Genomic DNA, 72,089 nt, shown 5'->3' with positions numbered 1-72,089 from the left:
TGCTGAGCACTTGTTGGCTGCTTTTCCTTCACTCTGCGGTCCAACTCATGCCAAACCATCTTAATTGGGTTGAGGTCGGGTGATTGTGGAGGCCAGGTCATCTGATGCAGCACTCCATCACTCTCCTTGGTCAAATAGCCCTTACACAGCCTGGAGGTGTGTTTTGGGTCAATGTCCTGTTGAAAAACAAATGATAGTCCCACTAAGCACGAACCAGATGGGATGGCGTATCGCTGCAGAATGCTGTGGTGGCCATGCTCATTAAGTGTGCCTTGAATTCTAAATAAATCACTGACAGTGTCACCAGCAAAGCACCCCCACACCATCACACCTCATCCTCCATGCTTCACGGTGGGAACCACACATGCGGAGATCATCCGTTCACTTACTCTGCGTCTCACAAAGACACGGCGATTGGAACCAAAAATCTCAAATTTTGACTCATCAGACCAAAGGACAGATTTCCACCGGTCTAATGTCCATTGCTCGTGTTTCTTGGCCCAAGCAAGTCTCTTCTTCTTATTGTTGTCCTTTAGTAGTGGTTTCTTTGCAGTAATTCGACCATGAAGGCCTGATTCCCGCAGTCTCCTCTGAGCAGTTGATGTTGAGATGTGTCTGTTAATTGAACTCTGTGAAGCATTTATTTGGGCTGCAATCTGAGGTGCAGTTAATTGCCGATTTCTGAGGCTGGTAACTAATTAACTTATCCTCTGCAGCAGAAGTAACTCTGGGTCTTGTTTTTTATTTGGGGGGGGGGTCAGCTTTAATATTGCATATAGATTGTAATTCCATCAATATAATTGTCTGCATCACTTCCAATCCCCCATATATTTTTCCATTCACGTACATACATATACATATACATACATATAAATACATATACATGCACATCCTTTTTTAAAATATACAATGGGGAAAAAAAGTATTTAGTCAGCCACCAATTGTGCAAGCTCTCCCACTTAAAAAGATGAGAGAGGCCTGTAATTTTCATCATAGGTACACGTCAACTATGACAGACAAATTGAGAAAAACAATTCCAGAAATTTACATTGTAGGATTTTTAATGAATTTATTTGCAAATTATGGTGGAAAATAAGTATTTGGTCACCTACAAACAAGGAAGATTTCTGGCTCTCACAGACCTGTAACTTCTTCTTTAAGAGGCTCCTCTGTCCTCCACTCGTTACCTGTATTAATGGCACCTGTTTGAACTTGTTATCAGTATAAAAGACACCTGTCCACAACCTCAAACAGTCACACTCCAAACTCCACTATGGCCAAGACCAAAGAGCTGTCAAAGGACACCAGAAACAAAATTGTAGATCTGCACCAGGCTGGGAAGACTGAATCTGCAATAGGTAAGCAGCTTGGTTTGAAGAAATCAACTGTGGGAGCAATTATTAGGAAATGGAAGACATACAAGACCACTGATAATCTCCCCTTGATCTGGGGCTCCACGCAAGATCTCACCCCGTGGGGTCAAAATGATCACAAGAACGGTGAGCAAAAATCCCAGAACCACACGGGGGGACCTAGTGAATGACCTGCAGAGAGCTGGGACCAAAGTAACAAAGCCTACCATCAGTAACACACTACGCCGCCAGGGACTCAAATCCTGCAGTGCGAGACGTGTCCCCCTGCTTAAGCCAGTACATGTCCAGGCCAGTCTGAAGTTTGCTAGAGTGCATTTGGATGATCCAGAAGAGGATTGGGAGAATGTCATATGGTCAGATGAAACCAAAATATAACTTTTTGGTAAAAACTCAACTCGTCGTGTTTGGAGGACAAAGAATGCTGAGTTGCATCCAAAGAACACCATACCTACTGTGAAGCATGGGGGTGGAAACATCATGCTTTGGGGCTGTTTTTCTGCAAAGGGACCAGGACGACTGATCCGTGTAAAGGAAAGAATGAATGGGGCCATGTATCGTGAGATTTTGAGTGAAAACCTCCTTCCATCAGCAAGGGCATTGAAGATGAAACGTGGCTGGGTCTTTCAGCATGACAATGATCCCAAACACACCGCCCGGGCAACGAAGGAGTGGCTTCGTAAGAAGCATTTCAAGGTCCTGGAGTGGTCTAGCCAGTCTCCAGATCTCAACCCCATAGAAAATCTTTGGAGGGAGTTGAAAGTCCGTTTTGCCCAGCGACAGCCCCAAAACATCACTGCTCTAGAGAAGATCTGCATGGAGGAATGGTTCAAAATAACAGCAACAGTGTGTGAAAACCTTGTGAAGACTTACAGAAAACGTTTGACCTGTGTCATTGCCAACAAAGGGTATATAACAAAGTATTGAGAAACTTTTGTTATTGACCAAATACTTATTTTTCACCATAATTTGCAAATAAATTCATAAAAAATCCTACAATGTGATTTTCTGGATTTTTTTTCCTCATTTTGTCTGTCATAGTTGACGTGTACCTATGATGAAAATTACAGGCCTCTCTCATCTTTTTAAGTGGGAGAACTTGCACAATTGGAGGCTGACTAAATACTTTTTTCCCCCACTGTATTTTCCTTCATTACTTTCCAACCCCACCACCCCTCCCCTAATTGGAGTAAACAATTGAACAACAACTCTTAGGCCTCTACTTCCAGCTTATACATACTATATACATATTATGGACACAGTCCATTTTTACAATAGTTATATTTTGTTTGTTTTTACTCCTGAACTTCCTATTCTCTCAACCTCTCCTATAATTTTCATGATGTCCATCCGGTTTGCTTCTATATGCCATATCTTTCGAACTGTGCTCTTTCACAAAAGTTCTCAACCTATAACCTATATACTTATTATGGACACAGTATGTTTTATATTAGTAATCTTGTTGTTGCTAGTTGTTATTAGTCCCAAACTTCAGCACCATTCAAATTGGAAATAAACATTTTTGCTAAAAGTAGTATTATATTATTGATCGATTGACTGACTTTTCAGATCACCCAGTAGTGCTATCTGCAGGGTTAGCTGCAGGTAAATATTGCAATCCTTCAGCCATTCCTGGTCCTGTGACCTAAAACAAGCTACAAATGGACAGTACCAAAACAAATGATCTAATGTTTCTATCTCTATTATGATAACGACCCTTTGGGCAGAAATTCGCCCATCAAAGCCACGCATGTCTCCAGGCTGGTCCTCGGCTTCCTCGTCCCCTTGTTGGTCATCGCTGTCTGCTACCTGCTCATCGGCAGGAGGATGAGCAGCGGTCGATTCAAGTCTCAGAGGTCCTTACTGATCATTATGGGAGTGGTAGCGGCGTTCTTTGTATGCTGACTGCCGTACCACACCATAGGGATGTTGATGCGGTATGGAGGGCCTCGCACAATGTAGCACCCTCTGAGCTGCTCTCTGTCAACAGCTGCCTCAACCCTATGCTGTACTTGTTCATGGGCCAGGAGTTCAAGGAGAGGGTCAGGGTCTCTCTGTGTAAAGTATTTGAGAATGTGTTTAGTGAGGATGTCACTAGACGCAGTGTTGGTTAGTATATATCATTGGGATCACGTAATCTGTATACCAATGTTAAGTATCTGTAATCAACCCAGATCTCTTTTAAAAATACAATTGTTTTTATTACAGTCCCTTGCTTAAAGAAGAGCTGGTTACATTTTGGATTACTTTATATAATATGAGGATAACAACTGTATAAATATTAGCATTATTCAAGCATTATTATAAATATTTGCATTATTCAAGTGTGCAACATTATGTGCAATATGGTTTAGATGAGAAGCTCCTGAATAGTTTGAATAGCTAGCCTGCTTCTGTTTGTCTATGTACTGTGGCATCCACAAAGGGGATTTGGGGCTCAATGCTGTAGTGGTTTGTATAGTCATTACTCTGTAATGTTAATCTGTACCATCCTCAATCATCTCTGTTACATATTTGATCAAATAAATCAATCATATTTTGATCAGTAGCTTTCTCTTTGGGTATAGATAATGTATGATGTCACACTTCAGAAAGCGTCACATGATGATGCTGTATAGCAGAGGATGTTTATTCTAATTCAGTCATTTGTTCATCACATCTAACTGGAAGGAAGAAAAAACTAACAGCATGGTCTTGCCTAGATTATTCTAAAATAAATGCTAAAATAGACACCCTAAATGCATTGACATTCTGTAAATTCAAAACACACTTCACTCTTAAAACATTTCATCAAACTGATGATTAATAGATGTTCAGTCTTAGTGAGGATGTGTTCCACTCTGAGGCATGTGAGAATAAAACCACTCATTTGAATAGATCAGAATGCATGTTTCAGAGGTGTCCTGGAAAATGTTAGTTCTTTTTTCTGAGTGGAGAAGAGGTAGACCTCTAAAATGTTAGTTCCTTTTTCAGAAAAAATTACATTTTTCAGAAAAAGGAACAAACATTTTTCCAGACACCTCTGAAACTTTTCACGTGCATTGTTGTTTACTTAAATTAGTGGTTTTATTCTCACATGCCTCAGAGTGGAACACATCATCACTAAGACTGAACATTTCCCTAAGTTTAGCTAAATGTCTATTCATCTAGCCATAGTATTGATAGAAACTCAGCAAAAAAAGAAACGTCCCTTTTTCAGGACCCTGTCTTTCAAAGATAATTCGTAAAAATCCAAATAACTTCACAGATCTTCATTGTAAAGGGTTTAAACACTGTTTCCCATGCTTGTTCAATGAACCATAAACAATTAATGAACTTGCACCTGTGGAACGGTCGTTAAGACACTAACAGCTTACAGACGGTAGGCAATTAAGGTCACAGTTATGAAAACTTAGGACACTAAAGAGGCCTTTCTACTGACTCTGAAAAACACCAAAAGAAAGATGCCCAGGGTCCTTGCTCATCTGCGTGAATGTGCCTTAGGCATGCTGCAAGGAGGCATGAGGACTGCAGATGTGGCCAGGACAATAAATTGCAATGTCCGTACTGTGAGACGCCGAAGACAGCGCTACAGGGAGACAGGACGGACAGCTGATCGTCCTCGCAGTGGCAGACCACGTGTAACAACACCTGCACAGGATCGGTACATCCTAACATCACACCTGCGGGACAGGTACAGGATGGCAACAACAACTGCCCGAGTTACACCAGGAACGCACAATCACTCCATCAGTGCTCAGACTGTCCGCAATAGGTTGGGAGAGGCTGGACTGAGGGCTTGTAGGCCTATTGTAAGGCAGGTCCTCACCAGACATCACCGGCAACAACGTCGCCTATGGGCACAAACCCACCGTCGCTGGACAGACAGGACTGGCAAAAAGTGCTCTTCACTGACATGTCGCGGTTTTGTCTCACCAGGGGTGATGGTCGGATTCGCGTTTATCGTAGAAGGATTGAGCATTACACTGAGGCCTGTACCCTGGAGTGGGATAGATTTGGAGGTGGAGGGTCCGTCATGGTCTGGGGCGGTGTGTCACAGCATCATCGGACTGAGCTTGTTGTCATTGCAGGCAATCTCAACGCTGTGCGTTACAGGGAAGACATCCTCCTCCCTCATGTGGTACCCTTCCTGCAGACTCATCCTGACATGACCCTCCAGCATGATTTCCTGCAAAACAGAAATGTCAGTGTTTTGCCATGGCCAGCGAAGAGCACGGATCTCAATCCCATTGAGCACGTCTGGGACCTGTTGAATCGGAGGGTGAGGGCTAGGGCTAGGGCCATTCCCCCCAGAAATGTCAGGGAACTTGCAGGTGCCTTGGTGAAAGAGTGGGGTAACATCTCACAGCAAGAACTGGCAAATCTGGTGCAGTCCATGAGGAGGAGATGCACTGCAGTACTTAATGCAGCTGGTGGCCACACCAGATACTGACTGTTACTTTTGATTTTGACCCCCCCTTTGTTCAGGGACACATTATTCAATTTCTGTTAGTCACATGTCTGTGGAACTTGTTCAGTTTATGTCTCAGTTGTTGACTCTTGTTATGTTCATACAAATATACACACAAATGTTAAGTTTGCAGAAAATAAACGCAGTTGACAGTGAGAGGACGTTTCTTTTTTTGCTGAGTTTATTTTCCACCATTTAATTTGCCTGGCTACCCAGATATCTTGCTCCAGCCAAAATACGCACGTTCGTGTCTTACATTTTAGTAGACGCTCTTATCCAGAGTGCCTTACAGTAGTGAGTGCATACATTTTCATACTGCTCCCCTGTGGGAATCAAACCCACAATACTGGCAATTCAAGCGCCATGCTCTACCAACTGAGCCACATGGGACCGCACATTCTTCTCCACAATGAGTCTGGATCTGAGTACCTCCTGACCCTTCACCAAATGTGAACACATTCTAACTGTTCTGATTGGACCCAGAAACTGATGGGTTGAGCCAGAAAACACGTGGGTAAAGCAGCGTTTAGAAAATTCGTCATTAGCTTTGATACTCGGATTGGTTAGAGATGATTCAATCGCTGATGAATTTGTTTTGAACAACACCCTTCATTTTGACGTCACTACAACTGACTTCAACAATGGCAGTCTCAGACTGAAGTATGTAGCAAACAGAGCAGCGGAATAATTCAGTTTGAGTCGTCAGGCAACCAGTTAATGGCCACATGGCCTCTTAATCTCTACCTGGTACAGCCAGTAGAGTACTGGCCACCCATCTGAGCCTGGTTCCTCTCTAGGTTTCTTCCTAGTTTCATGTGTTCTAGGTAGTGTTTCCTGGCCACTGTGCTTCTGCATTGCTTTCTCTTTGGGGTTTTAAGCTGGGTATCTGTAAAGTTCTTTGTGACAAATGCTGATGTAAAAAAGGCTTTATAATATTGATTGATTGATAGTCAGACGCATGGTATTAGGATGAGTATATTCACAATCCCTCTCGGCCAGGGTGTGACACTCTACCCATTGGGCACAAACTGGTTGAATCAACGTTGTTTCAACGTATATTGTCAACGGATTGTGACGTGGAATCTACGTGGAAATACATTGGATTTGAAAAAAGTAATCAACTGTTTTGAAGGTGACATTTCAACCACAGGATTATGTCATCATGGTAAACTGTCAAGGGGTGCTTAAGGTGGGTGTGGTGCATGAATCAAGCGCAGGACGCAGAAGCTCAGTCCAAAAGACTTTAGTGCAATATTCACGTAGGAAAATAAGCCCGAAGGCGAAATCACGGCGCACACAGGCGTCAAACAAACGGCGCACTAACATGTGCGAAAAACCTCTCCAAAACACTGGAGGGAAGTACGTAGCTCCAACACGAAAACAGAAGAGCAATCACACACAAAGACAAACACAACCAACGAGAACTAAATAGGACACTAACGAGGACTAACAAGACACAGGTGTACAACATCAAGACAAAACCAAACGAACATGAAACATAGATCGGTGGCAGCTAGTACTCCGGGGACGACGACCGCCGAAGCCTGCCCGAACCAGGAGGAGGAGCAGCCTCGGCCGAAACCGTGACATAAACAAACTTCAACAGACTAACCTTGTATAGAATATATTGCATTTTTACCTTTAAAACAACATCTGATCTCAACCCCCCCTACAGGTGTCGCCCATCTTCCCCATTATCCCCAGTGTATTTATACCTGTGTTCTCTGTTTGTCTGTTGCCAGTTCATTTTGTTTCGTCAAGCATACCAGCGGTTTTCCCCTTTGCGCCTGTATTTTTCAAGTTTCTGTTTTCTAGTTTTCCCGGTTTTGACCATTCTGCCTGCCCTGACCCTGAGCCTGCCTGCCGTTCTGTACCTTGTCACACCATCCTGGATTATTGACCTCTGCCTGCCCTGACCCTGAGACTGCCTGCCGTTCTGTACCTTTTGGACTCTGATCTGGATTACTGACCTCTGCCTGCCCTTGACCTGTCATTTGCCTGCCCCCTGTTTTTGTAATAAACTTTTGTTACTTCTCAATCAATGTCTCAACCAAGTATTACCCAATTATCCACGTTGAAATGATGTGGTGTGCCTAGTGGGTACTTTCAATACTTCTTCTTTCTTGAACTTTATTACTCATTTTGTCACCTACTTCCCATCGATTAAGAGCGATTATGAAAACAAAGGCCTCCATCTCCACCAAAAATCTAAGTTAAAGAATAGGACGAAATCTGCAATAGGTAAATTTTTAGGCGACCCGGCCAAGTTCACCTAGAAATGTGAGTTATAGATCTGTCATTCTTATTGAAAGCATGTCTAAAAAGCAGTAGATATGTTCTATGTGCACTATTTCTATGCTTCCCGTTCTTAAGTTTAGTTTTTGCGTCTTTTACTTTCGATTTTGTACACCAGCTTCAAACAGCTGAAAATTCAATGTTTTTGGTTACTGAAAAGATATTTCACAGCGGTTTAGATGGTACAATGATTCTCTATGCTATACTTGCTTGTTTTGTCACATAATCTGAAATTAGGCGAACTATTAGAATTTTATCAACCAGGAAATGGAGGAGCAACTTATGCATAGTGCATTTAAAGTTTGATTTGATTTAGTCCTGTTCTTTAACTTTGAATTTTGGTTGAGATGGAGACGTGAATACAACATATCAAATGATTAATTTTCAGACAAACTGGAATTAAAGCCAGACTTAGTCAGTGGCACAGATGTAACTATCCAAGCAGAATATATATCTCCTTCAAATATTGATATTTAGTTGTGTAGACACAATTCAATGACATAATTCAATATCACTTTTGGAATACAATAAATAGCCTATTAACTTGTCAACATGTTAACAAATGATAGGTTGTATTCATATCTCCAACTCAACCTAAAATCTAAGTTAAGAATGTGATCATGCCAGTGGCTCAGATGAAGCTGTCCAAGCAGTAGGCTACATCTCCTTTAAATGTTGATATTTGGTTGCGTTGTCAACCAAACACAATTCAATATTACTTTTTTGATAGAGTAAATAGCCTAAGGTTAAGGCTATCTTACAAACAAATGTAACATTCAACCTTAAAATGAGTAACACATCCATGGCCACATTTTGAGGTTACTGTAACTATACATTACTTCTTACGTAATCATACAAAGCATGCATGTATGAGATAGCATGCATAGGTTGAGGCAGGTCTGTGGAGATCTTCACAAGGGCTGTAATAATCTGTGCAGAATCTCAAATGGCATTGTCATGTTCGTTTACAGACTGGTCGAACCAAGGCGCAGCGTGATATGCATACATGTTTATTTGAAACGAATAAACAACGACAAAACAACAAACTAAACGAAACGTGAAGTCCAAGGTACACAAACAACATACCTCACACGGAACAAGATCCCACAACCCACTAGTGCCAATAGGCTGCCTAAGTATGGTCCCCAATCAGAGACAACGAGCGACAGCTGCCTCTGATTGGGAACCACACTGGCCAACATAGATCTAGACATACTAGACTATAAACATAGATCTACACCACATAGAAAATCACACCTTGACTCAACAAATAAGAGTCCCCAGAGTCAGGGCGTGACAGTACCCCCCCAAAGGTGCGGACTCCGACCGCACAACCTTTACTTAAAAGGGTAGGGGCCGTGTGGGCATTCCGCCTCGGAGGCGGATCCGGCTCCTGGCGCGACAACCACCTATTCTACGCCTCCCTGTTGCGCCCCTGGTCTGGTCTGGACCTCGGCGCGCTGCTTCCCCTCTCCTTCCTCCCACTATACTCCAAGCCCTGTCTGGACCCTGGTGTGGGAGACCCCGAACCTGGAGAGGGGCTGACGTCTGGGTCTGGACTGGAGCCGCTGTCCGGAGCTGGATCAGGCACCGGTGGAGCGGACTGCTCTGGCTCCGGACTGGAGCTGCTGACTGGTGCCGGACCAGGCGCCGGTGGAACGGGCACGGGCCATGCCGGACTGGACACACGCACCACAGGTCTGGTGCGAGGAGCAGGCACGGGCCGGACCGGACTGGCGACGCGCACCACTGGCTTGGTTCGAGGAGAAGGAACAGGCCGGGCCGGGCTGGCGACGCGCACCACTGGCTTTGTGCGAGGAGCAGGAACAGGCCGGGCCGGGCTGGCGATGCGCACCACTGGCTTGGTGCGAGGAGCAGGAACAGGCCGGGCCGGGCTGGCGACGCGCACCACTGGCTTGGTGCGAGGAGCAGGAACAGGCCGGGCTGGCGACGCGCACCACTACCTTGGTGCGAGGAGCAGGAACAGGCCGGGCCGGGCTGGGAACACGCACCACTGGTTTGGTGCGAGGAGCAGGAACAGGCCGGGCCGGATTGGCGACGCGCACCACTGGCTTGGTGCGATGAGCAGGAACAGGCCGGGCCGGGCTGGCGACGCGCACCACTGGCTTGGTGCGAGGAGCAGGAACAGGCCGGGCCGGGCTGGTGACGCACACCACTGACTTGGTGCGAGGAGCAGGAACAGGCCGGGCTGGGAACACGCCCCACTGGTTTGGTGCGGGGAGCAGGCACGGGCCGTACCGGACTGTGGAGGCGGACTGGAGGTCTGAAGCGGAGAGCTGGCACAACCCGTCCTGGCTGGATGCCTACTTCCGCACAGTATGTGGGAGGCATTAGCACAGGATGCACTGGGATGTGCCAGCGCACTGGCAATACAGTACGTAGAACCGGCGCAGGATATGCGGGACCGAGGAGGCGTACTGGAGACCAGGAGCGTTGAGCCGGCACATCCCGTCCTGGCTGGATGCCCATCTTCGCACGGTACGTGCGTGGTGCTAGCACAGGACGTACAGGACTGTGCCGGCACACTGGCGACACAGTACGTAGCTCCGCATAACACGGAGCCTGCCCAGTCACACGCTTCCTCGCGTGAGTACAGGGAGTTGGCTCTGCTCTAACACTAGGCTCCGCCAACCACCCTTTTAGCCCCCCCCCAAAAAAAAATTCGGGCTGTTTCTCGGGCTTCTTCCTCGACCGGCGTCCTCTGTGTTGCCGTTGCTCCTCTCCTGTCTGGGCATCTACCTTCGCTCATGGCCCTTTCCCCGCAAATATCTCCTCCCACGACCACAACTTGCCCACCTGTGACATGGCTACTCTCTCCGCCTGGGCACGCTGCTTGGTCCTCGTTTGGTGGGATCTTCTGTCACGTTCGTTTACAGACTGGTCGAACCAAGGCGCAGCGTGATATGCATACATGTTTATTTGAAACGAATAAACAACGACAAAACAACAAACTAAACGAAACGTGAAGTCCAAGGTACACAAACAACATACCTCACACGGAACAAGATCCCACAACCCACTAGTGCCAATAGGCTGCCTAAGTATGGTCCCCAATCAGAGACAACAAGCGACAGCTGCCTCTGATTGGGAACCACACCGGCCAACATAGATCTAGACATACTAGACTATAAACATAGATCTACACCACATAGAAAATCAAACCCTGACTCAACAAATAAGAGTCCCCAGAGTCAGGGCGTGACAGGCATTGATCACATTCAACATGTACTTTTAATGTAATCTCAACTGCAATCCAGGTAGTTTGGTTCTGCTATTAGATTAAGCACAGTGATAACACAATCTATTGTATAAATAAACAACATATCTGACATTGTATTCCCATTTGAACTTTGCTGTACTTTTAAATGATTGAAAGCGCAGTGATAGACATTTGGCTGACAACTAAACCAAAAATCTGCCATTGTTTTTCCATTGTAATTTGGTTGTGCATTTAGATGGTTGAAAGCATAGTGATAACATATTGGAAATTCAGCTAACTTTTGCCTGTCTTTTTGAGTTGGTGAATATAGGTTGTAATCTCATTAATCAATGTCTCAACCAAGTATGACCCAATTATCCACATTGAAATGATGTGGTGTTCCTAGTAGGTACTTTCAATACTTCTTCTTTCTTGATCTTTATTACTCATTTTGTCACCTACTTCCCATCGATTTTGCCCTTCCCTATCACGTTCTATCCCTTTAAACTCAAAACCTTAAGCTAAGTGACAAAATCAGAACAGAGACCTGAAAGAAGAGGTACATTGGATGCAAATGTTCAGTTGAATTATAGGTGAGCTCTTGCACAGCACCTTTTAAATTATTAACTTGGGAAAACATAATTGATAGAGTGATACTATTTTCAAATATTTGTTTAACTTTGAAGAGGATTTGACACCCCTCTGTTTCATGACAGTAATAAGTAAGGGCCAACATTATCAACATTGGAGGTGCTAATGTTTGAATTTCAATTCGGTTAATGTAGCCTCATGGTATATAAACAGCAAGACTATTGCCATTAATTATGACTGGTTATAAGAATGACCTCACTGAGAACCCTTAGTGCAATGCTCAGTTAAGTTAAAACATAAAGTTAGAAAATGTTGTGTTTTACAATGAGTGACATTGTGTATCAAACAATTTATCCCCTAGTGACAACATGAATTTCTCAGAGGAGTACTTGGATGATTATTATGACATGTTCATTCAAACTGATCATTCAGAGCAGGTAAATCAGTCCATACGGGTGGTGTCCATGGTCCTCTACAGCATAACCTGTGTCCTCGGTATCCCAGGCAACGCCTTTGTCATCTGGATAGCTGGAGTGAAGATGAAGAGGACAGTTAAAACCGTCTGGTTTGTAAACCTGGCTGTAGCAGACCTCCTCTGCTGTATCTCCATACCCTTCTCATTGGCTGAAATCATACTGAACCAACACTGGCCATTCGGAGAGGCTATGTGTAAGGTTATCCCCTCTGTCATGTACCTCAACATGTTTGCCAGCATCTTCACCCTGGTTCTCATCAGCCTGGACCGCTTTGTCCTGATCATCCTGCCTGTCTGGTCCCAGAACCACCGGAGCATCGCCCTGGCCTGGTTGCTGTGTGGTCTGGCCTGGGTCCTGGCCCTGCTCCTCAGCCTCCCCACCATGATCCATAATGGGACCATCGATGTTAGTGACGACAACGAAGAAATTATGTGCACCTCTATATACCCCCTTGGCGAAAACAAAATTAGGGGCATCTTTTTGGCCATCAAAGCCACCCATGTCCCCAGGCTGGTCCTCGGCTTCCTCGTTCCCCTGTTGGTTATCGCTGTCTGCTACCTGCTCATCGGCAGGAGGGTGAGCAGCGGTCGCTTCAAGTCTCAGAGGACCTTCTGGATCATTCTGGCTGTGGTGGCAGCATTCTTTGTGTGCTGGCTGCCGTATCACATCATAGGTATGGTGATTGGGTATGGTAGGTTTGCCTCGGCAGGTGAAGCCTGGAATTGGTACCCTGTGGTCATCTCTCTGGCCTATGTCAACAGCTGCCTCAATCCTATCCTGTACGTGTTCATGGGCCAGGACTTCAAGGAGAGGGTCAGGATCTCTTTCCGTAAAGTATTTGAGAATGTCTTCAGTGAGGATGCCACAACACACACATCTGTGTCTCAGGTCTGAGTCCGAAATGTCTGATAACTCTCCTGGGTCGTATTCATAAACTTAGGTTATAGGGGACGTGTTGCCTTTATCTTAATGAATTCCTACGCTGGTACTTGATCACAAAACATTGTGACTTGTTGAGTCACTAAATGAGAATGATCTGGATGGTATGCATTAAAAAATATATTTTACAAGCAACAAAGTAATAATGCATTGTGAGGTCAATGCCTGATAGTAATATTGATTGCATTGATTTTGAATTCAATTTGATGACTTTGAATCGACATGGAAAACCGTCTGTGCCCCTGTGGTTGTAATGTTGCTTGCATTGCTTTTGAGGTTTTTGTAAAGCTGTTGTTGTTGTCTTATATTTTGTTACATGTATGTTGTGTAGAAAATGGAAGTGGGAGCCAGTATCTAGATTACTCTGATCAAGACATTCCAGGAAACAAAAGAAAAGGTTATCACATTTTCAAAAATAAACAGTCTAAAGATCAACTGGTCCTGGCTGGTTGGCATAGAAGTTCTCCACAAAGCCACATAGCAGTACTATAGAGCAATGATAAGCATCAGACTAACCCCATATGATGATAAACTTGACTAACTCCATATTATGTTTTTATTACAGTCCCTTGCTTAAAGAAGAGCTGGTTACATTTTGGATTACTTTATATAATATGAGGATAACAACTGTATAAAAATTAGCATTATTCAAGCATTATTATAAATATTTGCATTATTCAAGTGTGCAACATTATGTGCAATATGGTTTAGATGAGAAGCTCCTGAATAGTTTGAATAGCTAGCCTGCTTCTGTTTGTCTATGTACTGTGGCATCCACAAAGGGGATTTGGGGCTCAATAATGTAGTGGTTTGTATAGTCAATACTCTGTAATGTTAATCTGTACCATCCTCAATCATCTCTGTTACATATTTGATCAAATAAATAGATCATATTTTGATCAGTAGCTTTCTCTTTGGGTATAGATAATGTATGATGTCACACTTCAGAAAGCGTCACATGATGATGCTGTATAGCAGAGGATGTTTATTCTAATTCAGTCATTTGTTCATCACATCTAACTGGAAGGAAGAAAAAACTAACAGCATGGTCTTGCCTAGATTATTCTAAAATAAATGTTAAAATAGACACCCTAAATGCATTGACATTCTGTAAATTCAAAACACACTTCACTCTTAAAACATTTCATCAAACTGATGATTAATAGATGTTCAGTCTTAGTGAGGATGTGTTCCACTCTGAGGCATGTGAGAATAAAACCACTCATTTGAATAGATCAGAATGCATGTTTCAGAGGTGTCCTGGAAAATGTTAGTTCTTTTTTCTGAGTGGAGAAGAGGTAGACCTCTAAAATGTTAGTTCCTTTTTCAGAAAAAATTACATTTTTCAGAAAAAGGAACAAACATTTTTCCAGACACCTCTGAAACTTTTCACGTGCATTGTTGTTTACTTAAATGAGTGGTTTTATTCTCAAATGCATCAGAGTGGAACACATCATCACTAAGACTGAACATTTCCCTAAGTTTAGCTAAATGTCTATTCATCTAGCCATAGTATTGATAGAAACTCAGCAAAAAAAGAAACGCCCCTTTTTCAGGACCCTGTCTTTCAAAGATAATTCGTAAAAATCCAAATAACTTCACAGATCTTCATTGTAAAGGGTTTAAACACTGTTTCCCATGCTTGTTCAATGAACCATAAACAATTAATGAATTTGCACCTGTGGAACGGTCGTTAAGACACTAACAGCTTACAGACGGTAGGCAATTAAGGTCAGTTATGAAAACTTAGGACACTAAAGAGGCCTTTCTACTGACTCTGAAAAACACCAAAAGAAAGATGCCCAGGGTCCTTGCTCATCTGCGTGAATGTGCCTTAGGCATGCTGCAAGGAGGCATGAGGACTGCAGATGTGGCCAGCACAATAAATTGCAATGTCCGTACTGTGAGACGCCTAAGACAGCGCTACAGGGAAACAGGACGGACAGCTGATCGTCCTCGCAGTGGCAGACCACGTGTAACAACACCTGCACAGGATCGGTACATCCTAACATCACACCTGCGGGACAGGTACAGGATGGCAACAACAACTGCCCGAGTTACACCAGGAACGCACAATCACTCCGTCAGTGCTCAGACTGTCCGCAATAGGTTGGGAGAGGCTGGACTGAGGGCTTGTAGGCCTATTGTAAGGCAGGTCCTCACCAGACATCACCGGGAACAACGTCGCCTACGGGCACAAACCCACCGTCGCTGGACAGACAGGACTGGCAAAAAGTGCTCTTCACTGACGAGTCACGGTTTTGTCTCACCAGGGGTGATGGTCGGATTCGCGTTTATCGTAGAAGGATTGAGCATTACACCGAGGCCTGTACTCTGGAGCGGGATCGATTTGGAGGTGGAGGGTCCGTCATGGTCTGGGGCGGTGTGTCACAGCATCATCGGACTGAGCTTGTTGTCATTGCAGGCAATCTCAACGCTGTGCGTTACAGGGAAGACATCCTCCTCCCTCAGGTGGTACCCTTCCTGCAGGCTCATCCTGACATGACCCTCCAGCATGACAATGTCACCAGCCATACTGCTCGTTCTGTGCGTGATTTCCTGCAAAACAGAAATGTCAGTGTTCTGCCATGGCCAGCGAAGAGCACGGATCTCAATCCCATTGAGCACGTCTGGGACCTGTTGAATCGGAGGGTGAGGGCTAGGGCCATTCCCCCCAGAAATGTCAGGGAACTTGCAGGTGCCTTGGTGAAGGAGTGGGGTAACATCTCACAGCAAGAACTGGCAAATCTGGTGCAGTCCATGAGGAGGAGATGCACTGCAGTACTTAATGCAGCTGGTGGCCACACCAGATACTGACTGTTACTTTTGATTTTGACCCCCCCTTTGTTCAGGGACACATTATTCAATTTCTGTTAGTCACATGTCTGTGGAACTTGTTCAGTTTATGTCTCAGTTGTTGACTCTTGTTATGTTCATACAAATATACACACAAGTGTTAAGTTTGCAGAAAATATACGCAGTTGACAGTGAGAGGACGTTTCTTTTTTTGCTGAGTTTATTTTCCACCATTTAATTTGCCTGGCTACCCAGATATCTTGCTCCAGCCAAAATACGCACGTTCGTGTCTTACATTTTAGTAGACGCTCTTATCCAGAGTGCCTTACAGTAGTGAGTGCATACATTTTCATACTGCTCCCCTGTGGGAATCAAACCCACAACACTGCCAATTCAAGCGCCATGCTCTACCAACTGAGCCACATGGGACCGCACATTCTTCTCCACGATGAGTCTGGATCTGAGTACCTCCTGACCCTTCACCAAATGTGAACACATTCTAACTGTTCTGATTGGACCCAGAAACTGATGGGTTGAGCCAGAAAACACGTGGGTAAACCAGCGTTTAGAAAATTCGTCATTAGCTTTGATACTCGGATTGGTTAGAGATGATTCAATCGCTGATGCATTTGTTTTGCACAACACCCTTCATTTTGACGTCACTACAACTGACTTCAACAATGGCAGTCTCAGACTGAAGTATGTAGCAAACAGAGCAGCGGAATAATTCAGTTTCTGTCATCAGGCAACCAGTTAATGGCCACATGGCCTCTTAATCTCTACCTGGTACAGCCAGTAGAGTACTGGCCACCCATCTGAGCCTGGTTCCTCTCTAGGTTTCTTCCTAGTTTCATGTGTTCTAGGTAGTGTTTCCTGGCCACTGTGCTTCTGCATTGCTTTCTCTTTGGGGTTTTAAGCTGGGTATCTGTAAAGTTCTTTGTGACAAATGCTGATGTAAAAAAGGCTTTATAATATTGATTGATTGATAGTCAGACGCATGGTATTAGGATGAGTATATTCACAATCCCTCTCGGCCAGGGTGTGACACTCTACCCATTGGGCACAAACTGGTTGAATCAACGTTGTTTCAACGTATATTGTCAACGGATTGTGAAGTGGAATCTACGTGGAAATACATTGGATTTGAAAAAAGTAATCAACTGTTTTGAAGGTGACATTTCAACCACAGGATTATGTCATAATGGTAAACAAACTTCAACAGACTAACCTTGTATAGAATATATTGCATTTTTACCTTTAAAACAACATCTGATCTATATCCACTATCAGAAAAAAATACCTTAGGCTGGGCAGCACCTCCTACTGCAGAAGTGATCTATCTACAGCTACCCTTTGGTCTCCCATCCAGAGATTTAACCAAGCCCTGTTTAGCTATGATATTTGTCACTGACTATTACCAATGTACTATCGTGAGAATGTTTGCAGCGAGATCTCCACTTAAAAACGAAATATATTCAATGTTGCTATTGAAGTCATTCTAAAGGGTAGGTTTAAAAGTGCAAATGAAATGTGACCATACTTTATCACTCATATCTGATCAATTCTGCTAAGGCCTGTATGGCATTTGCAAAGTCATCAACAGCTATTGTTTCAATTCAACACAGAATTGAACTAAACATAGACAATAGGCCTAGGGTTTCAAGCTCTGGTTGATTTCAAATGTAATGATATTTAGTGATATCGAATTGTGTTTGGTTGTCAATGCAACCAAATATCAACTTTTGAAGGTTTCACACCCTGATCTGTTTCACCTGTCTTTGTGCTTGTCTCCACCCCCCTCCAGGTGTCGCCCATCTTCCCCATTATCCCCAGTGTATTTATACCTGTGTTCTCTGTTTGTCTGTTGCCAGTTCATTTTGTTTCGTCAAGCATACCAGCGGTTTTCCCCTTTGCGCCTGTATTTTTCAAGTTTCTGTTTTCTAGTTTTCCCGGTTTTGACCATTCTGCCTGCCCTGACCCTGAGCCTGCCTGCCGTTCTGTACCTTGTCACACCATCCTGGATTATTGACCTCTGCCTGCCCTGACCCTGAGACTGCCTGCCGTTCTGTACCTTTTGGACTCTGATCTGGATTACTGACCTCTGCCTGCCCTTGACCTGTCATTTGCCTGCCGCCTGTTTTTGTAATAAACTTTTGTTACTTCTCAATCAATGTCTCAACCAAGTATTACCCAATTATCCACGTTGAAATGATGTGGTGTGCCTAGTGGGTACTTTCAATACTTCTTTCTTGAACTTTATTACTCATTTTGTCACCTACTTCCCATCGATTAAGAGCGATTATGAAAACAAAGGCCTCCATCTCCACCAAAAATCTAAGTTAAAGAATAGGACGAAATCTGCAATAGGTACATTTTTGGGCGACCCGGCCAAGTTCACCTAGAAATGTGAGTTATAGATCTGTCATTCTTATTGAAAGCATGTCTAAAAAGCAGTAGATATGTTCTATGTGCACTATTTCTATGCTTCCCGTTCTTAAGTTTAGTTTTTGCGTCTTTTACTTTCGATTTTGTACACCAGCTTCAAACAGCTGAAAATTCAATGTTTTTGGTTACTGAAAAGATATTTCAAAGCGGTTTAGATGGTACAATGATTCTCTATGCTATACTTGCTTGTTTTGTCACATAATCTGAAATTAGGCGAACTATTATAATTTTATCAACCAGGAAATGGAGGAGCAACTTATGCATAGTGCATTTAAAGTTTGATTTGATTTAGTCCTGTTCTTTAACTTTGAATTTTGGTTGAGATGGAGACGTGAATACAACATATCAAATGATTAATTTTTAGACAAACTGGAATTAAAGCCAGACTTAGTCAGTGGCACAGATGTAACTATCCAAGCAGAACATATATCTCCTTCAAATATTGATATTTAGTTGTGTAGACACAATTCAATGACATAATTCAATATCACTTTTGGAATACAATAAATAGCCTATTAACTTGTCAACATGTTAACAAATGATAGGTTGTATTCATATCTCCAACTCAACCTAAAATCTAAGTTAAGAATGTGATCATGCCAGTGGCTCAGATGAAGCTGTCCAAGCAGTAGGCTACATCTCCTTTAAATCAAATCAAATCAAATCAAATCAAATTTTATTGGTCACATGCGCCGAATACAACAGGTGCAGACATTACAGTGAAATGCTTACTTACAGCCCTTAACCAACAGTGCATTTATTTTAAACAAAAAAAGTAAGAATAAAACAACAACAAAAAAAGTGTTGAGAAAAAAAGAGCAGAAGTAAAATAAAGTGACAGTAGGGGAGGCTATATATACAGTAAAATAAAGTGACAGTAGGGAGGCTATATATACAGGGGGGTACCGTTGCAGAGTCAATGTGCGGGGGCACCCGGCTAGTTGAGGTAGTTGAGGTAATATGTACATGTGGGTAGAGTTAAAGTGACTATGCATAAATACTTAACAGAGTAGCAGCAGCGTAAAAGGATGGGGTGGGGGCAGTGCAAATAGTCCGGGTAGCCATGATTAGCTGTTCAGGAGTCTTATGGCTTGGGGGTAGAAGCTGTTGAGAAGTCTTTTGGACCTAGACTTGGCACTCCGGTACCGCTTACCGTGCGGTAGCAGAGAGAACAGTCTATGACTAGGGTGGCTGGAGTCTTTGACAATTTTGAGGGCCTTCCTCTGACACCGCCTGGTATAGAGGTCCTGGATGGCAGGGAGCTTTGCCCCAGTGATGTACTGGGCCGTACGCACTACCCTCTGTAGTGCCTTGCGGTCAGAGGCCAAGCAGTTGCCATACCAGGCGGTGATGCAACCAGTCAGGATGCTCTCGATGGTGCAGCTGTAGAATTTTTTGAGGATCTGAGGACCCATGCCAAATCTTTTTAGTCTCCTGAGGGGGAATAGGCTTTGTCGTGCCCTCTTCACCACTGTCTTGGTGTGTTTGGACCATGATAGTTCGTTGGTGATGTGGACACCAAGGAACTTGAAGCTCTCAACCTGTTCCACTACAGCCCCGTCGATGAGAATGGGGGCGTGCTCAGTCGTGCTCAAATGTTGATATTTGGTTGCGTTGTCAACCAAACACAATTCAATATTATTTTTTTGATACAGTAAATAGCCTAAGGTTAAGGCTATTTTACAAACAAATGTAACATTCAACCTTAAAATGAGTAACACATCCATGGCCTCATTTTGAGTTTACTGTAACTATACATTACTTCTTATGTAATCATACAAAGCATGCATGTATAAGATAGCATGCATAGGTTGAGGCAGGTCTGTGGAGATCTTCACAAGGGCTGTAATAATCTGTGCAGAATCTCAAATGGCATTGATCACTTTCACCATGTACTTTTAATGTAATCTCAACTGCAATCTAGGTAGTTTGGTTCTGCTATTAGATTAAGCACAGTGATAACACAATCTATTGTATAAATAAACAACATATCTGACATTGTATTCCCATTTGAACTTTGCTGTACTTTTAAATGATTGAAAGCGCAGTGATAGACATTTGGCTGACAACTAAACCAAAAATCTGCCATTGTTTTTCCATTGTAATTTGGTTGTGCATTTAGACGGTTGAAAGCATAGTGATAACACATTGGAAATTCAGCTAACTTTTGCCTGTCTTTTTGAGTTGGTGAATATAGGTTGTAATCTCATGAATCAATGTCTCAACCAAGTATTACCCAATTATCCACGTTGAAATTATGTGGTGTTCCCAGTGGGTACTTTCAATACTTCTTCTTTCTTGATCTTTATTACTCATTTTGTCACCTACTTCCCATCGATTTTGCCCTTCCCTATCACGTTCTATCCCTTTAAACTCAAAACCTTAAGCTAAGTGACAAAATCAGAACAGAGACCTGAAAGAAGAGGTAAGTTGGATGCAAATGTTCAGTTGAATTATAGGTGAGCTCTTGCACAGCACCTTTTAAATTATTAACTTGGGAAAACATAATTGATAGAGTGATACTATTTTCAAATATTTGTTTAACTTTGAAGAGGATTTGACACCCCTCTGTTTCATGACAGTAATAAGTAAGGGCCAACATTATCAACATTGGAGGTGCTAATGTTTGAATTTCAATTCGGTTAATGTAGCCTCATGTTATATAAACAGCAAGACTATTGCCATTAATTATGACTGGTTATAAGAATGACCTCACTGAGAACCCTTAGTGCAATGCTCAGTTAAGTTAAAACATAAAGTTAGAAAATGTTGTGTTTTACAATGAGTGACATTGTGTATCAAACAATTTCTCCCCTAGTGACAACATGAATTTCTCAGAGGAGTACTTGGATGATTATTATGACATGTTCATTCAAACTGATCATTCAGAGCAGGTAAATCAGTCCATACGGGTGGTGTCCATGGTCCTCTACAGCATAACCTGTGTCCTCGGTATCCCAGGCAATGCCTTTGTCATCTGGATAGCTGGAGTGAAGATGAAGAGGACAGTTAAAACCGTCTGGTTTGTAAACCTGGCTGTAGCAGACCTCCTCTGCTGTATCTCCATACCCTTCTCATTGGCTGAAATCATACTGAACCAACACTGGCCATTCGGAGAGGCTATGTGTAAGGTTATCCCCTCTGTCATGTACCTCAACATGTTTGCCAGCATCTTCACCCTGGTTCTCATCAGCCTGGACCGCTTTGTCCTGATCATCCTGCCTGTCTGGTCCCAGAACCACCGGAGCATCGCCCTGGCCTGGTTGCTGTGTGGTCTGGCCTGGGTCCTGGCCCTGCTCCTCAGCCTCCCCACCATGATCCATAATGGGACCATCGATGTTAGTGACGACAACGAAGAAATTATGTGCACCTCTATATACCCCCCTTGGCGAAAACAAAATTAGGGGCATCTTTTTGGCCATCAAAGCCACCCATGTCCCCAGGCTGGTCCTCGGCTTCCTCGTTCCCCTGTTGGTTATCGCTGTCTGTTACCTGCTCATCGGCAGGAGGGTGAGCAGCGGTCGCTTCAAGTCTCAGAGGACCTTCTGGATCATTCTGGCTGTGGTGGCAGCATTCTTTGTGTGCTGGCTGCCGTATCACATCATAGGTATGGTGATTGGGTATGGTAGGTTTGCCTCGGCAGGTGAAGCCTGGAATTGGTACCCTGTGGTCATCTCTCTGGCCTATGTCAACAGCTGCCTCAATCCTATCCTGTACGTGTTCATGGGCCAGGACTTCAAGGAGAGGGTCAGGATCTCTTTCCGTAAAGTATTTGAGAATGTCTTCAGTGAGGATGCCACAACACACACATCTGTGTCTCAGGTCTGAGTCCGAAATGTCTGATAACTCTCCTGGGTCGTATTCATAAACTTAGGTTATAGGGGACGTGTTGCCTTTATCTTAATGAATTCCTACGCTGGTACTTGATCACAAAACATTGTGACTTGTTGAGTCACTAAATGAGAATGATCTGGATGGTATGCATTAAAAAATATATTTTACAAGCAACAAAGTAATAATGCATTGTGAGGTCAATGCCTGATAGTAATATTGATTGCATTGATTTTGAATTCAATTTGATGACTTTGAATCGACATGGAAAACCGTCTGTGCCCTGTGGTTGTAATGTTGCTTGCATTGCTTTTGAGGTTTTTGTAAAGCTGTTGTTGTTGTCTTATATTTTGTTACATGTATGTTGTGTAGAAAATGGAAGTGGGAGCCAGTATCTAGATTACTCTGATCAAGACATTCCAGGAAACAAAAGAAAAGGTTATCACATTTTCAAAAATAAACAGTCTAAAGATCAACTGGTCCTGGCTGGTTGGCATAGAAGTTCTCCACAAAGCCACATAGCAGTACTATAGAGCAATGATAAGCATCAGACTAACCCCATATGATGATAAACTTGACTAACTCCATATGATGCTAGAGATATCACTGTATAACTGCATAAAGATTGAAATGTTGTGACAACAGCTTGGGTTCATTTATATGTCAGAAAAATCTGAACACTCTCTTGCTTACAGCTTCATTTTCTCAGAGTTATCTCCTGGTATGTGAAGACTGTCATATTGGGTGGGCTGGAGTTTAGTTGGGGCAGGAAGAAGTAAACTATTATCTGATCCTCTGCTCGGAAATGGAAACGTACATTTGAACTTAAAGGGGCAATCAGCAGTTGCTACATCCATTTTTGGACTTATAAATAAATGATACATACCCATTGATTCTTGAAGAATACAACGTATGCCTCATGAGCTAAGTTCAACTGTCGTAACCCATCAAATATAGGCATATATTTACTTCAATGTTTGTAAACAAACACCATATAGCCTCAAAACATGGTTAAAGTAAAATGTTGATATCAATAATGTTCAGTCCTTGCATCCATAGCTCTGTCTATGAATTTGACAGTGGTCTAGCCCCACCCCCTTATATTTTTACAGAAACGGGTGGAGTGTACACTTTGTTATTGTTTGAACTGCTGATTGCCCCTTTAAGTACCCTTCTAGCCTCTATGACTGCATTTACACAGGCAGACGGATTCAGATATTTTTTTCACTAATTGGTCTTTTGACCAATCGGATCTGTTCTGAAAAATATCGGATTTGAAGAAATTAGATGTGATTGGTCAATAATTAGTGGAAAAAAGATTAGAATTGGGCTGCCTGTGTAGACGCAGCCCTTGTGTTACTTTCCTCCTAAACAATGTAGGAGCCATAGAAATAGGACGACTAGAATGGACGAAGCCCCTCACACCACTGCAATTTGACAGTACACTCAAGGGAATGTCTGTTCTAGTAATTCTATTTCAAATCATTTATTTTAAACATCGAACAAATAGCGAAAAAGCTAACATAATTCCATTGTCTATCTTATTCTCACATAAATGCAAAAAATACATTCTAAATAATAATTATAATAATAATATTTAAATTGTGGAGCGCATTATCCACGTTCAATGTGAATAAATGCATTGACATTCTGTTAAAACGGCCAGCTTCAGTCAGCTGATTCTAGCCATCCCTTCTGGTTAGTTCTAGTCGGGCAGCTTAGTCTCCCATTCAGAGGACCCCCACTTTTGTTAGTGTTTTATTGGTTAATGTCACACCAAATACTTATCACCACATCTCGTTCAGCCTATCAGTGGCCTTGATTCCCGGGACTTCAGTTTCAGTTAGTCTATGACCCCAGCACGCTGTGTGGTCAGAAACATGCTTTCCCCATCCTGATGAGCATTTCCACAGTTTTCCCTCCTGCTGAACTTTTCCTCCTGTGGACTGAATCCCTGTATGTCTGATGTTTAATTGTGCGTGCATCTAAACAATCACATAGTTAATGTCAGTTATCACTGTACATGATTCTCAGTTATCTGAATCATGTGTGGTCAGATGTGTGTTTGATGTGTGTGTGTGGATGTGGACATCTTCTTCCATTAAACTTCCCTTAACCTGAACATCCGCCTCATCCTTGTTCTGACCGGACATTCTGTAGTGGTTGCTACCGGCCTTAAGCCAGCACCTAAGGTTTCTTATTACATTCATGGTCCTTCGATTCTCTACAACCCTCCACTCTATTTTACATGGTCCTTCGAGCCGGATCCAGTAACTGCTACAGCCCAAGGATGCCAGTTAGCAGAGAATATCCTCCTCAAGATGTGGTCCGTCCGCGCCGACCAGCTTACCTGCCACAATATCTAGAAAATTACGGCGATGGCTATGAGTCAAGGCACAGACAACCACACACATCCACATACCACTTCTACGAGGGAGAGCAGCTAGAGGGTTTTCTTGAACACTCAAGGTGGGATTTACTGCAGTCAAAGTAGCCTTCTTCCACTTCAACAACTCATCACCAGTCCAAGTCACCACCCAGGCTGACCAGCAGAATAGAGGACAGAGCCTCAGCCTTTCCATTGGTTGCTAATTTACCAGGTTCCCACCTCAGGCTAACCTCGACCAGAGATCGCCAAGATCAGCGTTGAACCTCGACCAGAGATCACCGGGATCAGCGTCGACCTGAGCGTGGACCGCCAGTGACAACCGGAGAGGTCTCACTGCGTTTACACAGCCAGTGTGACAAGATTGATGAGATCATTGAAGCAATCCATAAGATGAAAGGTTCCTACAGTCCACCCGACCACCGTCGCCAGTACTTACCTGATGGACACTGCCAGTTGTCACCTGACCGTCTCAGCCAGTCCTTCAACAGTTCTCTCCTCTTACAACTGAAAGACGTCTTAGAGGGGCAGAACAGGGACCTGTGCCACCAAGATGCCCAAGAAGTTGATGACATCATCTCAGAGATCGTCATGCAACAGATACTACACCAGAAGCGCCATAGTGAGGTTCTGCGGGCACCAGCGCGACCAGCTCATTGATGCCAGACGTCGGAAGATGCTTGAGACGCAGTGCCGTTCCACATCAGCTTCACCATTAGCCCCGGTCTCGGATCCGACCCCTGCTGTGGAGTCCCTTACAGTGGTGCTACAGCTTTCTTCAGGGCCAGAGGAGCTACCAGAGCTCACCCTGGCGGAGCACCCTACCACTGTGCTCCAGCCGACCCCAGCCGTGCAGATCCAGCCTGTTCCGACAATGAAGCTCAAGTTAGTAATGGGGCCTACTACACCGGCTCCTGCCATGGAGCTTCAGCTCACCACTCCCACTGCTGTGCTTCAACCAGCGCCTGTCACAGAGTCTCAACTGATTCCCACAGTTGTGCCATCGCAGTCTCCAGTGACAGAGTTTCTGCTGATCCCAGTTCTGGACCCAAGATTAATCCTTACCTCCCTGCCTGTTCGTGAGCAGGAAGACCTACAGCCTTCTCCAGGGATGGAAGAGATACCAGAGTTCACTGTGAGGGAGAACCCTACTCCAGCTGACACCTCTGAATGTCAGTTGATCTATAATGCGGGAGCCCTGTCTGTAGCTGCTGAAGGCACCAAGTCCAGCCCTGCCACTCAGACCGCTCCGGTCCCTGCCAGGTGGGATCTGCCTAGTCCTACCTTTGACGTCCAGCCTACTGCTGTCCAAAGACATCTCCCTGCTCCTCACTGGGAGCCTCCTCCAGTCTCTGCTGCAGTGGCTTGGTCCATGTCTGCTGTCCAGGCCCTGTCAGTCCCTGCCTGGAGGAACCTGCCGGTCTCAGCCATGGGGTTCTTGCTAGCCTCGCCAAACTGTTTCCCGCTAGCTCCAGCCTTGGGAGACCCTCCTGATATCCCTGTGGGGTACCCTCCTGACCAAGGTGTTCAGTGTTTTGTCGTAGGAGACACCTCACCTTCTGCCCTATTAGGTCTTCAGTCTATAGCCCCAGTAGGTCCAGAGTATCTTAGCCCTCAGTTCCCTAATCACCTAGCGGTTTCACAGTTTCCTGCTAAGCTAGGTCCCCAGTTTCCTATCCCAGCAGGCCCAGAGCTTTTTGTCCTAATAGATTTCGGCTGAGCCCGGTGAAGCACGAGGCTAGCTAACCCACTACCTGGACTAGCTAGTGGGTAGCTACTGTAACTATTAGCAACTGTGGATAGTTGTTTCACGCTTAAGAGTACCTGTAATTATGCCAGCTAGCTGCCTACCATTCAGCTTTTTCTAACCTCATTGTCTGAAGCGTTGGCGTTAGGTAGTTAGTAACTACTGTGCTCGAAATATAGCTAGCTTGTTGCTACCTGGATAGCTAACTAAACAATAGCTGGAACGACCTAGCGAACAGACGCGAACTGGCTGAGTCGATTCAGTGGCTAGCTTTGCACTTGGCTGGCTAACAGTAGCTGCTAGGGGTAAGTTATAACCTACATTTGTGTTTTGTTTTTACATACTGGTAACCAGAGTCGTTCAAGGGAATTCGGGACATGGGTGACTAGTTAACGTTAGCTTGGCTCTCTCTGTGTGTTCGTGCCGTGGGAGGAGTTATTTTTTTTCATTGGCAGAGAGCAATGGCTAACTAGTATGCTAACTATTCTAGCTAACTAACTGGCTGAATAAGTTGACGACGGACTCGCTCAAGCTGTCGGGACTAACCCAGAACTTTACACAACGTTAGACACGGACACGAATGATCTGCTTGGTGTGTTGACACACTGGTGGTTTGTTGTGGCCAACTATTGCTAGTTGGCTGTGGCGTCATAGGATTCGGTGCCCTGGACGGTTTTCACTGAAGAATACTGTACCAAGTTAGCTAGCTGAATAAACTAAGTTAGTCTATTCCTAGAAAACATTGAACCGCTGGAGTTTACAACAATTATAGATTCTGAGGTGGAAGTTGGGAGAGTTATATTTGGGTGTTTCAGTGAAACGTGAGGGAGGCCCCGCTCTCTCGTTTTCCCAGATGTTTAGTTCATTTCATTCCGATCTTCTTTGCATTTTCTGTAGCCTGTAGTGTCTGTCTATCCCTGTTCTCTCCTCTCCGCACAGGCCATACAAACGCCTCACACCGCGTGGCTGCTGCCACTCTAACCTGGTGGTCCCTGCACGCATGACCCACGTGGAGTTCCAGGTCTCCGGCAGCCTCTTGAACTGCCGTTCTGCGGCCAACAAGGTAGATTTCATCTCAGCCTATGCTACCCTCCAGTCCCTCGACTTCTTGGCGCTGACGGAAACATGGATTACCACAGAAAACACTGCTACTCCTACTGCTCTCTCCTCGTCTGACCATGTGTTCTCGCATACCCCGAGAGCATCTGGTCAGCGCGGTGGTGGCACAGGAATCCTCATCTCTCCCAAGTGGACATTCTCTCTTTCTCCCCTGACCCATCTGTCTATCTCCTCATTTGAATTCCATGCTGTCACAGTCACTAGCCCATTCAAGCTTAACATCCTTATCATTTATCGACCTCCAGGTTCCCTTGGAGAGTTCATCAATGAGCTTGACGCCTTGATAAGTTCCTTTCCTGAGGATGGCTCACCCCTCACAGTTCTGGGTGACTTTAACCTCCCTACGTCTACCTTTGACTCATTTCTCTCTGCCTCCTACTTTCCACTCCTCTCCTCTTTTGACCTCTCCCTCTCACTGTCCCCCCCTACTCACAAGGCAGGCAATACGCTTGACCTCAATTCTTCTCCCTCCAATCTCCTGATTCTGCCTCCTCAACCCTCCTCTCCTCCCTTTCTGCATCCTTTGACTCTCTATGTCCCCTATCCTCCCGGCCGGCTCGGTCCTCCCCTCCTGCTCCGTGGCTTGACGACTCATTGCGAACTCACAGAACAGGGCTCCTGGCAGCCGAGCGGAATTGGAGGAAAACTAGACTCCCTGCGGACCTGGCATCTTTTCACTCCCTCCTCTCTACATTTTCTTCCTCTGTTTCTGCTGCTAAAGCCACTTTCTACCACTCTAAATTCCAAGCATCTGCCTCTAACCATAGGAAGCTCTTTGCCACCTTCCCCTCCCTGCTGAATCCTCCTCCCCCCCCCCCCTCCCTCTCTGTGGATGACTTCGTCAACCATTTTGAAAAGAAGGTTGACGACATCCGATCCTCGTTTGTTAAGTCAAATGACACCCCTGGTCCTGCTCACACTGCCCTACCCTATGCTTTGACTTATTTCTCCCCTCTCTCCAGATGAAATCTTGCGACTTGTGACGGCCGGCCGCCCAACAACCTGCCCGCTTGACCCTATCCCCTCCTCTCTTCTCCAGACCATCTCCGGTGACCTTCTCCCTTACCTCACCTCGCTCATCAACTCATCCTTGACCGCTGGCTATGTCCCTTCCGTCTTCAAGAGAGCGAGAGTTGCACCCCTTCTCAAAAAACCTACACTCGATCCCTCCGATGTCAACAACTACAGACCAGTATCCCTTCTTTCTTTTCTCTCCAAAACTCTTGAGTGTGCCGTCTTTAGCCAACTCTCGTGCTATCTCACTCAGAATGACCTTCTTGATCCAAACCAGTCAGGTTTCAAGACTGGTCATTCAACTGAGACTGCTCTTCTCTGTGTCACGGAGGCTGTCCGCACTACTAAAGCTAACTCTCTCTTCTCTGCTCTCATCCTTCTAGACCTATCTGCTGCCTTTGATACTGTGAACCATCAGATCCTCCTCTCCACCCTCTCCGAGTTGGGCATCTCCGGCGCGGCTCTCTCTTGGATTGCGTCCTACCTGACAGGTCGCTCCTACCAGGTGGCGTGGCGAGAATCTGTCTCCGCACCACGTGCTCTCACCACTGGTGTCCCCCAGGGCTCAGTTCTAGGCCCTCTCCTATTCTCGCTATACACCAAGTCACTTGGCTCTGTCATATTCTCACATGGCCTCTCCTATCATTGCTACGCAGACGACACACAACTAATATTATCCTTTCCCCCTTCTGATAACCAGGTGGCGAATCGCATCTCTGCATGTCTGGCAGACATACAGTGGGGAAAAAAAGTATTTAGTCAGCCACCAACTGTGCAAGTTCTCCCACTTAAAAAGATGAGAGAGGCCTGTAATTTTCATCATAGGTACACGTCAATTATGACAGACAAATTGAGGAAAAAGAATCCAGAAAATCACATTGTAGGATTTTTTATGATTTTATTTGCAAATTATGGTGGAAAATAAGTATTTGGTCACCTACAAACAAGCAATATTTCTGGCTCTCACAGACCTGTAACTTCTTATTTAAGAGGCTCCTCTGTCCTCCACTCGTTACCTGTATTAATGGCACCTGTTTGAACTTGTTATCAGTATAAAAGACACCTGTCCACAACCTCAAACAGTCACACTCCAAACTCCACTATGGCCAAGACCAAAGAGCTGTCAAAGGACACCAGAAACAAAATTGTAGACCTGCACCAGGCTGGGAAGACTGAATCTGCAATAGGTAAGCAGCTTGGTTTGAAGAAATCAACTGTGGGAGCAATTATTAGGAAATAGAAGACATACAAGACCACTGATAATCTCCCTCGATCTGGGGCTCCACGCAAGATCTCACCCCGTGGGGTCAAAATGATCACAAGAACGGTGAGCAAAAATCCCAGAACCACACGGGGGGACCTAGTGAATGACCTGCAGAGAGCTGGGACCAAAGTAACAAAGCCTACCATCAGTAACACACTACACCGCCAGGGACTCAAATCCTGCAGTGCCAGACGTGTCCCCCTGCTTAAGCCAGTACATGTCCAGGCCCATCTGAAGTTTGCTAGAGTGCATTTGGATGATCCTGAAGAGGATTGGGAGAATGTCATATGGTCAGATGAAACCAAAATAGAACTTTTTGGTAAAAACTCAACTCGTCGTGTTTGGAGGACAAAGAATGCTGAGTTGCATCCAAAGAACACCATACCTACTGTGAAGCATGGGGGTGGAAACATCATGCTTTGGGGCTGTTTTTCTGCAAAGGGACCAGGACGACTGATCCGTGTAAAGGAAAGAATGAATGGGGCCATGTATCGTGAGATTTTGAGTGAAAACCTCCTTCCATCAGCAAGGGCATTGAAGATGAAACGTGGCTGGGTCTTTCAGCATGACAATGATCCCAAACACACCGCCCGGGCAACGAAGGAGTGGCTTCGTAAGAACCATTTCAAGGTCCTGGAGTGGCCTAGCCAGTCTCCAGATCTCAACCCCATAGAAAATCTTTGGAGGGGAGTTGAAAGTCCATGTTGCCCAGCGACAGCCCCAAAACATCACTGCTCTAGAGGAGATCTGCATGGAGGAATGGGCCAAAATACCAGCAACAGTGTGTGAAAACCTTGTGAAGACTTACAGAAAACGTTTGACCTGTGTCATTGCCAACAAAGGGTACATAACAAAGTATTGAGAAACTTTTGTTACTGACCAAATACTTATTTTCCACCATAATTTGCAAATAAATTCATTAAAAATCCTACAATGTGATTTTCTGGATTTTTTTTCTCATTTTGTCGTGTACCTATGATGAAAATTACAGGCCTCTCTCATCTTTTTAAGCGGGAGAACTTGCACAATTGGTGGCTGACTAAATACTTTTTTCCCCCACTGTATCAGTGTGGATGACGGATCACCACCTCAAGCTGAACCTCGGCAAGACGGAGCTGCTCTTCCTCCCGGGGAAGGACTGCCCGTTCCATGATCTCGCCATCACGGTTGACAACTCTGTTGTGTCCTCCTCCCAGAGTGCAAAGAGCCTTGGTGTGACCCTGGACAACACCCTGTCGTTCTCCGCTAACATTAAGGCGGTGACCCGATCCTGTAGGTTCATGCTCTACAACATTCGCAGAGTACGACCCTGCCTTACACAGGAAGCGGCACAGGTCCTAATCCAGGCACTTGTCATCTCCCGTCTGGATTACTGCAACTCGCTGTTGGTTGGGCTCCCTGCCTGTGCCATTACACCCCTACAACTCATCAGAACGCCGCAGCCCATCTGGTGTTCAACCTTCCCAAGTTCTCTCATGTCACCCCGCTCCTCCGCACACTCCACTGGCTTCCAGTTGAAGCTCGCATCTGCTACAAGACCATGGTGCTTGCCTACGGAGCTGTGAGGGGAATGGCACCTCCGTACCTTCAGGCTCTGATCAGTCCCTACACCCAAACGAGGGCACTACGTTCATCCACCTCTGGCCTGCTAGCTCCCCTACCTCTGCCAAAGCACAGTTCCCGCTCAGCCCAGTCAAAACTGTTCGCTGTTCTGGCACCCCAATGGTGGAACAAGCTCCCTCACGACGCCAGGACAGCGGAGTCACTTGAAACCCCACCTCTTTAAGGAATACCTGGGATAGGATAAAGTAATCCTTCTACCCCCCTTACCCCCCCCCCCCCAAAAAAAAAAAAAAAAAAAACATTGTAAAGTGGTTGTCCCACTGGCTATCATAAGGTGAATGCACCAATTTGTAAGTCGCTCTGGATAAGAGCGTCTGCTAAATGACGAAAATGTAAAACATTTAACATCCCCTAGCTCACAGTCAGTAGCCCAGTCAGGCCCCAAGTCACTGGCTTTGTAATGCCCCAAGTCAACAGCTCTGGGCACTCAGTTAGTTTCTCCTGAACCCAGGGTCCAGCTCTCTCCCGTCTTTGGGTATTTTTCTCCCTCTCTTTCAGGTGTGCAGCTGTCTCCTGTCCTGAGATCTTTGCCTGTTGCTGCTGTGGGGATCCAGCTGATCTCAGCTCCAGTCCCAGAGCCCTCTCCTTTCGCTGACGTGGTGGTCCGGCCGTCTACTGTCCTGAGATCTCTGCCCGTCGCTGCTGCGGAGATCCAGCCGACCCCAACTCCTGTTCCTGGGGCTTCTCCTGTTGCCGATTGGCGAGCCTCACCATCTGCAGTGCAGAGACCTTCGTCGAGCTCTGCTGCTGCGGACCTGTGGTCTCTAGTCCTGAGAGCTTCGTCGAGACCTGCGGCCGAACGTCCGCCGTCTGCCATGCTGAGACCTTCATCGAGCTCTGCAGCTGCGGCCCGACCTCCTGATCTTGGGCCCTCACCTGGTCCCTTTGCCTGGGTCCGACCTGCCCGGTGGCCACCGCCTGTTGTTGCTTCGTGGCTCCAGACGCCTGAGTATCCAGTCCAAGGGTCGTCGTCGAGCTCTCCTGCAGCCCTGCGGTCTCCAGTCCTGAGACCCTCGTTGAGCTCTGACGCTGTGGCTCTGTGGTCTCCAGTCCTGGTGTCCTCAGCTGACACCGTACCAGGGATCAATATGACTCCTGCTCCTCCCCTGGGGGTCTAACAAGCCCTCACCATTGAGGTAATCCTGTTGCCTATTCCACCGTATCTTGTTGGCTCCCCTTTTCCAGAAGTGCTTCACAGCCTGCACTGGCCCCTACAGTATCACTCACCCTGGTCTGATGACCTCAAACCCCTTTGTGACGGGGCAGCCAGGTTCACCAAAAGACAGGACTTCTGTTGGACCAGTCGCCCGTCTCGTCTACATTTCTGTCTCTCTGGATGACCACAAGTATTCACGTCATTCCTCTCAGTGACTGTCTGCCCTGGCTACCCTTTGTTGTTGATTTCAAATCTGTCAACACATTTGGGGGTGGCTGTTAAAACGGCCAGCTTCAGTCAGCTGATTCTAGCCATCCCTTCTGGTTAGTTCTAGTCGGGCAGCTTAGTCTCCCATTCAGAGGACCCCCACTTTTGTTAGTGTTTTATTGGTTAATGTCACGCAAAATACTTATCACCACATCTCATTCAGCCTATCAGTGGCCTTGATTCCCGGGACTTCAGTTTCAGTTAGTCTATGACCCCAGCACGCTGTGTGGTCAAAAACATGGTTTCCCCATCCTGATGAGCATTTCCACAGTTTTCCCTCCTGCTGAACTTTTCCTCCTGTGGATTGAATCCCTGTAAGTCTGATGTTTAATTGTGTTTGCATCCAAACTGTTATAGAACTATATCCATCCTGCCCTGCCTTTCGAAAGTATTTGAAAGCCATGTTAACAAACAGACCACCGACCATTTCGAATCCCACCGTACCTTCTCCGCTATGCAATCCGGTTTCCGAGCTGGTCATGGGTGCACCTCAGCCACGCTCAAGGTCCTAAACGATATTATAAACACAATCGATAAAAGACAGAACAGTACTGCGCAGCCGTCTTCATCGACCTGGCCAAGGCTTTCTACTCTGTCAATCACTGCATTCTTATTGGCAGACTAAATAGCCTTGGTTTCTCTAATGACTGCCTTGCCTGGTTCACCAACTACTTCTCAGATAGAGTTCAATGTGTCAAATCGAAGGGCCTGTTGTCTGGACCTCTGGCCGTGTCTATGGGGGTGCCACAGGGTTCAATTCTCGGGCCGACTCTATTCTCTGTGTATATCAATGATGTCGCTCTTGCTGCTGGTGACACTCGGATCCACCTCTATGCGGACGACACCATTTTGTATACATCTGGCCCTTCATTGGACACTGTGTTAACAAACCTCCAAACGAGCTTCAACGCCATACAACGCTCCTTCCGTAGCCTCCAACTGCTCTTAAACACTAGTAAAACTAAATGCATGCTCTTCAACCAAACGCTGCTTGCACCCGCCCACCCGACTAGAATCACTACTCTCGGCGGGTCTGACCTAGAGTATGTGGACAACTACAAATATCTAGGTGTCTGGTTAGACTGTAAACTCTCCTTCCAGACTCACATTAAGCATCTCCAATCAAAAGTTAGATCTAGAATCGGCTTCCTATTTCGCAACAAAGCCTCCTTCACTCATGCTGCCAAACATGCCCTCGTAAAACTGACCGATCCTTGACTTCGGCGATGTCATTTACAAAATAGCCTCCCAACACTGTACTCAGCAAATTGGATGTAGTCTATCACAGTGCCATCCGTTTTGTCACCAAAGCCCCATATACTACCCACCATTGTGACCTGTACGCTCTTGTTGGCTGGCCCTCACTCTATTCGTCGCCAAACCCACTGGTTCCAGGTCATCTATAAATCACTGCTAGGCAAATCCCCGTCTTGTCTTAGCTCACTGGTCACCATAGGAACACCCACCCGTAGTCTGCGCTCCAGCAGGTATATCTCACTGGTCATCCCCAAAGCCAACACCTCCTTTGGCCGCCATTCCTTCCAGTTCTCTGCTGCCAATTACTGGAACGAACTGCAAAAATCTCTGAAGCTGGAGACTCTTATCTCCCTCACTAACTTTAAGCATCAGTTGTCAGAGCAGCTTACCGATCACTGCACCTGTACACAGCCTTTCTGAAATTAGCCCACCCAACTACCTCATCCCCATATTGTTATTTATTTTGCTAATTTGCACCCCAGTATCTCTATTTGCACATCATCTTTTGCACATTTATCATTCCAGTGTTAATACGAAATTGTAACTATTTTGCACTATGGCCTATTTATTGCTTTACCTCCATAACTTACAACGTTCGCACACACTGTATATATATTTTCTGTTGTATTTTTGACTTTATGTTTTGTTTACCCCATATGTAACTCTGTGTTGTTGTTTTCTATCGCACTGCTTTGCTTTATCTTGGCCAGGTCGCAGTTGTAAATGAGAACTTGTTCTCAACTGGCTTACCTGGTTAAATAAAGGTTAAATAAAATATATATATATAAATTAAAATGTTTGCATTGGATGCGTCTCTATGCACCGCATACGCCGATGTCACACTTCCGGTGAAAGGTGTAGAGCTAAAGTGGTGTTTGTCAGACCATGAGACATCCTGAAAATCAGTCTTCTCACGAAAATGTCTGTAGCGTCCGAACGGTTTTGCCTAGAAATATGACTCTATGGAAAGATGAGACTCTGACTCTCACGATGGTGTTCTCCATTTTACTCTACATCCCCCACAAGTGTCACAGGACTCGTCTGAAGGTAACTGGTACCGGTTTATAGAAATTAATAGAAGTATGGAGGTCATTTTGTGCCTACCACAAAAAAAGGGATTAAATGTGTAATAAAATGATATATTTCCTGAGCTTTCTTATATCTCCTAGATATAGGACAGACACTTTAAATTATTTTGATTTTGATTTCCTTTTTGACCTTTTTTTTGCCATTTATGAATGTGTTATTCAATGCGTTTCTATGGGCTATAGTAGAAAAGGTAAAATTCTATATTTGATCAAATGATTCTTTTATATATATATTTTTTTATACCTTAAGGGGTCCCAAAATTCTAAATTAAATAGCTAAATGACCATCTTTAAACAATTCCATATGTCAGTTTAGAACTCCAAATAATCTAAAATTGTTTAAAATTGATTGTGTAGCTTAATCAATTTACTTTAAGATGATTGAGACATGACAAATATTGCAAATATTGTGGATATTGACTTGCATTGGTTTTGTGCAACAAACACTAAAAAGTTAACATTTGGAGATAGTAGCCTGGTAAACAAAACCAAAGCATGGTTTGCTTTATTACCTTGTCCATATTCTGCTTACAGGCTAAGGAAACAATTTTTTAATTTAGCAATTTGGGTGAACTATGCCTTTAACTGGTTCATGATACAGTGGAAAATATATCAATACTATGGCTAGATGAAATGTTGGTAGAAAGCAAGGCCCTTAACACAAATCAATACACATTAAGCAAAATTTGATGCACTAACTGTAAGTCAATCTGGATGAGAATATCTGCTAAAGGACAAAATTGTCAAATGTAAATGTTCAGTATTTTAGTGAAGACCAAAGAGCTGTCAAAGGACACCAGAAACAAAATTGTAGACCTGCACCAGGCTGGGAAGACTGAATCTGCAATAGGTAAGCAGCTTGGTTTGAAGAAATCAACTGTGGGAGCAATTATTAGGAAATGGAAGACATACAAGACCACTGATAATCTCCCTCGATCTGGGGCTCCACGCAAGATCTCACCCCGTGGGGTCAAAATGATCACAAGAACGGTGAGCAAAAATCCCAGAACCACACGGGGGGACCTAGTGAATGACCTGCAGAGAGCTGGGACCAAAGTAACAAAGCCTACCATCAGTAACACACTACACCGCCAGGGACTCAAATCCTGCAGTGCCAGACGTGTACCCCTGCTTAAGCCAGTACATGTCCAGGCCCGTCTGAAGTTTGCTAGAGTACATTTGGATGATCCAGAAGAGGATTGGGAGAATGTCATATGGTCAGATGAAACCAAAATAGAACTTTTTGGTAAAAACTCAACTCGTCGTGTTTGGAGGACAAAGAATGCTGAGTTGCATCCAAAGAACACCATACCTACTGTGAAGCATGGGGGGTGGAAACATCATGCTTTGGGGCTGTTTTTCTGCAAAGGGACCAGGACGACTGATCCGTGTAAAGGAAAGAATGAATGGGGCCATGTATCGTGAGATTTTGAGTGAAAACCTCCTTCCATCAGCAAGGGCATTGAAGATGAAACGTGGCTGGGTCTTTCAGCATGACAATGATCCCAAACACACCGCCCGGGCAACGAAGGAGTGGCTTCGTAAGAACCATTTCAAGGTCCTGGAGTGGCCTAGCCAGTCTCCAGATCTCAACCCCATAGAAAATCTTTGGAGGGAGTTGAAAGTCCATGTTGCCCAGCGACAGCCCCAAAACATCACTGCTCTAGAGGAGATCTGCATGGAGGAATGGGCCAAAATACCAGCAACAGTGTGTGAAAACCTTGTGAAGACTTACAGAAAACGTTTGACCTGTGTCATTGCCAACAAAGGGTACATAACAAAGTATTGAGAAACTTTTGTTATTGACCAAATACTTATTTTCCACCATAATTTGCAAATAAATTCATTAAAAATCCTACAGTGTGATATTCAGGATTTTTTTTTCTCATTTTGTCGTGTACCTATGATGAAAATTACAGGCCTCTCTCATCTTTTTAAGCGGGAGAACTTGCACAATTGGTGGCTGACTAAATACTTTTTTCCCCCACTGTATCAGTGTGGAAGACGGATCACCACCTCAAGCTGAACCTCGGCAAGACGGAGCTGCTCTTCCTCCCGGGGAAGGACTGCCCGTTCCATGATCTCGCCATCACGGTTGACAACTCCGTTGTGTCCTCCTCCCAGAGTGCAAAGAGCTTTGGTGTGACCCTGGACAACACCCTGTCGTTCTCCGCTAACATCAAGGCGGTGACCCGATCCTGTAGGTTCATGCTCTACAACATTCGCAGAGTACGACCCTGCCTTACACAGGAAGCGGCACAGGTCCTAATCCAGGCACTTGTCATCTCCCGTCTGGATTACTGCAACTCGCTGTTGGTTGGGCTCCCTGCCTGTGCCATTACACCCCTACAACTCATCAGAATGCCGCAGCCCATCTGGTGTTCAACCTTCCCAAGTTCTCTCACGTCACCCCGCTCCTCCGCACACTCCACGGTTTGGCCTAGAAATATGACTCTATGGAAAGATGAGACTCTGACTCTCACGATGGTGTTCTCCATTTTGCTCTACATCCCCCACAAGTGTCACAGGACTCGTCTGAAGGTAACTGGTACCGGTTTATAGAAATTAATAGAAGTATGGAGGTCGTTTTGTGCCTACCCCAAAAAAGGGATTAAATGTGTAAAAAAATGATATATTTCCTGAGCTTTCTTATATCTCCTAGATATAGGACAGACACTTTAAATTATTTTGATTTTGATTTCCTTTTTGACCTTTTTTTTGCCATTTATGAATGTGTTATTCAATGCGTTTCTATGGGCTATAGTAGAAAAGGTAAAATTCTATATTTGATCAAATGATTCTTTTATATATATTTTTTTATACCTTAAGGGGTCCCAAAATTCTAAATTAAATAGCTAAATGACCATCTTTAAACAATTCCATATGTCAGCTTAGAACTCCAAATAATCTAAAATTGTTTAAAATTAATTGTGTAGCTTAATCAATTTACTTTAAGATGATTGAGACATGACAAATATTGCAAATATTGTGGATATTGACTTGCATTGGTTTTGTGCAACAAACACTAAAAAGTTAACATTTGGAGATAGTAGCCTGGTAAACAAAACCAAAGCATGGTTTGCTTTATTACCTTGTCCATATTCTGCTTACAGGCTAAGGAAACCATTTTGTAATTTAGCAATTTGGATGAACTATGCCTTTAACTGGTTCATGATACAGTGGAAAATATATCAATACTATGGCTAGATGAAATGTTGGTAGAAAGCAAGGCCCTTAACACAAATCAATACACATTAAGCAAAATTTTATGCACTAACTGTAAGTCACTCTGGATGAGAATATCTGCTAAAGGACAAAATTGTCAAATGTAAATGTTCAGTATTTTAGTGAGGATGTGTTCTCATCATCACAATAAAAAATATGAATTTCGCTTACGTTGATGACTTTGATCAAATCCAAATCAGTTTTCCATATTGATTCAATGTCATCACATTGAATTATTTTATTCAAATCGAATGTATTTTTTATTTTATTAGTCACATGTGCCGAATACAACAGGTTTAGATCTTACCGTGAAATGATTACTTACAAGCCCAAATCACGTGGAAACAACGTTGATTCAACCAGTTGTAAGCTGTCAGCAAGAGAGTGTTCAGATTTTTCTGACATATAAATGAACCCAAGCTGTTGTCACAACACTTCAATCTTTATGCTGTTACACGGTGAAAACCTCTCTAGCATCATATGGGGTTAGTCTGATGCTTATCATTGCTCTATAGTACTGCTATGTGGCTTTGTGGAGAACTTCTATGCCAACCAGCCAGGACCAGTTGATCTTTAAACTGTTGATTTTTTGAAAATGACAAATATTACAGTAAGCATGAGATGAGGAAGTAAGTGGTTGATGGCTGTAAATTATATATATATATATATATATTTTTTTTATGTCTTGATCAGAGTAATCTAGATACTGGCTCCGACTTCCATTTTCTACACACCAATAATGAAGAACATACATGTAACAAAATATAAGACAACAACAACAGCTTTGCACAAACCACAAAAGTAATGCAGGTAACATTACAACCACTGGGCACAGACGGCAGTTCAATGTCTATTTTTGATTTACACTTGGTTGAGTTGTCAACTAACGTGAATTCAATGTGAAATCAACAAAAAAGTTCACAATATCATTGGATTTATGTTAAAAGAAAAAATATGAATTTCGCTTACGTTGATGACTTTTATCAAATCCAAATCAGTTTTCCATATTGATTCAATGTCATCACATTGAATTATTTTGTTCAAATCAAATCAAAAGCCCAAATCACGTGGAAACAATGTTGATTTAACCAGTTTTTGCCGAGTGTGTTATTACCAGTGATGTATATCAACCCTGGATTGCAGATGCTATGTATTGGCTAGTGAGAGGCATTGAAGCCACCAGTCAGCCATATTGGCACTCCCGAGAAGGAGGAGTCCTCCATAGGAATTCAACGGTATTTCAATTAAATGTTTATGAAAGGACAAAATTACATGTAATTAAGTATTTTTGTTGTTGTAAATGGGGACAGTAACACGAGAACTTTCAAAAGAAATCACAGTTAAAGGAAAATATATATCTTTATATATATATTTATGTTTAGCTCACATAATATAATTTAAAAGTATGAATTAAGATGGTTGTAATAGAATAAACGTGCCAAAACAAATGTAGACATTAGTACATGCATTTCTATAGCTTCCAAATTATTTTTTACAATGGTGGGGAGTGCCAAGATGGAGGCATGTGGCTTCAACATAGCGCCCACTTTCAGTCATCCAGTGTATACTGTGAGGGAAAAAAGTATTTGATCCCCTGCTGATTTTGTTTGCCCACTGACAAAGAAATGATCAGTCTATAATTTTAATGGTAGGTTTATTTGAACAGTGAGAGACAGAATAACAACAAAAAAATCCAGAAAAACACACGTGAAAAATGTTATACATTGATTTGCATTTTAATGAGGGAAATAAGTATTTGACCCCTCTCAATCAGAAAGATTTCTGGCTCCCAGGTGTCTTTTATACAGGTAACGAGCTGAGATTAGGAGCACACTCTTAAAGGGAGTGCTCCTAATCTCAGTTTGTTACCTGTATAAAAGACACCTGTCCACAGAAGCAATCAATCAATCAGATTCCAAACTCTCCACCATGGCCAGGACCAAAGAGCTCTCCAAGGATGTCAGGGACAAGATTGTAGACCTACACAAGACTGGAATGGGCTACAAGACCATCGGCAAGCAGCTTGGTGAGAAGGTGACAACAGTTGGTGCGATTATTCGCAAATGGAAGAAACACAAAATAACTGTCAATCTCCCTCGGCCTGGGGCTCCATGCAAGATCTCACCTCGTGGAGTTGCAATGATCATGAGAACGGTGAGGAATCAGCCCAGAACTACACGGGAGGATCTTGTCAATGATCTCAAGGCAGCTGGCACCATAGTCACCAAACAATTGGTAACACACTACGCTGTGAAGGACTGAAATCCTGCAGCGCCCGCAAGGTCCCCGTGCTTAAGAAAGCACATATACAGGCCCGTCTGAACTTTGGCATCAACTCAACTCGCCATGTTTGGAGGAGGAGGAATGCTGCCTATGACCCCAAGAACACCATCCCCACCGTCAAACATGGAGGTGGAAACATTATGCTTTGGGGGGGTTTTTCTGCTAAGGGGACAGGACAACTTCACCACATCAAAGGGACGATGGACGGGGCCATGTACCGTCAAATCTCGGGTGAGAACCTCCTTCCCTCAGCCAGGGCATTGAAAATGGGTCGTGGATGGGTATTCCAGCATGACAATGACCCAAAACACACGGCCAAGGCAACAAAGGAGTGGCTCAAGAAGAAGCACATTAAGGTCCTGGAGTGGCCTAGCCAGTCTCCAGACCTTAATCCCATAGAAAATATGTGGAGGGAGCTGAAGGTTCGAGTTGCCAAACGTCAGCCTCGAATCCTTAATGACTTGGAGAAGATCTGCAAAGAGGAGTGGGAAAAAATCCCTCCTGACATGTGTGCAAACCTGGTGGCCAACTACAAGAAACGTCTGACCTCTGTGATTGCCAACAAGGGTTTTGCCACCAAGTACTAAGTCATGTTTTGCAGAGGGGTCAAATACTTATTTCCCTCATTAAAATGCAAATCAATTTATAACATTTCTGACATGCGTTTTTCTTGATTTTTTGTTGTTATTCTGTCTCTCACTGTTCAAATTAACCCACCATTCAAATTATAGACTGATCATGTCTTTGTCAGTGTGCAAACGTACAAAATCAGCAGGGGATCAAATACTTTTTTCCCTCACTGTATATAAATAATTGGTTATTACTTTGTTGCTTGTAAAATAACCACAATTTTGCAAAACAGATCATTCTCATTTTATTAATTCAACAAGTCATCATGTTTTGTGATCAAGTACCAGCATAAGAATTCATGTATTATTATTAAGATAAAGACAACACATGCCCTATCACCTAAGTATGCTTATTATGAATACGTCCCAGGAGAATTATCACCCGTTATCAGACATCCTCGCTGAAGACATTCTCAAATACTTTACGGAGAGAGACCTTGACAATCTCCTTGAAGTCCTGTCCGATGAACACGTACAGGATAGGGTTGAGGCAGCTGTTGACATAGGCCAGAGAGCGTCCCAGGGGGTACAGAGCCACCACTTCAAAGGACTCTAACCTATACAAAATCAAAAGAACTATGATGTGATACGGCAGCCAGCACACAACGAATGCTGCCACCACACTCAGAATGACCTGTAAGACCCTCTGTGACTTGAAGCGACCTCTGCTCACCCTCCTGCCGATGAGCAGGTAGCAGACAGCGATGACCAACAGGGGAACGAGGAAGCCGAGGACCAGCCTGGAGAAAATTTTGGCTTGCATATGCGAGGAGAAGCTGAAGGAAGAACTGCAGCACCTAATTAAGTTGTCATCAATATTGATGGTCTGATTATGGATCATGTCGGGGAGACTGAGGAGCATGCCCAGGAACCAGGCCAGACCACACTGCAGCCACGCCTGTCACGAGTTACAAAGCCAGAACCCAGAAGCAGACCAGGACAAGGTAAGTTGAAACGAAGGTGAGTGTTTATTTACAAATTCAAGAGTGATGCTGAATAATCCAGGGAACAGAGCGGGCGGCGTTGATTAGTTGTTGGGGGTGCAGTGGTTGATCCAATCATGGCTCGGCAGCCGCCGACCACCAGGCAGAGGTTGGATGAAGGTTCCGGACGAGTGACTGCAGATGGAACAAAACGGAGGTAAGTAAACAACAAACCAACAAGGTGCAAAACAACAAAACTAACGCTAGAAGCTCTAAGACTGATACTCTGGTAAACCTACTGTTCATGGCTAACGATCCGGCAGGGAATGGATGTTAGGCCAGAGCCTAAGAAGGGTGATGATCAGGACCAGGTGTGCAGATTGCTGATGGGATGCAGGTGCGGAAATCAAGAGAGCTCCCCGGAGCGTTCCAGAACCCTCGGGAAACTGGAGATCCCGAGCAGAAAAAACTAGTCCACAGACAGGACCCGACTCAGACTGCCGGGATCGTTACAGTACCCCCCCTCCGACGAACGCCACCGGGCGGACTCCCGGAGCACCAGGATGGAGGCGGTAGAAGTCACGGATGAGGTCAGCATCTAGGATCTGTCGCCGCGAATCCAACTCCTCTCTTCAGGACCATACCCCTCCCAGTCCACGAGATACTGGAAACCCCGGCCCCGCCGTCTGGAATCCATGATGCGTCGCACCGTGTAGGCAGGACCACCTCCGATCATCCGAGGAGGAGGAGGAGGAGGCGGAGGAGGCAACAGAGGACTGAGGAAAACAGGCTTGAGGCAGGAGACATGAAAGGTGGGATGGACTCTGAGCGTCCTCGGGAGTTTGAGTCGAACTGCCACCGGGTTGATCACCTTCTCCACCACAAACGGACCAATGAACTTCGGTAACAACTTCCTAGACTCAGTCCGTAAAGGAAGATCCCGTGTGGCCAACCAGACCCTATCTCCGATGGTGTAGGTGGGAGCGGGGATCCGGCGACGATTCGCCTGGAGCTGATACCGGTCCGAAACTCTAAGGAGTGCCTTTCTGGCCCGATGCCAGGTCCGGTGGCAACGACGAATATGGGCCTGAACAGAAGGCACTGAGAGCTCCTTCTCCTGAGAAGGGAACAAGGGGAGGTTGGTAGCCATACAGGCACTGGAAGGGCGACATCCCAGTGGCAGATGTAGGGAGAGTATTGTGGGCATACTCAACCCAAGGCAACTGAGAGACCCAGGAGGTGGGGTTGGAAGAGGCCAGGCAGCGTAGCGTGGATTCCATCTTCTGGTTGGCTCTCTCCGCCTGACCATTAGATTGGGGGTGAAAACCAGATGTGAGACTGACTGTAGCTCCAATGGCCAAACAGAAGGACTTCCAGACAGCAGAGGTAAACTGAGGGCCACGGTCGGAAACGAGATCACTGGGCAACCCGTGGACCCTGAAAACCTCCCTAACCAGGATCTCGGACGTCTCCGAGGCAGAGGGAAGCTTGGCAATTGGCACAAAGTGGGCGAACTTGCTGAATCTGTCCACGATAGTCAGAACGACCGTGTTCCCCTCAGAAGCGGGCAACCCAGTGACAAAGTCCAGGGCCAGATGCGACCATGGTCGCCGGGAATAGGAAGGGGGTGAAGTAGTCCAGAGCTGGGCCGATTGGTACCCTTATTCTGCGCACACACTGGACAGGCAGCAACATAACCCCGAGTATCCTCGGCCATGGCAGGCCACCAAAAACGTCTGCGAAGAAACGCCATCGTCCGAGCCACGCCAGGGTGACAAGCCATCTTGCTGGCGTGGGACCATTTGAGGACCGCAGGACGAACCGACTCAGGCACAAACAACCGACCGGGTGGACCGTTACCGGGACCGGGCTGCGTCCGAAGAGCCGCCATCACCTCCTCCTCAATCTTCCACCTAACAGCTCCCACGACGCAGTTCCGGGGGAGAATTGTCTCGGTCTTGGACCCACCCTCCTCCGTCTTGGAGAACATCCGAGACAAGGCGTCCGCCTTGCCGTTCTTAGATCCAGGTCGGAACGTCAGGGAAAAAATTGAATCGTCCGAAAAACAACGACCACCTGGCCTGACGGGAGTTGAGACGTCTAGCCGATTGCACGTAAGCAAGATTCTTGTGGTCAGTCCAGACAATAACGGTTGCTCCGCCCCTCCAACCAGTGGCGCCACTCCTCCAAGGCAAGTTTCACCGCGAGAAGCTCCCGGTTACCCACATCGTAATTCCTCTCCGCAGGCGAAAGGCGACGAGAGTAGTAGGCGCAGGGATGGAGTTTACTGTCCGTGGAGCATCGCTGCGACAGGATGGCGCCAACTCCCACATCAGACGCGTCCACTTCAACGACGAACTGACGGGCCGTGTCCGGTTGAGAGAGAATCGGTGCGTTGGTGAATCGCCTCTTCAAATCCAGAAACGCTCGATCCGCCTCCGGATTCCACTTGAAGTTCCTGATACTGGAAGTCAAGGCAGTTAACGGAGCGGCCACACGGCTGTAATCCCGGATGAATCTGCGGTAGAAATTCGCAAACCCCAAAAATCTCTGGAGCTGCAATCTCGTACCGGGCTGGGCCCATTCCAGAACCGCTCTAACCTTCTCCTGGTCCATCCTAATCTCTCCCCTGGAGATGATGTACCCGAGAAAGGATGTCGTGTGGGCGTGAAACTCGCACTTCTCGGCCTTCACGAACAGGCGATTCTCCAACAATCGCTGCAGAACCTGCCGGACATGCTGGACGTGGTCGGAAGGTTCCTTCGAGAAGATCAGAATGTCATCCAGGTAAACAAACACAAAGAGACCGATCATATCTCTCAGGACGTCGTTCACCATACTCTGGAATACCGCTGGAGCATTGGTCAGTCCAAACGGCATCACCTGATACTCGAAGTGACCCATCGGTGTATTGAAACCCGTCAACCACTCGTCTCCCTCTCTGATCCGGACCATGTGATACGCATTAGGTAGGTCTAGCTTGGTGAACACCGTAGCACCCTGTAAGGAGTCGAAGGCAGAACTCATCAAGGGCAGGGGATACTTGTTCTTGACCGTGATGTCATTCAACCCCCGATAATCAATACACGGTCGAAGAGAGCCATCCTTCTTACCCACAAAGAAGAATCCTGCCCCCCAGGGGTGATGACGAGGGACGAACGAGACCAGCAGCTAGGGACTCCTTGATGTAGGTCTCCAAAGCCTCACGTTCAGGGCGGGAGATACTGTATAACCTTCCCTTGGGGTAGACAGCTCCAGGGAACAGGTTGATGGCACAATCATATGGTCGGTGGGGAGGGAGTGACAGAGCCTTCTGCTTACTGAACACTTCCCCCAAATCGTGATATGTCTCGGGGAACCAGGGACAAATCTGGGGGTTTAGCCTCAATCACCTGACTGGGAACCGAATGGGGACAGGCAGTCTTGAGACAGTTAGCATGACAATCAAGGCTCCAACTCGTTACCTTGCCCGTCACCCAATCGAACGTGGGATTGTGTTCCTTCAGCCAGGGGTATCCAAGGACCAGAGGAACATGGGAAGACGGCAGAATGAAGAATGAAATCATCTCCGAATGATTCCCCCGACAACAGCATCTTAACCGGTTCAGTCCTCATCGTGATACGTGCCAGACTACTGCCGTTCAGAGTGGTCGCTTCAATGGCTTCCGGCAATTGCTCCTTGGAAAGCCCCAGCTGTTCCACCAACTCGGCATCAAGAAAGCTTCCATCGGCACCTGAATCGATAAAAGCGTTAATCGCTAAGCTCTGATTCCTGTTCACAAGGGTAGCCGGGAAACGGGGTCTGACAGAGGTACTGAGAGGTTGAAACTGGCTCGCTAAAAGTCCTCCCAACTTTAGCGAGCCGGGCAGTTTGACGACCGCCGGGAACAAGTGGAGATGTAATGTCCCGAGCTACCACAGTAGAGGCAGCAGTTGGTCTTACGTCTATGTTGACGCTCCTCCTTGGTTAACCCGTGCCGCCCCACTTGCATGGGTTCAGAATCGGGAGAGAGGACCTCTCCACTAATCCTTTGTGGTGGAGAATGATCGACGTGTTCTGGTCCACCACCCGACCCGACTGGGAACTGAGAAGCTGATCGACTGGACGGACCCCCATTGCTTCTCCCTCCTTCGCTCTCGGACTCGATTATCCACCCGAATAGACAAGGCTACCAAGCTGTCCAGGTCACTAGGCTCCGGATAGGAGATCAGCTCATCCTTGAGCTGCTCCGACAGACCCTGGTAAAAGGCCGCTTGCAGAGACTCCTCATTCCACCCACTCTCCACAGCCAACGTCTTGAACTCGATCACGAAGTCGGCCACGCATGCGAGTTCCTTGGTGGAGCGAAAACAGGCGCCTAGCTGCGTCCCTCCCTCGGACGGAATGGTCGAAGAGCTTCCTCATCTCGCCCGTGAACCCCTGGTATGAAGCCATGCAGGGGTCTTGTCGTTCCCAAACGGCTGAAGCCCACTCCAGCGCTCGACCACGCAGCAACTCAATCACAAAGGCTATCCTAGCCTTGTCTGTGGCATAAGAGTAGGGCTGTAGATCGAACACTAACCCACACTGCATAAGGAAAGAACGGCATCTTCCCAGCTCCCCCTCATATTTATCCGGCGTCGGAACCTTGGGCTCACGGAAGGACACCGCTTCCAGACGCGGCAGGCGAGATGGGTGAAACCGGTAGTGGATCCTCCACCGGAAACTTGCGCTGGTTCTGGACCTCCGTCAGACCGGTAGAAAGGTTCCGAACTGCCAACGCGATCTCCTGTAGCTCCGTGCTATGATGGCCCAACATCTTCTCCTGATGGGTAATGGCATGGCGAACAGAGTCCAGGTCCGCTGGGTTCATTACTGGCCGGATCGTTCTGTCACGAGTTACAAAGCCAGAACCCAGAAGCAGACCAGGACAAGGTAAGTTGAAACGAAGGTGAGTGTTTATTTACAAATTCAAGAGTGATGCTGAATAATCCAGGGAACAGAGCGGGCGGCGTTGATTAGTTGTTGGGGGTGCAGTGGTTGATCCAATCATGGCTCGGCAGCCGCCCGACCACCAGGCAGAGGTTGGATGAAGGTTCCGGACGAGTGACTGCAGATGGAACAAAACGGAGGTAAGTAAACAACAAACCAACAAGGTGCAAAACAACAAAACTAACGCTAGAAGCTCTAAGACTGATACTCTGGTAAACCTACTGTTCATGGCTAACGATCCGGCAGGGAATGGATGTTAGGCCAGAGCCTAAGAAGGGTGATGATCAGGACCAGGTGTGCAGATTGCTGATGGGATGCAGGTGCGGAAATCAAGAGAGCTCCCCGGAGCGTTCCAGAACCCTCGGGAAACTGGAGATCCCGAGCAGAAAAAACTAGTCCACAGACAGGACCCGACTCAGACTGCCGGGATCGTTACAACGCCAGTGTGATTTTCCGGTGGTTCTGGGCCCATACGGGCGGTATGACCAGGACAAAGCGGTCTAGGCTGATCAGAACCAGAGTGAAGACGCTGGCGAACATGTTGAGGTACATTACCGAGGGCATAACCTTGCACATAGCCTCTCCGAACGGCCAGTTGAGTTCCAGTTTGATCACAGCTATGCGGAAGGGTATGGAGAAACAGCAGAGGAGGTCTGCTACAGCCAGGTTTACAAACCAGACGGTGTTGACTGTCCTCTTCATCTTCACTCCAGCTATCCAGATGACAAAGGCGTTGCCTGGGATACCGAGGATGCACACGATGCTGTAGATGACAATGGACACCACCCGAATGGGCTGATTTCCCTGCTCCAGTTGATGAGAACATGTAATTATAGTCATCATAATAGTAATCATCGTACACCTCTGCGAAATCCTCATTCATTTTGTACCTAGGGGAGGAATTGTTTGATACTTAATACACACAATTTTCAAATGTTATGTTTCAATTTAACTGAGCATAGCACTGAGTTTTATCAGTGAGGTCATTCTCAGAACCATTCATAATTAATGACAACAGTCTCACTTACATTTTACATTTTAGTCATTTAGCAGACGCTCTTATCCAGAGCGACTTACAGTTTTTTAGTGAGTGCATGAATTTTTCTATATACCATGGGAGTATATTAACTGAATTTCAATTCAAATATTAGCACCTTCAATATATTCAGAATGTTGATCCTTAGTTTCTACAGTCATGAAAAAGAGGGGTGTCAAAAAGTAATACAAATAAATAAAACAAATCTGAAAATAGAATCACGGTATCCAAGTATGTTTTCCCAAGTCAATTATTTCAAAGGTGCTACACAAGAATTGTAGGCATACCTGAAATTTTAACAGAAAATGTGCATAAAACTTACGATCTCTCAGATCTTCTTTATTAACCGAGTAACAACAACTTAGTGACATCTGAAAAGTAATTTGTTGTCATTCGAATTTGTAATTTATAATGGAGTGTTGCAAGGATAGCACGTGATCGGAAGAGGCAAAATAGATGTGAGTACGTGACAAGATCAGCCAGTATGATAAATGTATGCACTCACTAACTGTAAGTCACTCTGGATGAGAGCGTATGCTAAATGACTAAAATGTCAAATGTAAAATATGACTCAAGAACTAGTTTTGAAAGTACCCACTGGGCAAACCACGTAATTTCAACGTGGATAATTGGGTAATACTTGGTCTAGATGTTGATCAATGAGATTACAACCTATATTCACCAACTCAAAAAGACGGGCAAAAGTTAGTTGAATTTCCAATGTGTTAACAATATTCTTTCATCGATGTAAAAGCACACCAAATTCCAATGGAAAAACAATGTCTGATTTTTGCTTTAGTTGCTTCTTTACAGTGCATTATGGAAGTATTCAGAATCCTTGACTTTTTCCACATTTTGTTACGTTACAGCCTTATTCTACACTGGATTAAATTGTTTTCCCCCTCATCAATCTACACACAATACCCCATAATGACAAAGCAAAAACAGGTGTACAAATTAAATATTAATATTATAATTATTATTTAGGATGTCTGTTTTTTCCATTCATGTGAGAATATGCTAGACAAGGGAATTATGTTTGCTCTTTTGCTATTAGTTTGATGTTTAAAATAACTGAATTAGAATATACATTCTCTCTGATATACAGTATGTGTCGTTTTCTGAGAAGTGTGACATCATGCGTTATCAATGACCAAGAAGACTGCTTCTGATCAAAATATAATGTATTTATTTTATAAAATGAACATCAGAGATTAGAGGATGGTACAGTATAACATTACAGAGTAATTATTAGACAAACCACTAGCATTGACCCATGAAACAGATGAAGCTATACAAGACAAGGCAGATTCCAGGTCTAAGGATAGAAATAGAGTTACTAGAACATACATTATTCCCTTGAGTATACTGTTAAATTGCTGTTGTCTGAGGGGCTTTGTCCATTCTAGTCATCCTATTTCTATGGCTCCTATATTGTTTAGGAGGAAATGCATCTACACAAGGGCTGCGTCTACAAGGCAGCCCAATTCTAATCTTATTTCCACTAATTGGTCTTTTGACCAATAATATCAGATTTTTTCACATCAGATTTTTTTCAAAGCTGATCATGTTTGATCAAAAGACCAATTAGTGAAAAAAAAGAGAGAATTGGGCTGCCTGTGTAAACACAGTCAGAGGCTAGAAGGGTACTTAAAGGGGAAATCAGCAGTTGAAACAATAAGAACGTGTGCACTCCGCCCCTGTTTCTGTTAAAAGCTAAGGGGTTGAACATCCATGATATCAACGTTTTTTGATTCTATATGATATTTGTTTACATTTACTTTGTTTACAAACATTGGAGTAAAAAAAGCTTATGTTTTGGGTTCTGATGGGGTACGACAGTTGAACTAAGCTCATGAGGCGTTCATAAGTTGTATTCTTAAATAATCAATGGGTACATATCATATAAATGTATAAGTCCAATAATGGATGTAGCAACTGCTGATTGCCCCTTTAAGTTCAAATGTAAGTTTCCATTTCCGATCAGATAATAGTTCACTTCTTCCTGCCCCAACTAAACTCCAGCCCACCCAATATGAGTCATCACAGACAGGACATAGATCTGAGAAGTCTGAAACAAAAAATGTAAGCTGTCAGCAAGAGAGTGTTCAGATTTTTCTGACATATAAATGAACCCAAGCTGTTGTCACAACACTCCAATCTTTATGCTGTTACACGGTGAAAACCTCTCTAGCATCATATGGGGTTAGTCTGATGCTTATCATTGCTCTATAGTACTGCTATGTGGCTTTGTGGAGAACTTCTATGCCAACCAGCCAGGACCAGTTGATCTTTAAACTGTTGATTTTTTGAAAATGACAAATATTACAGTAAGCATGAGATGAGGAAGTAAGTGGTTGATGGCTGTAAATTATATATATATATATTTTTTTTTTATGTCTTGATCAGAGTAATCTAGATACTGGCTCCGACTTCCATTTTCTACACACCAATAATGAAGAACATACATGTAACAAAATATAAGACAACAACAACAGCTTTGCACAAACCACAAAAGTAATGCAGGTAACATTACAACCACTGGGCACAGACGGCAGTTCAATGTCTATTTTTGATTTACACTTGGTTGAGTTGTCAACTAACGTGAATTCAATGTGAAATCAACAAAAAAGTTCACAATATCATTGGATTTATGTTAAAAGAAAAAATATGAATTTCGCTTACGTTGATGACTTTTATCAAATCCAAATCAGTTTTCCATATTGATTAAATGTCATCACATTGAATTATTTTGTTCAAATCAAATCAAAAGCCCAAATCACGTGGAAACAACGTTGATTCAACCAGTTTTTGCCGAGTGTGTTATTACCAGTGATGTATATCAACCCTGGATTGCAGATGCTATGTATTGGCTAGTGAGAGGCATTGAAGCCACCAGTCAGCCATATTGGCACTCCCGAGAAGGAGGAGTCCTCCATAGCAATTCAACGGTATTTCAATTAAATGTTTATGAAAGGACAAAATTACATGTATTTAAGTATTTTTGTTGTTGTAAATGGGGACAGTAACACGAGAACTTTCAAAAGAAATCACAGTTAAAGGAAAATATATATATTTATATATATATTTATGTTTAGCTCACATAATATAATTTAAAAGTATGAATTAAGATGGTTGTAATAGAATAAACGTGCCAAAACAAATGTAGACATTATTACATGCATTTCTATAGCTTCCAAATTATTTTTTACAATGGTGGGGAGTGCCAAGATGGAGGCATGTGGCTTCAACATAGCGCCCACTTTCAGTCATCCAGTGTATACTGTGAGGGAAAAAAGTATTTGATCCCCTGCTGATTTTGTATGTTTGCCCACTGACAAAGAAATGATCAGTCTATAATTTTAATGGTAGGTTTATTTGAACAGTGAGAGACAGAATAACAACAAAAAAATCCAGAAAAACACACGTGAAAAATGTTATACATTGATTTGCATTTTAATGAGGGAAATAAGTATTTGACCCCCTCTCAATCAGAAAGATTTCTGGCTCCCAGGTGTCTTTTATACAGGTAACGAGCTGAGATTAGGAGCACACTCTTAAAGGGAGTGCTCCTAATCTCAGTTTGTTACCTGTATAAAAGACACCTGTCCACAGAAGCAATCAATCAATCAGATTCCAAACTCTCCACCATGGCCAGGACCAAAGAGCTCTCCAAGGATGTCAGGGACAAGATTGTAGACCTACACAAGACTGGAATGGGCTACAAGACCATCGGCAAGCAGCTTGGTGAGAAGGTGACAACAGTTGGTGCGATTATTCGCAAATGGAAGAAACACAAAATAACTGTCAATCTCCCTCGGCCTGGGGCTCCATGCAAGATCTCACCTCGTGGAGTTGCAATGATCATGAGAACGGTGAGGAAAGCCCAGAACTACACGGGAGGATCTTGTCAATGATCTCAAGGCAGCTGGGACCATAGTCACCAAGAAAACAATTGGTAACACACTACGCCGTGAAGGACTGAAATCCTGCAGCGCCCGCAAGGTCCCCCTGCTTAAGAAAGCACATATACAGGCCCGTCTGAACTTTGGCATCAACTCAACTCGCCGTGTTTGGAGGAGGAGGAATGCTGCCTATGACCCCAAGAACACCATCCCCACCGTCAAACATGGAGGTGGAAACATTATGCTTTGGGGGTGTTTTTCTGCTAAGGGGACAGGACAACTTCATCACATCAAAGGGACGATGGACGGGGCCATGTACCGTCAAATCTTGGGTGAGAACCTCCTTCCCTCAGCCAGGGCATTGAAAATGGGTCGTGGATGGGTATTCCAGCATGACAATGACCCAAAACACACGGCCAAGGCAACAAAGGAGTGGCTCAAGAAGAAGCACATTAAGGTCCTGGAGTGGCCTAGCCAGTCTCCAGACCTTAATCCCATAGAAAATCTGTGGAGGGAGCTGAAGGTTTGAGTTGCCAAACGTCAGCCTCGAAACCTTAATGACTTGGAGAAGATCTGCAAAGAGGAGTGGGACAAAATCCCTCCTGAGATGTGTGCAAACCTGGTGGCCAACTACAAGAAACGTCTGATCTCTGTGATTGCCAACTAGGGTTTTGCCACCAAGTACTAAGCCATGTTTTGCAGAGGGGTCAAATACTTATTTCCCTGATTAAAATGCAAATCAATTTATAACATTTTTGACATGCGTTTTTCTGGATGTTTTTGTTGTTATTCTGTCTGTCACTGTTCAAATAAACCCACCATTCAAATTATAGACTGATCATGTCTTTGTCAGTGGGCAAACGTACAAAATCAGCAGGGGATCAAATACTTTTTTCCCTCACTGTATATAAATAATTGGTTATTACTTTGTTGCTTGTAAAATAACCACAATTTTGCAAAACAGATCATTCTCATTTTATTAATTCAACAAGTCATCATGTTTTGTGATCAAGTACCAGCATAAGAATTCATGTATTATTATGAAGATAAAGACAACACATGCCCTATCACCTAAGTATGCTGATTATGAATACGTCCCAGGAGAATTATCACCCGTTATCAGACATCCTCGCTGAAGACATTCTCAAATACTTTACGGAGAGAGACCTTGACAATCTCCTTGAAGTCCTGTCCGATGAACACGTACAGGATAGGGTTGAGGCAGCTGTTGACATAGGCCAGAGAGCGTCCCAGGGGGTACAGAGCCACCACTTCAAAGGACTCTAACCTATACAAAATCAAAAGAACTATGATGTGATACGGCAGCCAGCACACAAAGAATGCTGCCACCACACTCAGAATGACCTGTAAGACCCTCTGTGACTTGAAGCGACCTCTGCTCACCCTCCTGCCGATGAGCAGGTAGCAGACAGCGATGACCAACAGGGGAACGAGGAAGCCGAGGACCAGCCTGGAGAACATTTTGGCTTGCATATGCGAGGAGAAGCTGAAGGAAGAACTGCAGCACCTAATTAAGTTGTCATCAATATTGATGGTCTGATTATGGATCATGTCGGGGAGACTGAGGAGCATGGCCAGGAACCAGGCCAGACCACACTGCAGCCATGCCAGTGTGACAAAGCGGTCTAGGCTGATCAGAACCAGAGTGAAGACGCTGGCGAACATGTTGAGGTACATTACCGAGGGCATAACCTTGCACATAGCCTCTCCGAACGGCCAGTTGAGTTCCAGTTTGATCACAGCTATGCGGAAGGGTATGGAGAAACAGCAGAGGAGGTCTGCTACAGCCAGGTTTACAAACCAGACGGTGTTGACTGTCCTCTTCATCTTCACTCCAGCTATTCAGATGACAAAGGCGTTGCCTGGGATACCGAGGATGCACACGATGCTGTAGATGACAATGGACACCACCCGAATGGGCTGATTTCCCTGCTCCAGTTGATGAGTTTCATTAAACATGTAATTATAGTCATCATAATAGTAATCGTCGTACAGCTCTGCGAAATCCTCGTTCATTTTGTACCTAGGGGAGGAATTGTTTGATACTTAATACACACAATTTTCAAATGTTATGTTTCAATTTAACTGAGCATAGCACTGAGTTTTATCAGTGAGGTCATTCTCAGAACCATTCATAATTAATGACAACAGTCTCACTTACATTTTACATTTTAGTCATTTAGCAGACGCTCTTATCCAGAGCGACTTACAGTTTTAGTGAGTGCATGAATTTTTCTATTTACCATGGGAGTATATTAACTGAATTTCAATTCAAATATTAGCACCTTCAATATATTCAGAATGTTGATCCTTAGTTTCTACAGTCATGAAAAAGAGGGGTGTCAAAAAGTAATACAAATAAATAAAACAAATCTGAAAATAGAATCACGGTATCCAAGTATGTTTTCCCAAGTCAATTATTTCAAAGGTGCTACACAAGAATTGTAGGCATACCTGAAATTTTAACAGAAAATGTGCATAAAACTTACCCAATCTCTCAGATCTTCTTTATTAACCGAGTAACAACAACTTAGTGACATCTGAAAAGTAATTTGTTGTCATTCGAATTTGTAATTTATAATGGAGTGTTGCAAGGATAGCACGTGATCGGAAGAGGCAAAATAGATGTGAGTACGTGACAAGATCAGCCAGTATGATAAATGTATGCACTCACTAACTGTAAGTCACTCTGGATGAGAGCGTATGCTAAATGACTAAAATGTCAAATGTAAAATATGACTCAAGAACTAGTTTTGAAAGTACCCACTGGGCTAACCACGTAATTTCAATGTGGATAATTGGGTAATACTTGGTCTAGATGTTGATCAATGAGATTACAACCTATATTCACCAACTCAAAAAGACGGGCAAAAGTTAGTTGAATTTCCAATGTGTTAACACTATTCTTTCATCGATGTAAAAGCACACCAAATTCCAATGGAAAAACAATGTCTGATTTTTGCTTTAGTTGCTTCTTTACAGTGCATTATGGAAGTATTCAGAATCCTTGACTTTTTCCACATTTTGTTACGTTACAGCCTTATTCTACACTGGATTAAATTGTTTTCCCCCTCATCAATCTACACACAATACCCCATAATGACAAAGCAAAAACAGGTGTACAAATTAAATATTAATATTATAATTATTATTTAGGATGTCTGTTTTTTCCATTCATGTGAGAATATGCTAGACAAGGGAATTATGTTTGCTCTTTTGCTATTAGTTTGATGTTTAAAATAACTGAATTAGAATATACATTCTCTCTGATATACAGTATGTGTCGTTTTCTGAGAAGTGTGACATCATGCGTTATCAATGACCAAGAAGACTGCTTCTGATCAAAATATAATGTATTTATTTTATAAAATGAACATCAGAGATTAGAGGATGGTACAGTATAACATTACAGAGTAATTATTAGACAAACCACTAGCATTGATCCATGAAACAGATGAAGCTATACAAGACAAGGCAGATTCCAGGTCTAAGGATAGAAATAGAGTTACTAGAACATACATTATTCCCTTGAGTATACTGTTAAATTGCTGTTGTCTGAGGGGCTTTGTCCATTCTAGTCATCCTATTTCTATGGCTCCTATATTGTTTAGGAGGAAATGCGTCTACACAAGGGCTGCGTCTACAAGGCAGCCCAATTCTAATCTTATTTCCACTAATTGGTCTTTTGACCAATAATATCAGATTTTTTCACATCAGATTTTTTTCAAAGCTGATCATGTTTGATCAAAAGACCAATTAGTGAAAAAAAAGAGAGAATTGGGCTGCCTGTGTAAACACAGTCAGAGGCTAGAAGGGTACTTAAAGGGGAAATCAGCAGTTGAAACAATAAGAAAGTGTGCACTCCGCCCCTGTTTCTGTTAAAAGCTAAGGGGTTGAACATCCATGATATCAACGTTTTTTGAGGCTATATGATACTTGTTTACATTTACTTTGTTTACAAACATTGGAGTAAAAAAAGCTTATATTTTGGGTTCTGATGGGGTACGACAGTTGAACTAAGCTCATGAGGCGTTCATAAGTTGTATTCTTAAATTATCAATGGGTACATATCATAAATGTATAAGTCCAATAATGGATGTAGCAACTGCTGATTGCCCCTTTAAATTCAAATGTAAGTTTCCATTTCCGATCAGATAATAGTTTACTTCTTCCTGCCCCAACTAAACTCTAGCCCACCCAATATGAGTCATCACAGACAGGACATAGATCTGAGAAGTCTGAAACAAAAAATGTAAGCTGTCAGCAAGAGAGTGTTCAGATTTTTCTGACATATAAATGAACCCAAGCTGTTGTCACAACACTTCAATCTTTATGCTGTTACACAGTGAAAACCTCTCTAGCATCATATGGGGTTAGTCTGATGCTTATCATTGCTCTATAGCACCGCTATGTGGCTTTGTGGAGAACTTCTATGCCAACCAGCCAGGACCAGTTGATCTTTAAACTGTTGATTTTTTGAAAATGACAAATATTACAGTAAGCATGAGATGAGGAAGTAAGTGGTTGATGGCTGTAAATTATATATATATATTTTTTTTATGTCTTGATCAGAGTAATCTAGATACTGGCTCCGACTTCCATTTTCTACACACCAATAATGAAGAACATACATGTAACAAAATCTAAGACAATAACAACAGCTTTGCACAAACCACAAAAGCAAGGCAGGTAACATTACAACCACTGGGCACAGACGGCAGTTCAATGTCTATTTTTGATTTATATTTGGTTGAGTTGTCAACTAACGTGAATTCAATGTGAAATCAACAAAAAAGTTCACAATATCATTGGATTTATGTTAAAATAAAAAATATGAATTTCGCTTACGTTGATGACTTTAATCAAATCCAAATCAGTTTTCCATATTGATTCAATGTCATCACATTGAATTATTTTGTTCAAATCAAATGTATTTTTTATTTTATTAGTCACATGCGCCGAATACAACAGGTTTAGATCTTACCGTGAAATGATTACTTACAAGCCCAAATCACGTGGAAACAACGTTGATTCAACCAGTTTTTGCCGTGTGGGTTATTACCAGTGATGTATATCAACCCTGGATTGCAGATGCTATGTATTGGCTAGTGAGAGGCATTGAAGCCACCAGTCAGCCATATTGGCACTCCTGAGAAGGAGGAGTCCTCCATAGGAATTCAACGGTTTTTCAATTAAATGTTTATGAAAGGACAAAATTACATGTATATAAGTATTTTTGTTGTTGTAAATGGGGACAGTAACACGAGAACTTTCAAAAGAAATCACAGTTAAAGGAAAATATATATATTTATATATATATTTATGTTAAGCTCACATAATATAATTTAAAAGTATGAATTAAGATGGTTGTAATAGAATAAACGTGCCAAAACAAATGTAGACATTATTACATGCATTTCTATAGCTTCCAAAATATTTTTTACAATGGTGGGGAGTGCCAAGATGGAGGCATGTGGCTTCAACATAGCGCCCCCTTTCAGTCATCCAGTGTATACTGTGAGGGAAAAAAGTATTTGATCCCCTGATGATTTTGTTTGCCCACTGACAAAGAAATGATCAGTCTATAATTTTAATGGTAGGTTTATTTGAACAGTGAGAGACAGAATAACAACACAAAAATCCAGAAAAACACATGTGAAAAATGTTATACATTGATTTGCATTTTAATGAGGGAAATAAGTATTTGACCCCCTCTCAATCAGAAAGATTTCTGGCTCCCAGGTGTATTTTATACAGGTAACGAGCTGAGATTAGGAGCACACTCTTAAAGGGAGTGCTCCTAATCTCAGTTTGTTACCTGTATAAAAGACACCTGTCCACAGAAGCAATCAATCAATCAGATTCCAAACTCTCCACCAAGGCCAGGACCAAAGAGCTCTCCAAGGATGTCAGGGACAAGATTGTAGACCTACACAAGACTGGAATGGGCTACAAGACCATCGGCAAGCAGCTTGGTGAGAAGGTGACAACAGTTGGTGCGATTATTCGCAAATGGAAGAAACACAAAATAACTGTCAATCTCCCTCGGCCTGGGGCTCCATGCAAGATCTCACCTCGTGGAGTTGCAATGATCATGAGAACGGTGAGGAATCAGCCCAGAACTACACGGGAGGATCTTGTCAATGATCTCAAGGCAGCTGGGACCATAGTCACCAAGAAAACAATTGGTAACACACTACGCCGTGAAGGACTGAAATCCTGCAGCGCCCGCAAGGTCCCCCCTGCTCAAGAAAGCACATATACAGGCCCGTCTGAACTTTGCCAATGAACATCTGAATGATTCAGAGGAGAACTGGGTGAAAGTGTTGTGGTCAGATGAGACCAAAATCGAGCTCTTTGGCATCAACTCAACTCGTCGTGTTTGGAGGAGGAGGAATGCTGCCTATGACCCCAAGAACACCATCCCCACCGTCAAACATGGAGGTGGAAACATTATGCTTTGGGGGTGTTTTTCTGCTAAGGGGACAGGACAACTTCACCACATCAAAGGGACGATGGACGGGGCCATGTACCGTCAAATCTTGGTTGAGAACCTCCTTCCCTCAGCCAGGGCATTGAAAATGGGTCGTGGATGGGTATTCCAGCATGACAATGACCCAAAACACACGGCCAAGGCAACAAAGGAGTGGCTCAAGAAGAAGCACATTAAGGTCCTGGAGTGGCCTAGCCAGTCTCCAGACCTTAATCCCATAGAAAATCTGTGGAGGGAGCTGAAGGTTCGAGTTGCCAAACGTCAGCCTCGAAACCTTAATGACTTGGAGAAGATCTGCAAAGAGGAGTGGGACAAAATCCCTCCTGAGATGTGTGCAAACCTGGTGGCCAACTACAAGAAACGTCTGACCTCTGTGATTGCCAACAAGGGTTTTGCCACCAAGTACTAAGTCATGTTTTGCAGAGGGGTCAAATACTTATTTCCCTCATTAAAATGCAAATCAATTTATAACATTTTTGACATGCGTTTTTCTTGATTTTTTGTTGTTATTCTGTCTCTCACTGTTCAAATAAACCTACCATTCAAATTATAGACTGATCATTTCTTTGTCAGTGGGCAAACGTACAAAATCAGCAGGGGATCAAATACTTTTTTCCCTCACTGTATATAAATAATTGGTTATTACTTTGTTGCTTGTAAAATAAACACAATTTTGCAAAACAGATCATTCTCATTTTATTAATTCAACAAGTTATCATGTTTTGTGATCAAGTACCAGCATAAGAATTCATGTATTATTATTAAGATAAAGACAACACATGCCCTATCACCTAAGTATGCTGATTATGAATACGTCCCAGGAGAATTATCACCCGTTATCAGACATCCTCGCTGAAGACATTCTCAAATACTTTACGGAGAGAGACCTTGACAATCTCCTTGAAGTCCTGTCCGATGAACACGTACAGGATAGGGTTGAGGCAGCTGTTGACATAGGCCAGAGAGCGTCCCAGGGGGTACAGAGCCACCACTTCAAAGGACTCTAACCTATACAAAATCAAAAGAGCTATGATGTGATACGGCAGCCAGCACACAAAGAATGCTGCCACCACGCTCAGAATGACCTGTAAGACCCTCTGTGACTTGAAGCGACCTCTGCTCACCCTCCTGCCGATGAGCAGGTAGCAGACAGCGATGACCAACAGGGGAACGAGGAAGCCGAGGACCAGCCTGGAGAAAATTTTGGCTTGCATATGCGAGGAGAAGCTGAAGGAAGAACTGCCGCACCTAATTAAGTTGTCATCAATATTGATGGTCTGATTATGGATCATGTCGGGGAGACTGAGGAGCATGGCCAGGAACCAGGCCAGACCACACTGCAGCCACGCCAGTGTGATTTTCCGGTGGTTCTGGGCCCATACGGGCCGTATGACCAGGACAAAGCGGTCTAGGCTGATCAGAACCAGAGTGAAGACGCTGGCGAACATGTTGAGGTACATTACCGAGGGCATAACCTTGCACATAGCCTCTCCGAACGGCCAGTGGAGTTCCAGTTTGATCACAGCTATGCGGAAGGGTATGGAGAAACAGCAGAGGAGGTCTGCTACAGCCAGGTTTACAAACCAGACGGTGTTGACTGTCCTCTTCATCTTCACTCCAGCTATCCAGATGACAAAGGCGTTGCCTGGGATACCGAGGATGCACACGATGCTGTAGATGACAATGGACACCACCCGAATGGGCTGATTTCCCTGCTCCAGTTGAAGAGTTTCATTGACCACGTAAAAATAGTCATCATAATAGTAATCGTCGTACACCTCTGCGGAATCCTCGTTCATTTTGTACCTAGGGGAGGAATTGTTTGATACTTAATACACACAATTTTCAAATGTTATGTTTCAATTTAACTGAGCATAGCACTGAGTTTTATCAGTGAGGTCATTCTCAGAACCATTCATAATTAATGACAACAGTCTCACTTACATTTTACATTTTAGTCATTTAGCAGACGCTCTTATCCAGAGCGACTTACAGTTTTAGTGAGAGCATACATTTTTCTATATACCATGGGAGTATATTAACTGAATTTCAATTCAAATATTAGCACCTTCAATATATTCAGAATGTTGATCCTTAGTTTCTACAGTCATGAAAAAGAGGGGTGTCAAAAAGTAATACAAATAAATTAAACAAATCTGAAAATAGAATCACGGTATCCAAGTATGTTTTCCCAAGTCAATTATTTCAAAGGTGCTACACAAGAATTGTAGGCATACCTGAAATTTTAACAGAAAATGTGCATAAAACTTACCCCATCTCTCAGATCTTCTTTATTAACCGAGTAACAACAACAACTTAGTGACATCTGAAGTAATTTGTTGTCATTCGAATTTGTAATTTATAATGGAGCGTTGCAAGGATAGCACGTGATCGGAAGAGCCAAAATAGATGTGAGTATGTGACAAGATCAGCCAGTATGATAAATGTATGCACTCTCTAACTGTAAGTCACTCTGGATGAGAGCGTCTGCTAAATGACTAAAATGTCAAATGTAAAATATGACTCAAGAACTAGTTTTGAAAGTACCCACTGGGCTAACCACGTAATTTCAACGTGGATAATTGGGTAATACTTGGTCTAGATGTTGATCAATGAGATTACAACCTATATTCACCAACTCAAAAAGACGGGCAAAAGTTAGTTGAATTTCCAATGTGTTAACACTATTCTTTCATCGATGTAAAAGCACACCAAATTCCAATGGAAAAACAATGTCTGATTTTTGCTTTATTTGCTTCTTTACAGTGCATTATGGAAGTATTCAGAATCCTTGACTTTTTCCACATTTTGTTACGTTACAGCCTTATTCTACAATGGATTAAATTGTTTTCCCCCTCATCAATCTACACACAATACCCCATAATGACAAAGCAAAAACAGGTGTACAAATTAAATATTAATATTATAATTATTATTTAGGATGTCTGTTTTTTCCATTCATGTGAGAATATGCTAGACAAGGGAATTATGTTTGCTCTTTTGCTATTAGTTTGATGTTTAAAATAACTGAATTAGAATATACATTCTCTCTGATATACAGTATGTGTCGTTTTCTGAGAAGTGTGACATCATGCGCTATCAATGACCAAGAAGACAGCTTCTGATCAAAATATAATGTATTTATTTTATAAAATGAACATCAGAGATTAGAGGATGGTACAGTATAACATTACAGAGTAATTATTAGACAAACCACTAGCATTGACCCATGAAACAGATGAAGCTATACAAGACAAGGCAGATTCCAGGTCTAAGGATAGAAATAGAGTTACTAGAACATACATTATTCCCTTGAGTATACTGTTAAATTGCTGTTGTCTGAGGGGCTTTGTCCATTCTAGTCATCCTATTTCTATGGCTCCTACATTGCTTAGGAGGAAATGCGTCTACACAAGGGCTGCGTCTACAAGGCAGCCCAATTCTAATCTTATTTCCACTAATTGGTCTTTTGACCAAAAATATCAGATTTTTTCACATCAGATTTTTTTCAAAGCTGATCATGTTTGATCAAAAGACCAATTAGTGAAAAAAAAGAGAGAATTGGGCTGCCTGTGTAAACACAGTCAGAGGCTAGAAGGGTACTTAAAGGGGAAATCAGCAGTTGAAACAATAAGAAAGTGTGCACTCCGCCCCTGTTTCTGTTAAAAGCTAAGGGGTTGAACATCCATGATATAAACGTTTTTTGAGGCTATATGATATTTGTTTACATTTACTTTGTTTACAAACATTGGAGTAAAAAAAGCTTATATTTTGGGTTCTGATGGGATACGACAGTTGAACTAAGCTCATGAGGCGTTCATAAGTTGTTCGGATTTTTCGTTATTTAGCCCTCCGAAAAGGCTCACCAGGAAGCACACAATGTCATGACTCGTGTTTTGTCCTTAATTTTATTTTAAATCATATGACCACAGGTCATAAACCTGAATTACAACAAACAACTAATGACAATATATTATTTAAATATATATTGTAAATATTATTCAAATAATATAATATAATAATAATGTAAATAATGAAAATCAAATAAGCCTACAACACCATCAAAAATGTGGCTAATCAGGCTTAAAACAGCATTGACTACATCACCCAGAATGCCTAGCGCCAGAGGAGCATGCGCACAGCGACTCCGCCGTTGCCACGGATGCTGCCACAGGACACAGAACCCATGCCACCACATGCCTTGTCCAAAGGACCCACCCATGCACAAACGCAACACAACGCGGCGCTCCACCATGGATCACCGAACCAAACCACCGCTATCACCACCGCCACCAGAAACCAGCAGAGTGCTCTGAACAATCAGCACAACGCAAATGGCTGATAATGATAGCCTAATGCTATACAGCATCTGGGTCGCTGCGCTACCGCACCCAGCGAGCCACAAGTTACTCTCGGCCAACTAACACCGACACAGTGAGGTAAACGTTCAGTGCTCAAACATATAAGTGACTTAAACATTAATACTAGACTGTGAGTAGTTCGCAGTTACATACCAACGAGCTGTGTGCTCCTGATGATTGTCTGTCGTGAAATGATTACCAGGTGCCATAATTTAAGTCTCTAGTGAAGCTGCGCATGCGCACATAACGTAACATATCCGAGCATCTAAGAAACTTAAAGAAATCACTCATTCCCCATTTAATTGAACACATCAGACCCATTTGCTTCTCTTTTATCTATTTATATATATATTATTATTTTCTCTTTTTTCTTTTCCTGAGTGAGCTAGAAGTCTCAACACCTCCCACTTGGCCGACTGATCAAAGATCCAAGGAGGGCACAGTCTCTTGAGTCTCTCAGTGAGAATTTCAAACTAAAGGCATTTACAAACAAATATGTATTAACTAAGGAGGTAGGCTCCACCACCTTTCCTCCTACTGAGTGTAGGTTTGCCCTTGAAGCACTCAGTTGCCTCCCAGGGTTACCCGCTAGCTAAGCAAAGAACACAGAGTCACAGTCTTTGGGTACCCATGGCGAGGACTTATCTTACCTCCTCTTGGTCTTCAGCAGGAATCAAGATCACCAACCTCCGCACATCCCTGCGAATGACGATTGTCGTGTGCATGTTAGAGTCCTTTCTCCGGGCCCTGGGAACCATGGGAGCAGGAAGACCCATGCAGGTTGTTATGTCCGCATCCCGGACAACCCCCTTCTCGTCTGGATATGTTGTAGCAACCCGGCCGAGCCGGAACTGCCCCCTTAGGGCGTTCTGGTCCGCAATCCAGACTACGTCTCCAACCTTGATACTTCTCTCTGCTCGGTGCCACTTGTGTCGTATGAACAAGTTTGGTCCTGCCAGTTCACTCCATTTCTTCCAGAACCTGTCGACTCCAGCCTGGACAGCCCTCAGTCTCCGCCAAGAGCGGGTTTCCATGTCGATTCCGTGTATGTCTCCTCCCTGTCCGGTGCGCCCCAGGATAAGTGAGTTGGGGGTCAAGTACTCCACTGAGTCCTCTTGTTCCTGTGCCCTGGCGTCGATGGGTCGCTCATTAGTCAAGTTGGCTGCAGAGTAGAGAAGGGTCTGGAACTCCCCCCAGGTGTAGCAGCCAGTTGTTCCGCCAAGACTGTTAAGAGCTCTTTTAAGGAGCTTGACAGCTGCCTCTGCTACTCCATTCCTGTGTGGCGAGTCTGCAGGATGAAAGTCCCATTGCCACTCTGTACTATTTCTGGCAGCCTTGTCTTCAACGGATGCCTTCTGCAAACAGGCCAGGTGCTTGTGTAGCTCCCTCAGAGCAGGCCTGGCGCCCACGAAGTTTGTGCCTCTGTCTGACCATAGCTTTTTGGGATGCCCCCTCAGAGCAGTGAACCGGGAGTAGGCCTGAAGAAAGCTCTCAGAAGACTGGTCGTCGACGAGATCAGCATGGACGGCTCTGGAAGTCATGCAACAATACACGACTCCCCAGACCTTTTTCTTGGTTCTTTTCTTAACAGCGTCCCTCACTTCAAAGGGTCCAAAGAGGTCTAGTGTAGTATACTCGAATGGGTTCGCTCTACTGGTACGTTCCTGAGGAAGAGAGCTCATCACTTGCTGGCACAGCCGGGCTCTTTGCTTCTTGCAAGTGATGCACCTGTTAACCACCTTCTTCACTGTCCACCGACCTTGCACAACCCAGGCCTTTCTTTTAGTGTGCAGCAGTGTGGCAGCCACCCCTTCATGATTCGCTTCGTGAGCTTCCCTCGCAAGCAAGGCCCCCAGCCACGACCGGAACGGGATTAAAAGGTACAGCGGTTCCGTCTTCATTCCAAGACTGGACTCTACCACCACAAAGTAAGAGTCCATTGTTGTCATCTTTAATCACAACAAGGCGGTTTAAGGTCGTATCCTGAAAGTTCACGCCGTCTTGGGCCGCAAGGGCTAGGTCTTGGAAAGCTGCCGTTCTCTCTCCCACAGACAGCCTGGGGCCCCTCACCTCCCACTTTGCTGAGCTCGAGGCTTGGTAGCTTGTCCTCAGCCAGGACTCTGCAGCCCTTCGAACCCAGGCGATTGTTCCACACAATTTAGACAAGCTACTGAATCGTTTGGGCCCAACAAGGTGCACTAGAGCTACACCCCAGGGCTTCCTCGTTGGCCTCTCTACTGCTGGAGTTGGACCTTGGTCTTTCATCTGCGGTTGCGGTGCGGAGTCTTGCAAGTTTGCCCCAACATCAGTATTGCTGGGGCCTGAGGATTTCTCTGCCTGAGACCTGGTGACTACAGCTGAGAATGCTCTTCTCTGCAACCTTTTAACGTCATCAGCCACGCTGGTCACTATCTCACTGGCCGTTTTCACAGGCCACTCAGCCTCAGGCCAACTCAGGAACTCTGGGCCTTGTTGCCACTCTGACCCTTCATCGAGTTCCTCAGGAGTTGCTCCCCTTGTGATGATGTCTGCTATGTTCAGGTTGCCCTCAATCCACCTCCAGTCTTCCACTGGTCCAGCCTTCTGGATCTCTCCGATGCGGTTAGCGAAGAAAGTTTGGTAGCCATAGCTATCCTTGTGAATTGCTCCCAGGATTGTTTGCCTATCCACGAAGTGGACCCAGCGTGCGACCTTGATGCGGCAGTGCTTTACAAGGTATTTTCTCAGGCGGATCGAAAAGACAGCACCACATACCTCTGCCTTAATCACGTCTCCTTTCTGGTTGAGAGGGGTAAGCTTTGCTTTTGACTCAACCAGCCTCACTACGACCCCATTCTGCATCTCCCAACGGAGATAGAGCACCACGCCGTAGGAAGCCTCACTCCCATCTGAAAACGTGACTCCCATTGGATGGCCTATGGTTCCGGTTGGTGTGAGGCTTCTTTCGAACCTGATCTGGGCAAGTCTCACATATTCTTCGAGGAGTCTTATGGAAGCCTCCCGTAGTTTTGGTGAGAGTGGGTCATCCCAAGTGTCCTTAACTGGACTGCTTATACTCGCTTCTTGGTAAGCTTCTCTCACAAGCATCACCCCTTTCTGCTTTGCGGGTGTGGCAAGACAGCGATCTGGCTTAGCAGCATCCGACGGGTCAATGGGTTTGGAGTTTTACCTCGGACTTCCTCTCCGCGCAAATCGACTCCTGTCCTCATCTTTCCTCTCTTCTTTGAGAAATTTACGGAGGTCATTACACGAAGTTTGTCAGTCTCTGGTTCATAGCCGACTCCAAGTGCTTTGCTTTCTTCGTCCCGCATCTGGTTGGGTAACACAAGCGTTTTGGGCACACTCACAGTTGTCTTACTGATACTGGCATCAGTTGTGGTTGCGGACCTCCCACTTTGGCCTGATAAGACCCATGGCTTAAGGGAGAAGCCTCCAGCCTTTAAGATATTTTCCACTCCTTTGGTGATTTTCTCCAGTATCCGCAAGTCATTGTGGGACGTCAAGATGTCATCCACATAACTATCTTCTACCACAACTCTGCGCTCCTCAACCATGGCTGCAAACTGGGGCAGTTTGGCTGTTTCTCTCATTGCCACCTGGGCGAAACAACCAGCAGGTTTATCGGCAATGTTGACCCTGACGACAGCAAAGACTTCGATCACCTCCTCAGGATTGTCTCTCCAGAGGAATCAATGGAGGTGTACTTCTTTGTCTTCTAGCCAGACAGAGTTGTACATTTTTTTCACATCGCCCAGGGCGGCGTACAACCCAGTCCTGAATCTCAGAAGCACGCCCCTTATCTGATTTAGAACATCAGGACCCTTGTACAGTAGGTCATTTAAACTTATTCCCATGAATTCTTGGCTACTGTTCCAGACGATTCTTACAGGGGTAGTGGTTGAGTGAGGATTAGGAGCAACTAAATGACTGATATACCACTTAGGTCCCTTCCAGCTATCGATTTCCTCTTGGGTGACTTTAACGGCAGCCCCTCTTGAGACCATATCGTGGATTTGCTCTTTGTACGCAGCCTTCCATTCCGGCTCCCTCTAAAGTCGTTTCTCAGTGTTTAAAAAGGTCGCTTCCACTGCACGTCGATTGTCAGGCAGCGTTGCGGGGTCTCCTTTCCACGGGTAAGCTGCGTCCCAGTGAGGGGATTTGCTGTGCTTGTCAGCTTGCACGTAGGTGAGACATTCCTTTATTTTCTCCAAGTCTCTTTCCTCTCCTAGGGTCATTTTCTTGCCTCCAGGGGGGCACCTACCACATCTGCAGCCACCACACTGAGGGTCACAGGCGTCGCCAATACTGTCCCACTTGAACCATTCAAAAACGTATTTGTTGGTAGTTGCAGTGTTTCGGAGGATTGCGTCTTCTTCTTCCACCGAAACGCCACTGGGTCCTTCCGTCTTCACGAGAATCTCTTTGTACGCCCTTGAAGCTGTTCTCATTGACATAGCGAAATGTGTTTCAGACCTGTGCACTGCTAGGTCTATCACTTCAAAGAGGTCAGGATGCATTCCACCAACAGTCTTCCCAAGGGGGCCATCCCAGAGGACGAGGTCTCCAACTACTCTGACTGGCTGTGGGACCAGGCGACCCTCCCTGTGGCTAATCAACAGGTCGATCTTTTCGGGCCGGACCAAGTCCTTGAGTGGAACATTTGGAAAGAACTTCTGCAGTTGCTGTGGTGTGACAGCCTGGTTCACCTTCGCAACATCTTCCAAGCCGTAACAAAGGAGTTTGTGCTCTGCTATTGTACCTTTGGGAGTTTTTACTCTCAGCCTCAGGGTATACTTCTTGGTAGTAATGGTTTTCTCCATCCCTCCAACACCTTGGACAATCAACTTAATGTTCTCACCATTTAGCTTAAGACACTCTGCTGCTTTATTAGAGATATAATTAGTATCTGAAGCGAGATCAATCAACGTACCGACTAGCTGGCCAGAGTTTGTCGTCACATCCAACAGCATCATTATGACAGGGCACTCTTTTGGCTCACAACCAGTGCTAGCACACACTTTTGTCGTGATCTTATTTGAAAAGGCTTCTTTGAACTCTGCTCGCAGCTCTGGAGAAAGTTTGGCAAGGAGCTCCTCCTGTTTGTTGGTTAGTCCAAGCCCCTTTTTCCCCAATTTTGCCTCGCTCTGCTCTCCGCTCTTTTCCTCTTTCTTCTTGATCTGTGGCTTTGGACAGAGCAAGTAATTGTGGTCTGAAGAGCCCTCTTTCTGACAGTCATCCTTTGAGCATAGATACTTTTGTGTGCAGCCGCCATCGTCACCATGAAGGCGCAAGCACTTAAAGCATGCTACTGCTCTCCTAAGCTAAGCCTTCTTGCCTGTCAGATTGAGCTTCTTGAAGACCTTGCAGGCGAACAGCCTACCTCCGTGCTGGTTGTCTCCACATGTGATGCATGAGTTTGGTTGAGAGCCCTTTAGGGTGTTTCCTGATGTGGCCCTCCTTTCGTTTTTCTTTTCGCTTGACCTCTCAGTATTGTCCGCCAGGCTAGGCTGTAGCTGGTCTAGCTCCTCGAGAATGTCCTCCTGCTTTTTCAAGTATTGCAGTAGACAGTCGAAGTGGTTGCGTGGTGAAAACCCGCTTCCAGGGTCATTTTTGTGTGTTAACCACTTTTATTTCAGGGAGTCAGGAAGCTTACTTTCAATCGACTGCACAACCACTCGGTTCTTCACAGCATCTTCCTCCCCTAAGACTTGTAGGTCATGAAGAGCTCTCTCCACGGCTTGAATCAGTTCGATTGTCTTCCTCGGATGGTTTCCTTTGATGGGGAAAAGTCCTTGCACTTCTTGTGCAATCAGCAGCACTATTTTCGGCTTATTTCCGTACTTGTTGTCCAGGAGCCTGAACACGTCGTTGGCGGATCCACAGCTGGACAATACGAGGTCCCTCTTGACTTTTTCATCTAGGCTTCCCAAGAGATGGAATTTCCTCACATTTTCCAATCCATGAGGGTTTCCCAGACGTTGCAAGTCCTCCCATTCAGCTTTCCAGCGGTAGTAATCCCTCATATTACCAGCAAACATGGGCAAACGTGCACGTTCTAGGCTGATCTGGGGCCTGTAGTTGTAAGCCCCAACTGGCTCCTCCTGCTCCACAATTTTCACTCTTCCCAGTTTCTCTTCGTCGTCGGATTGAGAACCGCCTTTCCATGCCCACTCATCCCACAGTTTTTCACGCCTTTTCTTCATCTTCCGGATCTGGTCCTTTGACTCTGTTGCCTTGGACGAGGGATCAAATCTTTCCACTCATCCAATCCTCGTTCGAAGTTGTAGACCTCCCGTTCCAGGTTCCTATGAATCAATTCACATTCCCTCCTGGTCATATGGTGGTGATCGGTTGCCTCGGCCTGGTCCATGGCTGATCCAGCCTCTTCAGTGAGGGTGGTAATTTCCGCCTCAGCGAACCTTGTCCAGAAGTTGATCAGGATTATTTGTTCAGTTTCATCAAACTTACAGTCACATTCTGCTGTTTTTCCGTCAATGTTTTCCGCCTTCTTTTTGACTTCATCGTCGTCCACTTCTCTCAGGGCCGTGGCATACTCAAACCCTGCATCTCTGACTCTGGAGTGATCCACTTTAAAGTTCCTCCACTCACTTCTCATTTCACTTTCCCCCAGTGCACTAGCTCTGGAGGCGAGGTAATTGGCTCTTCTAGTGAACGCAGTCTGGGCTGCTGACCGCTTCTGTTTTAGCCTCATCAGCTCCTCCTCTGATGCTGCCATCTTGCCAACTTTTCTAGCGTTTAACTTAAGTTCAAGTGTTATCCGCCAACTGGGTTTTAAGTAGTCCTTTAACTGTAGACTCTATCCTCTTCTTGGCTTTCACTCATTAATGATTTGCCTAGTAAGTCAGCAGATGAGCAGACAGCTTTATGGGTGGACTGTTAGCTTATCAGAAGTTAGTCTCATGACGAATGTTCTAGTCCTTGCATTATCCATGTAAAAGGAGAACCTTGGTTTATGACTGTTCGGATTTTTCGTTATTTAGCCCTCCGAAAAGGCTCACCAGGAAGCACACAATGTCATGACTCGTGTTTTGTCCTTAATTTTATTTTAAATCATATGACCACAGGTCATAAACCTGAATTACAACAAACAAATAATGACAATATTATTCAAATATATAATGTAAATATTATTCAAATAATATAATATAATAATAATGTAAATAATGAAAATCAAATAAGCCTACAACACCATCAAAATGTGGCTAATCAGGCTTAAAACAGCATTGACGGCAGGTAGCTTAGTGGTTAAGCGCGTTGTGCCAGTAACCGAAAGGTCGCTGGTTCTAATCCCCGAGCCAACTAGGTGAAAAATCTGTCGATGTGCCCTTGAGCAAGGCACTTAACCCTAATTGCTCCTGTAAGTCGCTCTGGATAAGAGCGTCTGCTAAATGACTAAAATGTAAATGTAAAAAATGACTACATCACCCAGAATGCCTAGCGCCAGAGGAGCATGCGCACAGCGACTCCGCCGTTGCCACGGATGCTGCCACAGGACACAGAACCCATGCCACCACATGCCTTGTCCAAAGGACCCACCCATGCACAAACGCAACACAACGCGGCGCTCCACCATGGATCACCGAACCAAACCACCGCTATCACCACCGCCACCAGAAACAAGCAGAGTGCTCTGAACAATCAGCACAACGCAAATGGCTGATAATGATAGCCTAATGCTATACAGCATCTGGGTCGCTGAGCTACCGCACCCAGCGAGCCACAAGTTACTCTCGGCCAACTAACACCGACACAGTGAGGTAAACGTTCAGTGCTCAAACATATAAGTGACTTAAACATTAATACTAGACTGTGAGTAGTTCGCAGTTACATACCAACGGGCTGTGTGCTCCTGATGATTGTCTGTCGTGAAATGATTACCAGGTGCCATAATTTAAGTCTCTAGTGAAGCTGCGCATTAGCACATAACGTAACATATCCGAGCATCTAAGAAACTTAAAGAAATCACTCATTCCCCATTTAATTGAACACATCAGACCCATTTGCTTCTCTTTTATCTATTTTTATATATATATTATTATTTTCTATTTTTTCTTTTCCTGAGTGAGCTAGAAGTCTCAACAGTTGTATTCTTAAATAATCAATGGGTACATATCATAAATGTATAAGTCCAATAATGGATGTAGCAACTGCTGATTGCCCCTTTAAGTTCAAATGTAAGTTTCCATTTCCGATCAGATTATAGTTTACTTCTTCCTGCCCCAACTAAACTCCAGCCCACCCAATATGAGTCATCACAGACAGGACATAGATCTGAGAAGTCTGAAACAAAAAATGTAAGCTGTCAGCAAGAGAGTGTTCAGATTTTTCTGACGTATCAATGAACCCAAGCTGTTGTCACAACACTTCAATCTTTATGCTGTTACACGGTGAAAACCTCTCTAGCATCATATGGAGTTAATCTGGTGCTTATCATTGCTCTATAGCACCGCCATGTGGCTTTATGGAGAACTTCTATGCCAACCAGTCAGGACCAGTTGATCTTTAGACTGTTGATTTTTTGAAAATGACAAATGTTACAGTAAGCATGAGATGAGGAAGTAAGTAGTTGATGGCTGTAAATTATATATATATTTTTTATGTCTTGATCAGAGTAATCTAGATACTGGCTCCGACTTCCATTTTCTACACACCAATAATGAAGAACATACATGTAACAAAATATAAGACAACAACAACAGCTTTGCACAAACCACAAAAGCAAGGCAGGTAACATTACAACCACTGGGCACAGACGGCAGTTCAATGTCTATTTTTGATTTATATTTGGTTGAGTTGTCAACTAACGTGAATTCAATGTGAAATCAACAAAAAAGTTCACAATGTCATTGGATTTATGTTAAAATAAAAAATATGAATTTCGCTTAC

At 44.3% G+C, this 72,089-nt stretch overlaps 3 protein-coding genes and 1 pseudogene across 3 annotated transcripts; 2 read left to right on the top strand and 2 right to left on the bottom strand.

The window, feature by feature from the left end:
- Nucleotides 1-12,294: 12,294 nt before the first annotated feature.
- Nucleotides 12,295-13,543, top strand: LOC121574526 (C3a anaphylatoxin chemotactic receptor-like). The gene has a single exon (XM_045222760.1). The coding sequence runs from the start codon at nucleotides 12,295-12,297 to the stop codon at nucleotides 13,294-13,296; it is 1,002 nt and encodes a 333-aa protein (XP_045078695.1). The 3' UTR covers nucleotides 13,297-13,543.
- A 7,864-nt stretch (nucleotides 13,544-21,407) lies between these two features.
- Nucleotides 21,408-22,926, top strand: LOC121574525 (annotated as a pseudogene).
- Nucleotides 22,927-41,816: 18,890 nt separating this feature from the next.
- LOC121574524 (C3a anaphylatoxin chemotactic receptor-like) lies at nucleotides 41,817-48,206 on the bottom strand. Its single transcript, XM_041887128.1, has 2 exons — nucleotides 47,808-48,206; nucleotides 41,817-42,369 (listed from the first exon to the last, which is right to left on the bottom strand). Exons 1-2 carry the CDS (start codon nucleotides 48,204-48,206, stop codon nucleotides 41,860-41,862), a joined length of 909 nt encoding a protein of 302 aa, XP_041743062.1. The 3' UTR covers nucleotides 41,817-41,859.
- A 5,095-nt stretch (nucleotides 48,207-53,301) lies between these two features.
- Nucleotides 53,302-54,333, bottom strand: LOC121574310 (C3a anaphylatoxin chemotactic receptor-like). Its single transcript, XM_041886923.1, has one exon. The coding sequence runs from the start codon at nucleotides 54,153-54,155 to the stop codon at nucleotides 53,427-53,429; it is 729 nt and encodes a 242-aa protein (XP_041742857.1). The 5' UTR covers nucleotides 54,156-54,333; the 3' UTR covers nucleotides 53,302-53,426.
- Nucleotides 54,334-72,089: the final 17,756 nt, after the last annotated feature.

Source organism: Coregonus clupeaformis, chromosome 9 (assembly GCF_020615455.1).
Source record: "Coregonus clupeaformis isolate EN_2021a chromosome 9, ASM2061545v1, whole genome shotgun sequence".
NCBI lineage: Eukaryota > Metazoa > Chordata > Actinopteri > Salmoniformes > Salmonidae > Coregonus > Coregonus clupeaformis.
The sequence above is the reverse complement of the archived record's forward strand: the minus strand, read 5'-3'. Positions and strand labels throughout refer to the sequence as shown.

Coding starts and splice junctions, on each gene's coding strand:
- LOC121574526 (XM_045222760.1), top strand. CDS start 12,295: ATGAATTTCTCAGAGGAGTACTTGGATGATTATTATGACATGTTCATT.
- LOC121574524 (XM_041887128.1), bottom strand. CDS start 48,206: ATGACTATAATTACATGTTCTCATCAACTGGAGCAGGGAAATCAGCCC. Junction 42,370..47,807: donor ACCACCGGAAAATCACACTG/GCGTTGTAACGA, acceptor AACTCGTGACAG/GCGTGGCTGCAGTGTGGTCT.
- LOC121574310 (XM_041886923.1), bottom strand. CDS start 54,155: ATGAAGAGGACAGTCAACACCGTCTGGTTTGTAAACCTGGCTGTAGCA.